This window comes from Colobus angolensis, unplaced genomic scaffold (assembly GCF_000951035.1).
Source record: "Colobus angolensis palliatus isolate OR3802 unplaced genomic scaffold, Cang.pa_1.0 Scaffold198, whole genome shotgun sequence".
Taxonomy (NCBI): domain Eukaryota; kingdom Metazoa; phylum Chordata; class Mammalia; order Primates; family Cercopithecidae; genus Colobus; species Colobus angolensis.
Window position 1 is genome coordinate 5,090,978 of NW_012115132.1, and position 72,089 is coordinate 5,163,066.

The 72,089-nt window shown below is 39.1% G+C and overlaps 1 protein-coding gene across 1 annotated transcript; it reads left to right on the forward strand.

The window, feature by feature from the left end:
• Positions 1 to 6,913: 6,913 nt before the first annotated feature.
• RAD21 (RAD21 homolog (S. pombe)) lies at positions 6,914 to 36,707 on the forward strand. The gene is made up of 14 exons (XM_011941089.1): positions 6,914 to 7,173; positions 15,489 to 15,664; positions 19,007 to 19,136; positions 20,311 to 20,410; positions 24,148 to 24,254; positions 25,133 to 25,339; positions 25,828 to 25,953; positions 26,309 to 26,431; positions 28,130 to 28,353; positions 29,854 to 30,013; positions 30,456 to 30,604; positions 31,781 to 31,930; positions 33,712 to 33,795; positions 34,955 to 36,707. The coding sequence occupies exons 2-14, from the start codon at positions 15,521 to 15,523 to the stop codon at positions 35,144 to 35,146; spliced, it is 1,896 nt and encodes a 631-aa protein (XP_011796479.1). The 5' UTR covers positions 6,914 to 7,173; positions 15,489 to 15,520; the 3' UTR covers positions 35,147 to 36,707.
• The last annotated feature ends 35,382 nt before the right edge of the window (positions 36,708 to 72,089 follow it).

A 72,089-nucleotide genomic window follows, 5' to 3' on the forward strand; every position in this document is an offset into this window, starting at 1 on the left:
TAGTCTTAGGGACTAAGTTGCAGTGTGAGTTTCTATAATAACACTAATTCCTCATATGTCATTAGCAAATAGGGGAATGATTTCCAAACAGCATGGAAGTCACCTTGACTTAGGTGTGACTTTTTTTCCCAGCACATTAATTTTTTGATCCCATCAAGTCCATGTAAAACAAATTAACACAGCTGAGCATCTAGCCACAGAGAACAAAGCACGGCACATGGTGCCCATTCACTTCAAGTTAGCTTTTGGCTCACTTTATCTCCATGTTGTGTCTTTGAACTGCTTACTGCAGCAAGCACTTAATCTCTGCATTTGACTCTCTTTTCTTATAACTCAGCAACTTCTTCCTTTTCTTATACCCCTTCCACCAAGCACTTTCACCTTCTTTGTAGTAAAAGTACTATATTCGCTATATTATTTCCTTGATTGGTGGCAATTTAACATGTCTTTAATAATTCTTATTAGGATTGTTAGCACTTTTGTTAGTTGCATTGGTTTTAAGAAATCTATCTCAATCCTATTTTTCCTTAGTTTTCCCAGTAATTTTTCCAATCAATTTTGCAGAATGAAAGGAACAATGTATATTGTATTAAAACAAAAATGTCTGCATTCTGGAATGGCGAAAGGATTTGAGAATAAACACTAACCTTCTGCTTTTAGAAAGCACCCATTATTTTTTATTTCTTTTTTTTTTTCTGTTTTTGGAGTTGAGGTTTGCTACATTGCCTAGGCTGGATTTGAACTCCTGGGCTCAAGCCATCCTCTCGAGTAGCTGGGACTACAGGTGCACACTACTGTATCCAGTTAGCACCCATTATTCTCAAAGATGCGGCACAATTATGAAAGATATCATGGGCTTTAAAATACAGGAAATGCATCAAACCACTCACTGAGAAAAATCCCCAGATAGAGTTAAAAATGCTCCCAGCATTGAAATATTATCATAATGAAGTTTTCTGAGAAAAGTTCCAAGTGATTAACACAGACCTTGACCCAGCTTCTGCCTCTGAGGCTTCCCCTGGTCTCCACTTCAGTTCTTGACAAACTCACATTTCCATTTGGCACAGAGACTACCCCCTATTATCCCTGGGCCCACTCCTGGGCCCTGGTGATTTTCCATTGCTGATACATACCTGCCTGAGCAGACCCTTAGCCAAGCCATAACAGGGATGCTTGCAGCTGCTCTCTGGAGTCCTGCCTCAAACCCCAAACCTCAACTCAAACGTTAAAACTCAAACCTCAGCTTCTGCTTGAAGTTGAGGATGTGACTGTGAATGAAATCTATGTTTTCTAAGGCTTACAAAACTCTTTCTTTCTCTCTGTTTCTCTCTGTCTCTCCTTCTCTCTCACACACACACACACTATTACCAGTAATTTAATTAATATCTAGTGAATTAAGAATTGTTGTTTCAAATAATGACATGTTGTCCTTAATTCCTCTACATCTCATATAATGCTTATGTCTGATTATGACATTTCTTCCTTGAATTTTGTCCTTAAAATGCATTCCCTTTTTGATCAAAACCCCTTGTAAGGATAGACAAGATACTGTTGGCACTAAAAGAAAAGCCAGAGTCTACAATTTTTTAGTCACTTTCAGTCCAATTTTCTTTGCTTGGCCCAAAATCTTAAAGAGGCTATTCAGTCTTTCTGAACTTTTCTTTGATCACCTTTAGAAACCTCATGTAACAAATATTTTATACCTTGATTTTTATTTAAATAAAAAATTTTAAAAATCTAGTGCACCACATGTTTAATACCCATCCTCCCAAACACTGAAATATCTATTTTCTTGTCTTATTCTTCTCTTCATCTAACTCTTCCTACTTACTATAATAATATATATATGTATTCTTTTTTTTTTTTTTTGAGATGGAGTCTCACTCTGTCACCAGGCTGGAGTGCATGACCTTGGCTCACTGTAACCTCCACCTCCCAGGTTCAAGCAATTCTCCTGCCTCAGCCTCCCAAGTATCTGGGACTACAGGCACGCACCACCATGCCCAGCTAATTTTTGTATTTTTAGTAGAGACGGGGTTTCACCATGTTGGCCAGGATGGTCTCAATCTCTTGACCTTGTGATCCACCTACCTCGTCCTCCCAAAGTGCTGGGATTCTATAATTGTTTTAATGTTATAGAGAATCCTGTTTTAAAAGTTTGCCAGTTCAGAGGAACAAGTTTACAATAGTATAGGTAAATCTTAAACGAATCTGCTACTGTAAGTTTTATCGTCTTTTTCTATAACAGTATTTTTTCTTTTTCTTCTTTTTTTTTTTTTGGTATAACAGTTTTTATCTCACAAAAACCTCTCAGTTGTGTGTGTGTGGGTGGGGGTGTCGTCATAAAATAACATGATATAGACAGAACACAGCTGTTTTTATAGATATACTCAAGACAGTGACAACACCCAGTTTCTCAGACAGTGATTTCCCCAAATTATACAAGTCATCAACTGAGTAATCAGAAAAGGAAAGCATACCATTTACAACTGAAGAAAGACAAAATCTGTAATTGAAATCTGTCCTCTCATAGTTTTAGTCAAACAAATTCACAATTACTAATTTTGACAAATGCACATTCCAGGGAGAAGAGATACTGCAGCTAACTCCTGCAATACGAAATTTAACTTGACATTTTAATACAAGGAGACGGATGAGTATGTTGATAAGTGGAGACTCCAAGCCAGAATAAAACATACACCTTGTTCAAAAGAATCAAATCTGGCAGTTTAGGGGATTAGGATTGTATGTGAAGAAACTATACCAAAATCTACAAATGGGAAGGTGGGCTCAGAGTTGAGAGCTCTCAGTAAGAATAAATAGTTCAAGAGAAAAGAAATGTAGTACTTTGGGAGGTAACTTGGGGTAGGAGAACAGCATGTAAGAGAGAGATGGAGAGAGAGGAGAGAGAGAAGACAGAGAGAGAGAGAATAATTTTCAGATATAGACATGAAACAGGATATAGTTAGAATGGGGCATTTAGAGTATCCTGGTGTTTACTGATGTTCTTATAAATTGAATATCTGATAAATATTTCCCATCCCTTGCTGGATATCTTATTACTCGGAAAGCAGGTAAAACTAGAGTAATAGCTGCCATTTGTTAACTACTCAGTTCCAAGCACTATACTAAGCACTTTGTGTGTGTGATCCTATTGAATTATTTCAACCATCATGACAAGTATTATCCTCATTTTGTAAATAAAGAAATCAAAGCCCAGACATTAATTGTACATGTTAAAACAGCTGGGAGGTAGAAGAGAAGAATTTGAACCCAAAGCCCATGTTCATAACCATCCCCCAAAGGTAAAAAAAAAAAGTCGTAAGAAAAAGGTAAGCCTGTTGATTTAAATATTAGAATCAGACTCGCTGCTAGAAATGAGGAAAAGAGAATTGTTTTTATTCAAATACAGAGGAAAAACATATGGTTCCATGAACAAAAACTCTAAAAGCTAATGTAATATAAGATAGACAGAAAGTACCAATGCATATTCACCTGGCCATCTTTTGAAGCTGATTGATTTAAACTGAAATTTAATATGAACAACAACATCTTCACCATGCAAAATGGTTGTGTGATTCTTAACATGGCAGGAGACTTTTCCCACATGATTAGTTTTGAGGTCATTTAGCAGCTGATACGCTTAAATTATTTTGAAGTGAAGGATTAAATTGTTCACTGACACAAATCTAATTTCTGTTGCAAGGAGTTTAATTGTCAATGAGCATGTATTTTTTTTTCTTGAGATGATGCAACAACTGCCACTGTTGAGTTTGCTTAAAGCCACACCAGCAGGAAGGATTTAAGTGCTTTGAGTGCCTAATCTATATTGGTCGAGGGAAAGCATGTTTAAAATGTTAAAAGTGCTTGTACCCCTTCACTCTCCAGCTTGGGATTTTAACAACTAGCCTTAATGCCAACTTCTTAAAGTCTCCATTAAAAAACACACCAAAAGAACCTAACATATTTGGCTAAAACAGGAATTCACTTGATGAAGCTTTGAGCTCTGGCCAGTATGGCCACTTAGCTAACGGACTCCAACTAGTGAGACTAACCTTGCCCCAACCCCAAAACAGTTGACCCACTGTGAGTGGAGCACAGGACTGTCCACTTTCTTATCCACCCCCTATAGCAGCATAAGAAGGGTAAAAGTGAGTTGTTCTGTGTGTCATTAAAACCCTGGAAGTGTCCAGAAGTAGTGGTTGCTGACAATGAGGAGTATATGGACTGAAATGTCTGCTTTTCCTGTGTTTTACTTTAAAATGAAAATACATTCAGAAACTGGACACAAAATTTCTTTTTAAAAAACGTTTTTATTGTTATGGATTCATAATAGGTGTACACAATTACAAGGTACATCTAACATTTCAATACAAGCATACAATGTGTGACAAATCAGTCCAGAAGTAGTGGTTGCTGACAGTGAGGAACATATAGACTTAAATGTTTGTTTTTCCGGTGTGTTTTACTTTAAAATGAAAATACATTCAGAAACTGGACACAAAATTTCTTTTTAAAAAACGTTTTTATTATTAGGGATTCATAATAGTTGTACATAATTATAAGGTACATCTGATATTTCAATACAAGCATACAATGTGTAACAAATCATGGTAATTGGGGTATCCAACACCTCAAGTATTTATCATTTCTTTGTGTTAGAAACATTCCAATCCCACTCTTTTAGTTATTTTGAAATACACATTAAGTTATTAACTATAGTTTCCCTATTGTGCTACCAAACACTAGATTTTATTCCTTCTAATTGTATTTTTGTACCAAATCTGAGGGGGCAGATTTTGTACTCATCTGCCTCCTCCCCACTACCCTTTCCAGGTTATGGTAACCATCATTCTACTTTCTAGCTCCATGAGTTCTTTTTTTTTTTTTTTAAGCTACCACATATTAGTGTGAACATTCACACTAATGTCTTTCTGTGCCTGGTTTATTTCACTTAATGTCTTCCAGTTCTATCCATATGGCAGCAAATGAAAGGACTTTTTTTCCTTTTTTATGGCTGAAAAATATTGTCTTACGTATATGTACCACATTTTCTTTACCCATCTATCCACTGATGGACATTTACGTTGATTCCGTATCTTGACAATTGTGAATCTTGTTGCAGTAAATGTGACAGGGCAGCTACCACTCTGATGTACTGATTTCCTTTTTTGTGTGTGTGTGTGTTTACGCAGGAGTGGGATTGCTGGCTCATATGGTGGCTCTATATTTAGGTTTTTGAGGAATCTCCATACTGTTCTTCACAGCGCTGTACATTCCTACCAACAGTGTACAAGTGTTCCTCTTTCTCCATATCTTTATCAGCATTCATTATTGCCTATCTTTTGGATAAAAGCCATTTCAACTAGGATGAGATTATACTTCATCCCAGTTTTGATTTGCATTTCTCTGATGATTAGTGATGTTAAGCATTTTTTTCATATACCTGTTGGCCATTTGTATGTCTTTTTTGAGAACTACCCATTCAGGTCTTTTGCTCATTTTTTAATTGGATTATTTTCCTATATTGTTTGAGCTCCTTATATATTCTGGCTATTAATCCTGTGATAGATGAGTAGTTTGCAAGTATTTTCTCCCACTTGATGGATTGTCTCTTTACTTTGTTGTTTCCTTTGTTTTGCAGAAGGTTCTTAACTTGGCATGATACCATTTGCCAATTTTTGCTTTGCAGAAGTTTCTTAACTTGGCATGATACCATTTGCCAATTTTTGCTTTGCTTGCCTATGCTTTTAAGGTCTAACTGAGAAATATTTGGTTCTGAAGCATTTCCCTAACGTTTTCTTCTAGTAGTTTCAAATCTTAGATTCCAGTCTTTAAGCCATTTTGTTTTTTTTTCATACGGCAAAAGATAGTGATCTAGTTTCATTCTTCTGCACATAATTATCTAGTTTTTCCAGAACCATTTTTGGAAGAGACCGTCCTTTTCCCAATGTATGGTCTTGGCAGCTTTGTCAGAACTTAGTCGACTGTATATGTATCGATTTATTTATAGGTCCTCTATTCTGTTCCATTAGTCTATGTATCTGTTTTTATGCCAGCACCATGCTGTTTTGTTTACTATAACTTTGTAGTATAATTTGAAGTCAGGTAATGTGATGCCTTCAGCTTTATTCTTTTGCTTAGGATTGCTTTGGCTATTCTGGGTCTTATTCTGGTTCCATATAAATTTTAGGATTTTTTTCCTCTTTCTGCAAAGAATGTCGTTGATATTTTGATAGGGATTACATTGAATCTGTAGATTGCTCTGGGTAGTATGGAAATTGTAACAATATTGATTTTTCCAATCCATGAACATTGAATATATTTCCATTTTTTGTGTGTCCTCTTCAATTTCTTTCATCACTGAAAAGAGCTCTACAATAAAAACAAAAGTAAATTTCTTACAAGTAAGTCTTTTAAGATAAGAAATTTTAAGATTCCTCCCAAGCTACACTGAAAATTTCCAAAGAGCAGGTATTATCTCTGTTATATTAATCACTATATCCAGAGCCCAAAGCATAGCAAACAGAAGACCCTCTTTATATAATACAGGTCGACGGAATAAATGAACCTCTATATTTTACGGAGTTAGTTTGAGGTTTTTACGTTACCTCATCCCTATAGAGCCATAAAATGAATTTTTTGGTGGGGGCACACAAAATTGCACCACGACAGCTTTTCTCTTTAAAACAAGCACAAGAATAAAGCTAAACGCAAATATTCGCCGCACTGGAAAGCACTCCGCGTACGCTATACCGCACTATTGGCTAACACCGCAACTCTCAAAGACCCTGTCGCAAGAGAATCACCTTTGCGCTTGCTCAGTTGCGGACTCTACAAACAGAGGGCGGGGTCCAAAGAAAAGGAAATAGTCATTGCGCCTGCGCCGCTCCTTCTGGGGCTTAGGCTGGTTGCGCAGGCGCACAGGTACCATTTTGACCGTAAACATCCTGCCGATTTGAACCGAGGATTTGGGCGGCAGGAAGAGCCGCGGCGTAACGGCAGCCATCTTGTTTGTTTGAGTGAATCGGAAAGGAGGCGCCGGCTGTGGCGGCGGCGGGAGCTGCTCCGAAGCTACACCTCGCTAGGGCTCCCCCCTTTCCCCGCCCCCTCCCCCGACCCTTTTCCCCTCCCTGGGCCACCCAGCCCGCCCAACTCCCAGCGGAGAGCAAGGTAAGAGACTCGGCCGACCCCTTCTTTTCCTCCAGCTCCCTCCCCCCACCCTTTCCCCGCCGCGCTGCCGTCGGGGAGCCGGACTCCTGGGGGCGGGAAGGCGAGGGAGAAGGCGGCCCTCGCCGCGCCCCCGCTAGCTGCCACCCTCCCGGCGCCCAAGCGGCGGCGCCACCCGCCCAGCCCCCTTCTCCCCGGGCCCGCCCTCGGCCCGGACCCATGCAGCTTGGGCCCGCATCATCGCTTGTTCGGTAACAAATGGTTCTGATCCATTATGAGATCTACAAAGGCTGTTACTCTGCGGGTCCATCTCACGTCCCCCAGGAAGCCGGGGAAACCCTGGGCTGCGGAGGGAGGGGAGGAGGTTTGAACGAGCCCGCTCTGGGGACCGGGCCGCCTACTCCGCGGGTAAAAATGGCTGTCTGGGAGGAGGCGGTGGCGGGCCCGGCGCCCGCGGTGCCAGCCCCGGGAGCAGCAACCTTCAGCCAAACTCGGGTGCGGGGCTCAAGAACGTGCGGACCTGGTGGGGCGGGCGGGGGGGGTGAGGTCGGTGGGTGCCCCTCAGCCAGTGACTGCTGCTGCCCTCCTTTTTTAAAAAGATAATTTTTATGTTGGGAATGCTAAATATTGCCCCGACCCGTGGAGAAAGCGACGGAGGGAAGTTGCTTCTTATTCCAAGGATATTTGGATAATTGGTTTTCCCTTCAACTTTTCCAATCATTCTTTAAAGTGATTAAGGATATCGGGTGTTGTAGAGACTCTCTGGGGAAGTGTGTGTTTCTGATAAATGCTTGATGCCCTTTTCGTCGCTGAAAAAGGCTTTTTGCGAATGATCCGCTCTGATAGTGTGGGGTGACACTGTCGGGTTGTGCTGCCAGACTTAGCGGCCTTCTTCAAATTTGTAAGAGGGAAACGTTGGGGGATTTACTTGGTCACTCTGATTTGTCAGTGTCTTCAGCGTGAAAAAAAAAAAGCGTTTGTGTGAAGGGTTTCTGGGAAAGGCTTGTTTATCGGCTTCTTTTTCCAAGGGAAAGTTAATCTTTGCTGTCATACTGGTTAGAAGAGTAATTGGTTTTCAGGCAAAAATTTCTATTTTCTTAAATTGGGTGTAAATGCCAGCGGGCTGTGCGAGTCTGTAGGATTTTGGAGACAGGCAGGAGAAGGTTTCTGAAATCGTGAAGTCATTAAATACCTTTGTTAATGTCGGAGGCAACCAATTATTTTTGGAAGGGCGTTGATGAGGACATACGCCGTATCTAATCTTCAAATAAGTTAACAGTTTGTGTAGTTCAGGTGACAGCAGTGCATAACTAATAGATATAGTGCTTTTTATACACAAGTCGGGATTACAAAAGAGAATTTCTGGTGAATTATTATTTTGTGAAACATACAAATTCTGAGAAACTCTGTCTTTTACGTTTGGTACAGAATGGAAATTTTCTAATTCTTGAGGAATAAAAGTTGTGCTTTTAGTTTAAATGTCATACCAGAGTTGTTAGGCATGATTATACTAGCTGCTTAATGTTTTGCTGCAAGATTGTCTTCAGAGTTACTCTTTGCATCAGCGGTGGCACTATGTTAGGTGTGCCCATGTATTTAATTTTCATGATCTTTTTTGGTGAGTATTATCCCACTTTTTAGTTGAGAAATAACTTATTCACCGTTACAGAACAACTAAGCAAAGAGGGAGCTGAATTTGAACCTACGGCTGTCTGATTTGTAAAACCTTTAGTCAAAGGATGTTAGAACCAAAATGGAGTTCTAGTGTGCAGGGTTAGAAATACCTTCTGAGATCCTTCCCACCACTCCCCTGCAGAGGTAGCTCCATTCTGATCTGAGTTAGGTATTGATGTTTTCAAAGATTAGGTAAATCACCAGATTTCATCCTTTCAGGTTTTTATAGTAGGGAAACTGAACTGCATAAAGGTTAGGCAGCTTAACCTGCTAGTTAATGACAATAGCAGGATTATGTCTTTACTTCTGAAATAGTTTTTACTTTGAATAGGTGGTGTACATGTATGTCCCGAATTAAAATATATGTGTGTGCACATATATATGTGTGTGTGTGTATATATATATGTATCAAACAGTACAAAAAGGTAGGCCTCGCTTGCCCAGCATACCTACTTTCCAGAGGTAACCAGTATCACCAGTTTCGTGTGTACATCACAGATATTTTAAGCTTATTCAAGAACTCGTAAATATATAGAGAAAGAGCATTCTTTTTTAAAACTCCAACTTTTCTGCACTTAACCTGGAGATTTTCCATGTTAGCCCAAGTGTTGTATTCTTGTTTAAAGCTGTACTGTACAATCGTCCCTTGATATTAAAGGGGAATTGGTTCCAGGACCAAAACCACGAATGCCCAAGTCCCTTATATGAAATAGTGTAGTATTTGCGTATAACCTACTCCTATCCCATATACTTCAAATCATGTCTACTTATAATATTACAATGTAAATGCTATGTTAATAGTTAATATAGGCCGGGCGCGGTGGCTCGAGCCTGTAATCCCAGCGCTTTGGGAGGCCGAGACGGGCGGATCACGAGGTCAGGAGATCGAGACCATTCTGGCTAACAGGACGAAACCCCGTCTCTACTAAAAAATACAAAAAACTAGCCGGGCGAGGTGGCGGGCGCCTGTAGTCCCAGCTACTCGGGAGACTGAGGCAGGAGAATGGCGTAAACCCGGGAGGTGGAGCTTGCAGTGAGCCGAGATCGCGCCACTGCACTCTAGCCCGGGCGACAGAGCGAGACTCCGTCTCAAAAAAAAAAAAAAAAAAAAAGTTAATATAGTTGTTATAGTTTTTTATTTGCATTATTTTTTGTCTCCTCCCCCCCGCCAACAATTTTTGATCCTGGGTTGGTTTAGTCCATGGATGCAGAAGCCATGGATAAGGAGGACGGACTGTGTTCCGTTGTTTGGGTATATTAATTTTTCATGTCATTTATTGATGGCCAAGTAGGTTATTTCGAATGTTCTATTCTGCTCTGGCAAGGCAGCATAGTGTTGTACTTAGAAGTGTGGATTTGGACGTTCAAGTTCCACTTCCATTAAATACTAGTGACATTTACTTATCTTCATCTGTTTTCTCCATTTGTAAAATGGGCCAGTATTTACTTCTGTAGGACAGTCATGAAGAGGTTGGATACATAAAACACGTAGTGCTTTAGTAAGTTTTTTGGGGGTTTTTTGGTGTTTGGATTTTTGGTTTTGTCTTTAGTAATATACATCTCCAAGTATATCTTTTGTATTGGTTACTGAAAGTGCAATTTTTGGCTAGAAAGTGTAAGTGAAATTTTTATAAAATGTTGTCATACTGTCCTTCAGAGAGGACAGTACCAATTTACACAACCACCGTCCTGCCATGCTTTCTAATGAGTGAAATTTTGGTAATGACATACTATCCTAGAAGCATGAGCCTCAGTTTGACTGATTCTTTGAAACAGTCTTAAATTGCCATTTTTTGCATTCTTGAATATGTTCTAAAATAGCAGTCTTTCTGCTGTTTCACATCAGACTTTAATTTTTTAGGATCAATTGAAAAAAAATGCTTGCCGCTTTAGAAAAAAATGATTCTCAAATCATGAAATGCTAAGTTGTGCTCTGGTATCAAATGCAGATTTTCTGCACAGGGTTTTCATAAAGGATTTAGCAGAATATAGAATCTTCAAAACCTGAAGAGATTAATCGACTTTTTAAAAGATTGGATAAAGTTTGGTATTATCAAGGAAAAAAAAATTGGCTTAAAAGGCAACACTTTCTCCTTATTCAGATACACACCAGGAGTCGATCCACCACTGCTCCTTTGGCTTCCTTTAGCTATTAGAGTGATTTCCTCTTGCTAATGGTTTCCCACATTAATTTTAGCATCGCTCTGCCTTCCTTAGCCCCATCCTATGCCAAACAGACATCTATTTAGGAATCTCTGCCTCTGCATAGCTGGGATATTTTAGGCACGGTGCTCTGACCAGCAGCTGAAGTGCTGGCCATGAGCTACTGACACCTGTTGAAAAATGCCAGTAGTTTTAATTTGTAAACCGTCTAAAATTTTTTACATATGTCAATTATGAGATCACTTGGTGGATCTTATATACTTATTCATTAAGCACATATTTAGTAATTGTCGTGCGACAGATAGTATTCCAGAAGCTTAGTATTAGGGAGTTTTTTTGTTTAGGATACAGTTGCTTGCTTCTGTAGTGGAACTTGGGGCTTGTCCTGTACAACAGCGATTATATTTCTCAGAAAACGCTGCCCTGTTGGATTTCTATGAAGTTCTCTAGATTTTATAACACAGTAGGAGCAGCTTAAGTTTTGTTAGAACATTTTAAGACTTGAAGTAAGCACTGATTTGAAACATAGGAGGCTCTCTTCCAGTATGGGAAGCGTGTTTTAATCTGTAAAATACTAAATGGCAAATAAAGCACCTTTTAGGTGTTATTAGTTAATGCTCGCACATTAAGAATATTTTGTCTGAGTTCTTAGTATAGAACATAGTATTTCTTCATTCTTTTCTTTTTTTTTTTTTTCAATAAAAACAGAGTCTTGCTATATTGACCAGGGTGGTCTGGCACTCCTGCCCACAAGCAATCCTCTTACCTTGGCCTCCCAAAGTGCTAGGATGACAGGTGGGAGCCACCACACCTAGCCAGTTTCTTCCTTCCTTAACTCCAAATTTAGGAGGAAGAGTTTATAACATTAGACAGTTGACAAAGCCTGTTTGTTTCTCTTTTGAGAGAAAATTTTTTTTGGTATGAATTGATAATCCTTTGGGAACATTAGATTAAGAGAATGAGAATTTCAAGGCTCTTTACTGTTAAGTGATGGAAATGGAGATGAAGCAAACCTGACTGCATTAGTGTTGCACCACAGCCCCTCACCCTCCCAAATATTTTTGACATGTAAGAAATCTGTTGCCTGTGATATGCTTAACTAAAATATATTTTCTCTACATCATTGGAAAGAATTGGCACATTTTTAATTGAAGTACAGTAAGCAAAATTCTCATTTTAAGATTTACAGACTCTGAAAACGTGAAAAACAGTTACTCGGTGTCTTTTAGAAAAAAGCTAATTCACCATCCTGGCTAACACGGTGAAACCCCGTCTCTACTAAAAAATACAAAAAAAAAAAAAAACTAGCTGGGCGAGGTGGCGGGCGCCTGTAGTCCCAGCTACTCGGGAGGCTGAGGCAGGAGAATGGCGTAAACCCGGGAGGCGGAGCTTGCAGTGAGCTGAGATCCGGCCACTGCACTCCAGCCTGGGCGACAGAGCGAGACTCCGTCTAATTCAAAAGAGATTTTAGTCCCACCGGTGGTGTAAGAGATCCAGCTTCTCAGTCTTTGCCAGCATTTGATGTTGCCGCTATTTTTTAATTTAGCTCTTATATTAAGTGTGTGGTGATAACATTTTTGGCCTTAATTGGTATTTCTCAAATGCCTAGGATAAGTGAACGTCTCATGTTCTTATTTGTCATCAGTAAACTTTTTCTGTGAAATTTCTCTTCTTTGGCTCACTTTTTTTTTGTTTTTAGACAGTCTTGCTGTGTCACCCAGGCTGGAATGCAGTGTCGCTTTCTCAGCTCACTGCAACCTCAGCAGCCTGAGTTCAAGCAATTCTCCTGCTTCAGCCACCGGAGTAGCTGGGATTATGGGTGCATGCCACCACACGTGGCTAATTTCTGTGTTTTTTAGTAGAGACGGGGTTTTGCCAGATTAGATTGCCCTGACTGGTCTTGAACTCCTGGCCTCAAGTGATCTACCTGTCTTGGCCTGCCAAAGTGCTGGGATTACAGGCATGAGCCAGCATGCCTGGCCACTTTGCTTACTTTCTAATTGGATTTTTTTTTCTTTTTACCCCTGAAGTTTTGAGAATTCTTTACATATTCTGTATCTGAGTTCTAGTCAGATGTGTGGTTTGCAAATATTTTCCCTAGTCTATAGTTTGTCTTTGCATTTCTCTCGTAGAGCAGAAGTGTAATGTGATAAAGGCGAGTTTATTGAGCAAGAACTTTTCTTTCATGGGTTGTGTTTTTGGTGTTGTGTCAAAATTTTTACCAAGCTTTAGATACTGAAGGTTCCCCCTGCCATTTTTTAAAAGTTTTGTCTGTTTTGAATTTTTATATAATGTGTGAGATTTAGGTGGAGGGTTTTTGTCTTGCCGTTTTTGTTGTGTTGGGGGTACGTGCGTGTGTGTGCGTGCGTGCGTACATGAGTGCATGTTTTCTGGCCTTCAGATCGTATTTAATCACTCCAGCACTGTTTGTTGAAAAATCTATCATTTCTCCATTAGATAGCTTTTGCATCTTCGTAAAAAAAAAAAAAAAAAAGTCACTTGAACTTAGTTGTGCGGGCTATTTCTGGGTTCTCAGTTCTGTTCCATTGACTATGTGTTTCCTCTGCCAATACCAATCTTGAGTATTATAGCTATGCAGTAAGTCTTGAAATCAAATAGACTAATTTTTCTCACTTTTTAAAAAAATAGTTTTAGTTTTTTTAGTTTATTTTCTTTTCCATATAAATTTGATGATCTTGTCTATAAATGTAAAAAAACTCACTTATTTTGATAACTGTATTAAAATTTCTTTAAAAACTAAACAAACACAATACTTGTCAGCAGTCACACTTCGGGACAGTTGTCCTAGAGAAATGAAAACTTAACGTTCACCAAAAATATGTACATGAATATTTATAGCAGCTTTATTTGTAATAGCCAAAAACTGGGAAACAACTAAATGTCCTTCAGTAGGTGAATGTCCAAGCATATGGTGGTATATGCATCTCATGAAATGCTGTCCAACAGTTAAAGGGAATATACTATTGATAAATATAATAGCTTGGATCACAGAAGCATTGTGCTAGATCCAAAAAGCCATTTCAAAAGTATATGATTCATTTATATAACTTTCTCAAAACAACAAAATTAAGTCCAGTGTGGTGACTTATACCTGTAGTTCCAACTACTTGAGAGGCTAAGGCAGGAGGATTGCTTGAGCCTAGGAGTTCAAGGCTGCAGTGAGCTATGATCACATCACTGCACTCCATCCTGGCAGACAAAATGTGACCCCATATCTTAAAAGAAAAATAGTGACAAAAAGAAACATAGAATTAGAAATTAGAAACGGTGCTTGTCAAGACTTAGGAATGGCAGGAAGAGAGGGATGAATGTGAAGAGTTTTATAGTGATGGAATAACTATGTATCTTTTTGCAGTGGTGATTATACAAATCTGCACGTGATAAACTGTTATAAAAGTCTGTAGACATATTGAACCAATGTCAGTGCCCTGGTTTTGATACTATATTGTGGTTATTTAAGATGTCACCATTAGGAGAAACTAGGTAAAGTACACGGGGCCTACTATCTGTATAACTACCTGTGACTATTTCAAATTAAAATTTTAAAGTACTTTTTATGTATTGTACATGGACTTGATTTTTGTTTCTGTAAAGCAAGGCATATCTCGTTTTCTAGTTGTGGACATTTTAGAAAAAAAATTAAAACAATAGATTTGTTTTAAATCTGGAAATTCATGCAGCTGATATACTCTTCTGAACTGGGCTTTTCAGGCTGCCTTTCTTAATACATTAGAGTGCTAAAGGAAAGTAAAATGTCAGTAACATATTTGTGATTCCAAGACTTTCAGTCATAAGATAAATCTTCTGCTGTACCATTGTCCCTGATTTCAGATTTAAATTATAAGTAGACAAATGCTTCGTAAGTTCTTGAGTTAAGAAAACTATATATATAATTCTTTACCTTTTTTGAACCTCGATTTTTCTAAACTACCCACCTGTAAAATGGGGCCAGCCCACCTGCTTAGCTTTGCTTGGTGGAATGTGAAATGCTTAGTACAGTACTTTTTGTGTAGTAGCAATTTTAGAGATAATTTATCCCAGAATCATGATTTTTAATGGGATTCTAAAAATAGAAATTTCCACAGATTGATACCTGTATCTGAGTATCTTTCTTCATAGATTTTCTTTTCTTGCTATGAAAAATATATTCTCTAACTTCTGGCCAGTAAACAGACTATTTCTACTGTCAGTCATGATAGAAATGAAACAAGGCATGAAAGCAATTTGACTCTTGGCCCTTTTACTTTCAGCTCTTAGTATTTTGGGGTCTATTTTTTTTTCTTCTCTCAAAATTAAAACAGTAGATTTGTTTTAAATCTGTTGTTTTTAAAATACATATTAAACATTTACTCAAGCCTTTTATGGTTTTTATATTAGTGAAGAAAAATTTTAGATTTCTTATGTCTTAATAAGTATTTCAATTGTCAGATGATATTTACATTAACTGTTTTTCCCCTTAGGTTTTCTTCTATTTTCATAGCCAACCAGAACAATGTTCTACGCACATTTTGTTCTCAGTAAAAGAGGGCCGCTGGCCAAAATTTGGCTAGCGGCCCATTGGGATAAGAAGCTAACCAAAGCCCATGTGTTTGAGTGTAATTTAGAGAGCAGCGTGGAGAGTATCATCTCACCAAAGGTATGTTTGATGTTGACATTTTTATTCACTTTGTTGATTTTTTATTGATATGTGAAAATAGAACTTCTAAAACAGTTTTTTAGGTAGGTGCATTGGAGGGCAAGGAAAATCTTTTGAAGTTTTTATTATGTGAAGTCCTTATCACCTCTAGATAAATTTGATATGATTACGGTATGATTCTCTTTTTCTTTAAAAAAATCTCTATATGCACTGATATTTTGATTTGCCTATTTTTAATGGCAAATAAGCATCAGTCGGGGCAGTGCCCAAATATTGTTTACTGATCTGTTCCTTAGAGGAGCTTTTATTTGAGACCCTGTATCAAAAAAAAAAAAAAAGAGGTAGAAGTGCTGTAAATGCATATTACTTAGTAAAATAAGCCAATCTAAAAAGGCTGTATATTATGTGATTGCAGCTGTAGGACATTCTGGAAAAGCCAAAACTATACAAATGAGACAGTAAAAAGATGGGAGGTTGGGGAGAGAATGGAGGGTTGAGTAGGCAGAGCACAGACAATTATTTTTAGAGCAGTAAAACTGTTTTACTTGATATTATAATAGTTAACAAATGTCATTTACATTTGTCCAAACTCGTAGAATGTATAACACTAAGCGTGAACCCTGTTGTGAACTACGGACTTTTGGTAATGATGTGTTATAAGTTTATCAATTTTAATAAATGCAACACTGATGAGGGGTGTCAATTGTGGGTAAGATTATCTGTGTGTGAGGAAGGGAGTGTTTATGAGAAATCTGTGCCTTTTCCTAGGTTTTGCTCTATTTCCTAGATGCAGCCTTCTAACAATTGTTATGTTAGTTTTTATGTATATACACAGAGAAAACTTGTGTACATGTACACAGGAAAGCCTAGAAGGCATATCAAAAGATTATTACAGATTTCCTAGGTGGTAGGATTACAGGTTGTTTTGTTTTCTTTTTAAAGACTAGCCATTTAGTAAACATTTCTTGTTAAATGTTTGTTCACACCCTTAAGTGTTTCTTAAGATTTATTTTTAGCATTATAATTGATAGGCCAAGTGATGTACATGTTTTTGAGATTTCTGATACATACTAACAGTTTGTTCTGGTGAGATTGTACCAGTTTGCAGTGCTGGTCAAATTGTATGAGAACATTGGTATTTTCCATTTTTTTAAAATAGGTATGCTTACTGGGATAAGTTAATGGAAAAGGTAGAAATCGTACTCTTTTCTGGAAAGTATACGTGTGGCTAATCTTTAACATCCGTAAGCAAGTATCGAGTGTTCAGCTTAAAAGGATAACAGATTTTTTCATGATATGTACTGAGTACTTTGTGCCCCTTTAGGGTGGGGGACACTACAAAAGAGTATGAGACAATCTGATAATGAACATACACACGAACAGCCACAAAGGAAAGCAGACAGTTCAAGAATAATGTAAAAGATTGTAATGTGTTTATGAGAGAAAGTGATTTCTCTTACTTTGAATTTTTTAAACCATTTCTGATTGAGCTTTTATCTATTTGGTAACAAGATGTAAAGATATTTCCACAGAGTGAACTGGCCTGAAATTTCTAATGTTTGCTTTGGTGTGCAGTTCGTGTTATGAAAATGTTGGTTTAGTTGTTTAGCATGAGTGTCACATGTGCACATTTGCAGCTGCAAGCTTGCATACTCTTTTTCTCTTCTCTCTTCCACTCCCCCATTGGAAGAGCCACTGGCCCCCTTTGCAGAGCCTTCCCAGAATATGTAGCCTGAAATCTTTATTATATTTATGTTTACACTTTAACACACACTGGCTGAAAAACATATGTCATACCTCATTTTACCTACTGCTAGGCTAAACTCTGAACCAAACTAATCCAGAAAGAAAGCTTTTGCCCAAACACCACTTTTTGAAAGTTGCTAGTGCTAGATAAGATAATAGTTAGCAGAGGTTTTTTTCCCTCCTCCGTTCTTAGGTGAAGGTTCAGTCAATATTAATTTTAAATTTTATAGCACCACATAACAGATTCTGTTTTTCCATTAGGAGCAACATTTTGATTTGAATTTTTTTTTAAATTAGGGATTCATCATCTGATACATTCTGAATCTGATTACAAATTTGGTATAATTTCAGATGTCTAAAAATGTATGGCCATAGACATCATCCTTTATGCTGTAAGTCACATAAAATGCTCATAAATACAGAACCTGAGTGTCATAAGCAGGGTCCTAGAGTGCTATAGAGAATACACATGAAATTTAAAATACAATATTTTCTTTTACAAATAACAATAAACTAAGCATAACTGAAACATTAAGCAAATGTTTAAAAGCTTTTTTTCTTACCTTAGAACTTGTTGCTTTTTATGGCATGGTTTGGGTAAGTATCTGGGGATGTTTGAGTTCATATTGCCTTGTTCTTTCAGTAAATTTTCCTTACGGCTAGAGTAATTTTGAATACTTGTGTTTAGATGGAGTCTTGTCTCATTATTTTATCAGCTACTGCTTTTCCACCTACTGTATCCCATATTAATGTTGATCAAGATCTGCCTTGAAAAAAGGTTGGGAGTATATTTTCTGGTGAAAGGCTATGGCTGCTATTGTTCTTTATCAATTAGTATGCTTTCCAAACTTTGTTTTTAAATCAGTATGCTTTCCAATTAATGGAAACTTAGTAAAAAGTAACTTAAACAATAAGGGAAATAACAGACTTAATTAACTAAAATTTTGGAAACAGGGAGATCTGAGATTGGTTCAGCAGCTTGATTATGTCATCCAAGGATTCTCCATCCTTAGAGTGTTGGCTTCTTGTCCTCATACTTTAGCATTGTGGTTTACAGGGTGACTGCATGAAGCACCAAGCAAGCCCTACCTATTCACAAAGCAGGAAAGAGGGAAGGGAGGGAGACATTCTTTTTGGGGGAAAATCTTTCTCGGAAACTCTCTGGCATACTTCACCTATTACTCAATTGACTGTTTCATGCCCACTCATGAACAGGTATTAGTAGAGAGGAATGAGACATCTGTCAATGTAGGGGACATTTGCTTCTCAAACAAAATCAGAATTGACTTAGCCAGCAAGAAACAATGGCTCTGGTCTGGCAACCAAAAGTGTTACGTGCTCCTTAATGTGCTAATGACAACAATTCATGGAATGGTTTAGTGCTTGCTTCCTAGCTTCCTTCATATTTGTGTTAATTCATGAATTACCACTCACTGTGTCTTTTCAGGATATTCAGTTTTCAGGGAATTTATAGATAAGGACAGTGAGAAATGTACGTGATTATAAGGCAACTTTAAAGGAAAAAGATAAAAAAAATAAAGACTATAAATAGCATGAAATGCAGGTTTTGAAATATGATTAATGTTTTATTCATAGGTGAAAATGGCATTACGGACATCAGGACATCTCTTACTGGGAGTAGTTCGAATCTATCACAGGAAAGCCAAATACCTTCTTGCAGACTGTAATGAAGCATTCATTAAGATAAAGATGGCTTTTCGGCCAGGTATTGTTGAACTTGTTTTTTTTTATTTTTTTTTACTTTGGAGTTTCTCTTGTTTTTTTGTGTTACTTAGCTAAATGCATATTCTAAATCTACTTGCTTTATTATAATTGCAATACAAGGAACCCTTCAAAGATAGTGCAAGGCTTGGGGAGGCAGTGCTTCAAGGGAGGAAACCTACTTGCATCTCTTCTCCCTGTGAGGTAATGGAGCTCACCCCCTTTTTTGTTCTTCCTTTGGAGCTGCCTTTTTAATACTTTTTTCAGCAGCTTACATGACTGAGTCATCAAGAGGTTGAAATGTTGAAAACTAATTGTTATGTAATGATTTTTTAAAATATAGCTCAGAAAAGACAATTTTAGGATTTTAAACTTTTTTTCTAAGTAAATATTCTTTGTAGTTTTTTGTTGTTTTGTTTTAGGTATTGATCGGTTATAAAACTGGAGTCTGCCAACCACGCCACCATCTAAGTAGATAATTAATATTTAAATTCACATATCTTTCTATAATTTTTAAAAAGCATTGATGAAATTTTTATTCTAATGAAAATAATGTGTATAGTAGAAACACCTTAAACAGTTTCTACTGAGGATACATTCTAGTACTTCAGTTTATGTCAATATTTGAACAGTAAGATGTTTGAGATGTAAGATTTTATTTAAAAGTAAAATATTTAGGAAAAGACTACAATACCTAATATGTGACCAATAAGCACATTTTATCTAAATAACATGCTTTTTGTCTTTCAAAGTAAGGCATATTTATTATAGACAACTTGAAAAATATAGGAAAAATATAAAGAAAATTAAAATTGTGTAATTCTTTCTCTATAATAACCAGCTCCTTTTAACATTTAAGGTACTCTTTTGCAGTCATTCTTTTTCCGCCCTCATAAATATCATGTTTAATTAGGAAACTATTACTGGTTATTTGTTGATATGTCTGTTTAAACATTTATGAGCTTAATGCATAATTAGTGCTTTGACTTTTTCCTAAAGCAAGGAATACGATTTAAGAGCATGGTAAAAGAGAAATACTTGTGCTTCAAGGTATTTTGCATATGTTATCAACCTTTCTATTAGAATATAAACTTAGGAAATTATACCTACTTATCTGTCTCTAATCCCTAGATAATTTTTGCGGAGCTGGATATTCAAGCTTAGCATTTCTTTTCTAGGTGTTGTTGACCTGCCTGAGGAAAATCGGGAAGCAGCTTATAATGCCATTACTTTACCTGAAGAATTTCATGACTTTGATCAGCCACTGCCTGACTTAGAGTATGTGTCTTCTTTTAAAAAAAATTGTTGACTTGGTCTACAAAAAGCAGTAGTATTAGCTTCCAAATGTATAGTTTTCCTTGGAATGTTTTACATTAACAGGTAGCTAAAATGCATATATATGTTTATTTAGGATAGTATATAAATATGGAACATAAAACCTAGAAAGTTGTTCTTCTGTAAGAAAATCATGTGGATATCAGCTTTAACACAGCTAAGATGTGAGAGTTTTGAGGCGCTTAGGCCAAAGCTTATGTAAACTGAAACAGTCATGTATGCTTGTTACATAATGATAGCAGGGATTGTAAACTGTTGCTTCATGATATTTTTCAGAATTATATGTTAAAGTCGGCTACTTGTTATCTGCTTGGCCAGGCTATACTCAGAGTCATAATTCTGTTCTGGTTTTTTTGTTTTGTTTTGTTTTGAATGAACATGCGAGATAACTTTTTATGAAGAGCAACAAAGGGTCATTGTCACGACACACATTTGAGAGGAGAGAGTTACACAGAAATGGCCGTTATAGCAGAGTACTGTAGTATGTTTCCCTTTTCTCAAGCCCTTACCATCCAGCTATCATGCCATGATGTTGGAACGTGACTATAGTTTTCCAAGGGACTTAGTAGCATAACTGACAACCAAGCCACTCTACACCATTACAAATTTCTCTGCTTTTTGAAATGATCTGTGGCTTCTAATTAGAGTAAGTTCATGACCTATTTTGTTATTGCATGTGTATTGATTAGTTCTAGGCTGTATCTAGCTGTTTAACTTTTTTCTCTCCTTTTGATATTGTATTTGAAAATTTTTTATTGTGGAAATTTTTAAACATAACTAATAACTAGAGAAATTAGGATTATGAACCATATATGTCAGTTATTCAGCTTTTTAAATTACAAGTATATTGCCAGTCTTATCACATCTATTTTTCCCCCAGCTTACCTCACAGCCCCCACTAGATTATTTTAAATTAAGTAACAGATAATCTTATTTCATCTGTAAATAGTTCGATATTTGTCTCATAGAGGTAAAAGAATTTTTAAAGCCTCCATAACACATCACACCTTTAAAAAAATTATCAGTAATTCCTTATTATAGACATACCTTGGAGATACTGTAGGTTTCGTTCCACTGCAGTAAAGCAAGTTAACAAGTTTTGGGGTTTCACGGTGCCTATAAAAGTTATGTTCACACTGTACTCTATAGTCTATTAAGTGTGCAGTAATAGCATTATGTTTAAAAAAGCAGTGGGCATATCTTAAAAATACTTCACTGCAAAAAAAATGCTAGTGATCATCTCAGCCTTCAGCAAGTTGCAGTTCTTTTGCTGGTGGAGGATTTGCCTCCATGTTGATGGCTGCTGACTGAAATGGGTGGTGGTTGCTGAAGTTTGAGGTAACTGCGGCGATTTCTTAAAATAAGACAACAGTGAAGTGTGCTGCATCGATTGACCCTTCCGTGGGAGATTTCTTTGTAGCATATAATGCTACTCGATAACATTTTACCCCAATAGAACTTCTTTCAAAATTGGAGCCAATCATCTGAAACCCTACCACTCACTGCTTTATCAACCAAGTTTATGAAATATTCTAAACCCTTTGTAGTTGTTTCAGCAATATTCACAGTATCTTCTTCACTAAGAGTAGAATCCATCTCAAACCACTTTCTTTGCTCATCCATAAGAATTAACTCCTCATTTGTTAAAGTTTTATTCCAAGATTGCATCAATTTAGTTACACCTTCAGGCTCCACTTCTTTTTTTTTTTTTTAGACAGAGTCTCACTCTGTCGCCCAGGCTGGAGTGCAGTGGCCGGAGCTCAGCTCACTGCAAGCTCCGCCTCCCGGTTTATGCCATTCTCCTGCCTCAGCCTCCTGAGTAGCTGGGACTACAGGCGCCCGCCACCTCGCCCGGCTAGTTTTTTGTATTTTTTAGTAGAGACGGGGTTTCACCGCGTTAGCCAGGATGGTCTGGATCTCCTGACCTTGTGATCCGCCCGTCTTGGCCTCCCAAAGTGCTGGGATTACAGGCTTGAGCCACCGCGTGCGGCCCAGGCTCCACTTCTAAGTCTAGTTCTCTTGCTTTTTCCGCCGTATCTGTAGTTACTGCCTCCACTGAAGTCTTGAACCCCTCAAAGTCATGCATCAGGGTTAAAATTAATTTCTTCCAAACTTTCTGTCTATTCCACTGAAACTTTCTCCGTATGAACAATAAGGTAGTTTTGTTTTCTTATTCATGTTCACTTGAGTAGTATTTTTAATTTCCTTCAAGAACTTTTCCTTTGCATTCACAACTTGGCTGTTTGGTGCAAGAGGCCTAGCTTTTAGCCTAAATCAGCTTTAGACATGACTTCTTCACCAAGCTTAGTTATTTCTAGCTTTTGATTTAAAGTGAGATACGTGTGACTCTTCGTTTTACTTGAACAAATGATAGCCATTGTAGGGCTATTAATTGGCCTTATTTCAATTTGTTGTGTCTCAAGGAACAGGGAGGCCCAAGAAGAGGGAGAAACATTGCAGGGGGCAGGGTGAGCGGAAGGGCAGGAGCAGTCAGAACACACAGAACATTTCTTAAGTTTGCCAAATTATTTGGGCATCCTTTGTGGCACCCAAAATAATTAAAATAGTAGCATCAAAGATCACTGGGCCGGGTGTGGTGGCTCACACCTGTGATCCCAGTGCTTTGGGAGGCTAAGGTGGGAGAATCACTTGAGGCCAGGAGTTTGAGACTAGCCTGGGCAGTATAGTGAGATCCTGCCCCCCCATCTCTACTAAAAAATAAGCAAAAAAATTTAAAAGATCATTAATCAAGATCACCATAACAGATATAATAATGAAAAGTTTTTAAATAGCATGAGAATTACCAAATATGACAGAGACATGAAGTAAGCTTGTGCTGTTGGAAAATGGCACCAATAGACTTGCTCGAGGCAGTGTTACCACAAACCTTTGGTTTGTTAAGAACTCAGCATCTGCGAAATTCAGTAAAAAAAAGTGCAGTAAAACAAGGTATGCCTATATGATATCCAGTCAGCATTCAACTGTCTCCAATTGACATGTTGGCTTTTTTTTTTTTTTCCTCTTTCCAGTTTGAGTTGAGGCTAAACAAAGTCTACAAACTGCTTCTGGTTGATATAGCTTATGGGTCTCCTAAGAATCTATTACAGCTTTGCCTCCCTCCTATTTTTTTTCCTTGCTGTCTATTTTTTTGTACAGACTTGGTCAGTTGTTTTGAGGTATTAATGTTCTGGATATGGCTGATAGTGTTTAGATTGGTGTTTAGCATTGTACACTTTTTATTTTTTAGTATTTTTAAACTATATGAGAGATGATTCTTTATTAGAGGAAGAAACTGAGTCTCAGGGAAGTCAGGGAACTTTAGAGTTTACACCGCCTGTAAGTTGCAGGGTCCTAATGAAAACCCATGCCAGTCTAGCCCATCATTTCTAATTTTTTCCTCTATACTTGTTTTAGTGACTTCTGCATATTACGTTGTATTTGCTGATTTTTGATGCTTTTCAAATTTAAATACAAGTTAATTTCCAAATCACTTGCATTCTTGGATTACACTGGGATGTATGAAGGTATTAAATATTAAGGCTTCTAAAACTTGGTGGGTTGTGTGTATATATATATATATATTTTTTTTTTTAATTTTTCTTATAGAGAGAATTGGGATTTTTTTTTCTTATAAACACAGTGAGACTTGAGACTAAAATGTATTTGACCTTCTTTTAAAGTGACATCGATGTGGCCCAGCAGTTCAGCTTGAATCAGAGTAGAGTGGAAGAGATAACCATGAGAGAAGAAGTTGGGAACATCAGCATTTTACAAGAAAATGATTTTGGTAAAAGAGAAACAAATTACTAGCCATTAGTTTATAATGTTATATTGTGCCACTAATAGCAATTTCAGAAGAAAATCAGACTATATTCACATTGACAGAAAGACTTAAAATTTCATGTAATGCATTTTCATCAAGAAAAGAATTTGGCTTTCTTACCAGTATATTAAGCATTATTTTCATATTTAGAGCTAATTGTTTACCTACTCCTCTCCATATATACAATCATAGAACCTGTATATTGATTTCTGCGAGGAGTCCCAGTATTGAAGTAGTGATCATGTTTAAACCAACCATTTTGGAACGGTTGGTTTCCCTATTATACTTGCTATTCAAAAACAGGTATTCAAAACTAGTAGCAAGTCATATTCTTTTTTAAAAGACGGGGTCTGTGCTGTGTTATCCAGGCTGGAGTGCAGTGGCTCTTCACAGGCAGGATTATAGTACACTACAGCCTCGAACTCTTGGATTCAAGTGATCCTCCCACCTCAGCCTCAAGTAGCTGGGACTGCAGGCACATGCCACTGTACCCAGAACCAGATTATTTTCTTGATGAAACACATTATAACAAGAAAATTTAAGCTGTGACTGTTAATGTAACTTAACATATGTACATATTTAGAGTTTAACATATTTTAGGATCATTTAAATCCAGATCTAAGGTTGAATTTGTTAGTCATGCCCAAGTATTGTAGCTGTGTGTAACTGAGTCATTTTAAAAAATTCAGATGCTAAGATTTAAAGTTTAAACTAGATATTTTAACATTTGAAGATAAGACTTCAGTAAGCAAATGTGACATAATTATAATAAATCATTAGCTGTTTTCTTTTATCACAGTGCTATTTCTAATCTTTCTAAACTAATGACAAAATTTGTTTAGGTGATTTTGGAATGGATGATCGTGAGATAATGAGAGAAGGCAGTGCTTTTGAGGATGACGACATGTTAGTAAGCACTACTACTTCTAACCTCCTATTAGAGTCTGAACAGAGCACCAGCAATCTGAATGAGAAAATTAACCATTTAGAATATGAAGACCAATATAAGGATGATAATTTTGGAGAAGGAAATGATGGTGGAATATTAGGTATGTGAAAAAATGATGGTTACTCGAACATAAGCAGAATTTCTTTATTGTAAAGTTTTGGAAGCAGTTGCTAATTCTGAGTCTTGAACAGCTTTTAGATATGTATGAGTGAATTGTGATCAGTTGGTTCAGTAAGACATTTTGGTAAAATTAGCCTCTTAAAATATTATAACAAAACTTAAATATGCTTATCAGAATGCTAAATTGTATTAGTACTTAAAACTGTTCTGTTTGTGTTTGATAGCTGTGTTAAGTAAATATTTTTTAAAATAGATAAATTAACTAGAAAATACAAATGAAAAATGAGAATTTTTTTATATACTAAGTGTTTTATACTTTTATAAACTACCTGGAGGAGAAACAGATAAAAATTGAATATATGTTTAAATTTTATCCCTTTTAACGTAATTTTGTTTTTCCATTGATTGGCTATTGTGGTTTTGGCATTTCTTCTAGAAATTATAACTAACTTACATTCCTTATTTCAGATGACAAACTTATTAGTAATAATGATGGCGGTATCTTTGATGACCCCCCTGCCCTCTCTGAGGCAGGGGTGATGTTGCCAGAGCAACCTGCACATGACGATATGGATGAGGATGATAATGTATCAAGTAAGCGTTTCATGTTTAGTGATTCTAGGGATGATTGTATGGCATCCAGAAAGATACTTACCATAGAAGATGACAAACTAGAAGTTGTAGTTTTTGATGAATTACAAATATCTTTAAGTACAGTGCTTATGATTGATTAGTGGTTCTGATTCTGTGTTTAATCTTGCGCCCCTCCCCATTTTTTGGCCAATTGAGTTACAAGTCTGGTGGGGCTTTCCTATTAACTAGAAAAATATTTTTTTTTTAGTAATAATAGGATTTCTTTCTATTTCATGAAGAGTTTTTTCTCCCACCATTTGTAGGATATAACATACCAAAGCTTTTTGTGACTGTGTTTTTTTTTTTTTTTTGACAGTGGGTGGGCCTGATAGTCCTGATTCAGTGGATCCCGTTGAACCAATGCCAACCATGACTGATCAAACAACACTTGTTCCAAATGAGGAAGAAGCATTTGCATTGGAACCTATTGATATAACTGGTGAGCATATGAACCCTTAGATTTATACAGCATACAACATGAGGTCTTACTTCTGGTTTTTGCCTGTCTACTGGTCTGCTACTGTTGTTTTAGATAACTAGGCTTCTTGCTTTTTTCTGGTTTTTTGCCTGTCTACTGATCTGCTGCTGTTGCTTTCGTTAACTAGGCTTCTTGCTTTTATGTCACAGTCATCTGTCATAGTCTTTCTTCTATCCAATTATAATTTTGAGTATTTTGTAGAATGTCTGTGCAAGTTGCTGTGAAATATAAAAGTATAGAACAAGCTTTCTGATAATGCGTATCTTAGTCTCCTGGGGTTCCCAGAATGTTAGCAGCTCACATGTGTAACAACTAGAAAACATTGGAAAGCATTTTTCAATAAATTACAATTCTGAATGCTGTATAGTTGGGCTACAAGCTGGAAAAAAACTAAAAGTATTCTTTTAAAAAAAACAAAACTGGAGGCTGGTGTGGTGGCTCCCACTTGTAATTCAGTACTTTGGGAGGCCCAACCAGGAAAACCACGTGAGGCCAGGAGTTTGAGACCAGCCTGGGCAGTAAATATAGTAAGACCTGTCTCTTCAAAGAGAAATTTTTTTTTTTTTTTAATTTTATGTGCTCTCAGAATTTGCCTTTTTCCACACGTTCTGAAAAAAATCTTTTTAAATTTAAAAACTGGAAACGTCAAAAATTCTAGAATAAGTAATCTTTTTCTTGTAGTTTTTTTAAGTAACATTGCAAGACACATAATTTGAGGAGGGCTGCTTCTAAATGACAGACAATTTGAGATAATGGGGATATAAAACTTAACAGTTTCTAGGTGGTTTATGAGGACAGTAGGATAGAATACTTGAAATCGATTACAGTGTAATTTAGACATAGTTTTTACCTTTAAGTAGAACAAGATTACCCTTTTGGGTTTCCCATTGATGAGGAAAATGGACAATTAAGTAAAATATATACTTTATTAGATAGTGAGATTAGAGAAGAGACTCTCACTGTGTGTAACATCTTTTTGTGTATATATATATATTTTAAGTGTTGATCCAAAAACCTTTGGGGTATGTCCGACAGGGTGAAATTTTGAGGATTTTATTTAACCCCATGAGCTTTTCTGCATTTTAAAAAAGAGACAATACCACCTACTTATAAGTTTTAAGGACTAGAAAGGACTCTTTTAAAATGTCTAGGATGGAGTTACAGGTCTATCTGACTGGGCTTGGGCTTGTTTCATTCTATCAAGCAGCTTCCACAACTGCCATATATGAATTACAACTTTTCTAATAAAAATAATAGTATTTGCAATCATTAAAGAAAACTCAGTCTGTGAGTTTGAGTGATGGGCCCTGTTTCAAATGAGAAAATGAGCCCAACTCTGAAGGGTATGATATGTTCATTGTTTGCGGTATAAAACTACATAGGCAAGAATGTATTGGACCTTACATCATTTTACTTATTTTCTGCTAAAAGTCTATACTTACTCAGCAAATTTTTGTTGGATGCCTATTGTGTTCCAGCCTCTATTCTAAATGATGGTTGGAAAACATCAGTTAAAACATTCTATACTTATGAAGTTTAACTTTTCTGCTAAAGTCTGTGTGTAGAAAAGCAGGGGAATATAGTCAGTCCAGATCTTGTAACTGTGTGTTCCATGCTGGCCTCTCAGGAAAATGATCTTATTTTTTATTATCATTCCAGTTAAAGAAACAAAAGCCAAGAGGAAGAGGAAGCTCATTGTTGACAGTGTCAAAGAGTTGGATAGCAAGACAATTAGAGCACAACTTAGTGATTATTCTGATATTGTTACTACTCTGGATCTGGCACCGCCCACCAAGAAATTGATGATGTGGAAAGAGACAGGAGGAGTAGAAAAATTGTTTTCTTTACCTGCTCAGCCTTTGTGGAATAACAGACTACTGAAGGTAATACAGTTTGCAGAATTTTTACTTCATATACATTCTGAGTATCTAAAAAAAAAGATTCTAAAACCTTTGAATCATTTTTGATCAAGTATTTTGCAACCGTATGGCACGTTTTCTTTTTTCTGCCTTAAATCACAGTGTACTGGGCATAACTTCATTTGAAATACATGGATAAGTGACACCTGCATTTCTAAAAGATGTAAAATGAATTTTCCTTATTTTAAAAAGCCACTGACATGTTTAATAATACTTCTCTCTGTAATAAACTATTAGTTATATCGTCTTAGTTTTTTTTACATCTGAATTCTTGAAATGTTTTCTGAATAAAACATGAGTGGTTCTGCTTTTTCCATGGTAAAGAATTCTGGCTTCAGGAAGTATTTTGGTTTTTTTGTTTGTTTTTCCATTTATAGGCTCTTTTCTGCTTACATTCCACAATATTCCAAAATAAGATTCACAGGTACTGGTGAATGAAGCAGTGCTGTTAGGCTACTATTCTGTCTGAAGTTGAGATATGCACAGAACCTATTGATTTTACTGTGTATTTAGAATATAGTAATATATTCTAAATTTAAAGTATCCAAGAGCAACAAAGTTGTGCTCTTTATTGTAAGCACTGTCAAATAATTATTTTTAAGAAGGTCGTTAAACTGTTTATTCTTTGACTCAGTAATTTCATTATTAGAAATTTTTCCTAAGGAAGTAATTCAAAGTATGGAAAAGCTACCTCTGTTAATGTTGATTACATTCTTGTTCACAGTTTTAAAAAGAGAGAAGCCTGACATTTTAAGAGTAGAGGAATGGTTCAAAATGAAATATATAATCATTAAAAGTAGTTTAAATGAGACTGGGAGCAGTGGCTCATATCTGTAATCCCAGCACTTTGGGAGGCTGGGGCAAGTGGATCACTTCAGGTCAGGAGTTAGAGACCAGCCTGGCCAACATGGTGAAATCCCATCTGTACTAAAAATATAAAAATTAGCCATGTGTGGTGGTACACTGTAATCCCATCTACACAGGAGGCTGAGGCACAAGAATCACTTGAACCCGGGGGGCAGAGGTTGCAGTGAGCTGAGATTGTGCCACTGCACTTCAGCCTGGGCAACAGACTGAGACTCCGACTCAAAAAATAAAAATAAAAAGTAGTTTAAATGATAGCTAATAAGGTTACCATGTAAGTGAAGAAAACACAATTTAAAGCTGTTTGGTATGAGACCAGTTAGGATGAGTTTTAGTTGATGAATATAAAAATAAACTGCAGGCAGATAAATGGAAAATCCCTTAAGGTTGTGAGATAATGGATACAATTTTTTTAGTTTATCTAAAATGTCTGCAGTTATAATTTGAAAACTCATTTAAAATCATTTTCAGATGGAATAAAGTGTGAATATGATAAAAGCTATGCTAAATTATACACTTAGAATATACTTTTGGAAGATATAAATCAGTGGTGACTTTAGATTTATTTTATCATTGAAATTTTTCTTTTTTTTCCTATAGCTCTTTACACGCTGTCTTACACCGCTTGTACCAGAAGACCTTAGGAAAAGGAGGAAAGGAGGAGAGGCAGATAATTTGGATGAATTCCTCAAAGAATTTGAAAATCCAGAGGTTCCTAGAGAGGACCAGCAACAGCAGCATCAGCAGCGTGATGTTATCGGTTTGTTCTGTTGGAATAGTTCCTTGATGAAGTTCACATGAGTATTTGGCTTAAAATTTACCTTTAAACTGTCAGACTGAAAGAAATGAGGAATCAAAGATATGCTCAAATGTTTGGGCAGGGAAATGCGTTGGACCTGATTGCCTTATTTAAGTATGAAGCTTCCTGTCTTTCCAGAGGTTTAAGGTTCAGAACTGGCAGGGGAGATAGTCTGCTAAAGAATTGTCCTACATTGTACTGGGGGTAGGACTTGTCCTTTTAAGATCCCCTTTACGTATATTGCTAAAAATTGACTAAACCTTTATGGAACTAAAATTTTATCTGGCCTTCTTCATTAACAAAAACATTACATATGTCTTAGTGTACTAGTTTAAAAAATAAATGGTTCTATAATGTTCAAAACTGTATGACCTATGTTTTCTCTTCATATGACCAATTGCAGATGAGCCCATTATAGAAGAGCCAAGCCGCCTCCAGGAGTCAGTAATGGAGGCCAGCAGAACAAACATAGACGAGTCAGCTATGCCTCCACCACCGCCTCAGGGAGTTAAGCGAAAAGCTGGACAAATTGACCCAGAGCCTGTGATACCTGTAAGTAAGCAGATCTATCCATTAAGTCATTTGAAGGTATTCATACAGTTAGTAGCAAGTGGTATTTAGGGAGGCCTTTTAAAGTATCTTGGTTTTGACAGAAAATGGTAAGGAATGAGTCCCGAGGAAGAAGAGCAACAGGATGTAGACAGTCCACTCCTAATGGGAGAATATGTTCTGGGAGTCTCTGCAGTCTTTCTGACTCTTTTTGAATAGTATTGCTTTAGAGTGCTCCAAAGTGAGCATCCTTGACTCTGAAGTTGGTTCTGATTTATTATTTGGGAAACATTCCTGCATACCTTCAGTACTAGGCAGTTTTAGGTCATCTTATTAAGTAATCAGAATAAACTTGTCAAATACCTGAGAAAATGTAAAGCATTATCTGTCTGCTTCATTCAAACTTTGACTACCATTAAGTTCAGCTAGGATAGGAAAGCTAAGCAATTATGAACGAGGAAATAGTAGGGTTTGGTTTAGGGCTTTCAATCTTAAGTCTATAGAATAAATGAATTTGAGCAAAGGGAGGCTTTTTGATAACTTCAGGCTTCTTGTTCAGCCTCCATCAAGAATACTCTGCCAATTTTAAGAACTAGTTTTCTGTGCCCTCTGGTGGTGACAGTTGTCAATAAGAGCATTTTTCTGTATGAGCTCAGGACTAGGAACACAGTGATGAGTAGGTGACTTTCATAACCACCCTCCTTCTGGTAATTCTTTGGTTTCTTAAAGACTTTGGTTTTAATGTTCTTAACTCTTTATATTAAGCCTGAGAGAAAATAAATATAGGAAGTGGACCCAGAAAAGCAGTGTCCTCACTCCTATTATTTGCTGCCGTGAGACATTCAAGACTCTCAGAGTGAAAGCTTGTGATTTTTAAGTTACAATATAATAACCTTACAGAAGCTTTAGTAGTTAAAAAGCATTTGACTCCTAAAAAGTAAGTATGAAAATGAAACATGGTTTAAGGTAACGGTCAGTTTCTTTTGTAAGCTACTTCGATGTAGTTTTATAAAAAATAAAAAAAGATACATACTATAATAAATTTCGCTTGTGGGGAAGTATGGAGATATAATCTCAGTATTTTCGGCTCAAAAACTTCAGCCACTGTGTATTTGCATATTTAAAATAAGCTACTTTAAAAACATACGTCTTAAATTGTCTTATTTGTATTGCTTTAAGCCTCAGCAGGTAGAGCAGATGGAAATACCACCTGTAGAGCTTCCCCCAGAAGAACCTCCAAATATCTGTCAGCTAATACCAGAGTTAGAACTTCTGCCAGAAAAAGAGAAGGAGAAAGAGAAGGAAAAAGAAGATGATGAAGAGGAAGAGGTGAACTAATTAATAATTTTCATTCCAGATTTAGCAAAAACCTCCAACCAGCTGTTTTGTTTTTCATATTGGGGCTAACTTAATTGATGTTGAGCATCAGAGTTATATTAAAAAAAGAATATAAGCAAAATTTTACCAAATTCGTAGTGGTGTCAATCATCGTTAGGAACATCAAATTTTATGCTGTGCTGTAACTCATTGGCTCCCTTGTGGGCTTTTGAAGGACATGGAATTGCCCTTACGCTGATTTCTTGCCTGACTTCTAGACTGCTTGTAGCTGCTTTTACTGTCTTGTGGTCAGTGGTCGATTCTTAACTGCTGTTATCTACTTCTGCTATAACCTCTTCTGTATCTGTGGTGGCCTGGAAATCAGATAAGCATACATTTTGCACTTGTCTGGGTTTTGTTTTTTGTTTTTCCTTTAGTTGGACCCCAGGGTAAAGCATAACTTTGCTAAAAACCTAGACTGAGTGAAGGCTTGAATGACTTTGTTTTGACAAAGTAAGAGGTGTTTTAGGAATCAATTTCTTTTTCCTGGGGCGTGTTTATGCTGTTGAAGGTCCTCCTTCTTCTCCTTCTCCTTCTCCTTCTTCTCCTTCTCCTTCTCCTCCTCCTCCTCCTCCTCCTCCCTTCCTCCCTCCCTCCCTCCTCCCTCCTCCCTTCTTCCCTCCCTCTTCCTTTCCTTCCTTCCTTCCTCCCTCCTCCCTCCCTTCCTTCCTTCCTTCCTTCCTTCCTTCCTTTCCTCCCTTCCTTCCTTCCTTCCTTCCTTCCTCCTTCCCTCCCTCCTCCTCCTCCTCCTTTCTTCTTCCTTATTTCTGGATCATTGAGGTTGTTAAGACTTGGAATTTATTCTTCTGTTTGATATTCTGTCAGATATGTTACTTAAACCTTTTAATTTAAAATAAGGTGTCCTTTAGGTAGCATTGAAGCTGTTTAAATTTCTTCAGGACCAAAAAAGGTTATGGATTGGATAAATTTTCATTAACATCTGTTCTTAATTCTAATAATAGTGCATATCTTCAATATGAATACCTTATTTTACAACCAAAATTAGCTTCAGAGCTATTCCTATGTGTGAGGGTATGCCATTATCTCAGACTTAGTTGTGAATAAGTATTAAAATACTTGTGGTTTCTGTATATAGTTTCAGCATAGCCTGGGAACATCACAACTGCTGCCTTGCACCCACCTTGGACTTTAAAAGTCATTTAGGCAGCACGTGGCTGAGAACTATGTTGCTCAAGTGAAATATATAATAAGGGTTATAGCCCATTCATTTTAAAACGCCATGTAGACCAATAATAAATCCTCAACTTAGCTAGTCTGCAGGCTCTTTGGTACTGCTCCACAATGAGATTAGGAGTCTGCCAGAACGTAAGTCATTTGGAAAATCATGTTGCAATATTTGTGTATGTATATTTAGTTGAAATAGACATTATATTTAGTGGTACAGTTGATTTTTATCATTAAGTTCTTGAAGAGGGGCCAGTAACCAAAAGCTCCATGATCAGCAGCGTCCACAGACCACATAGTGTGTGTAGACAGCATCCTTGCCAAATGTTTGCTTGCATATAAACAGAGGACTTTGCCTTGTAATTTAAGAAAAACTCTTCAGTTTATACTCTAGATGCTAAGTGATTGCTCAGCAGCATTAAGTACAGTTTCCTGTTAGTTCAAAATACACAATCTCAAGGTAATTGAGGAGCTTTTAGGAGATGTAGAAGTACTTCATTTTGCATTGGACTTGTTTTGTCAGCTTTTTGGGGGTCATTTTCATTCAGGATGAAGATGCATCAGGGGGTGATCAAGATCAGGAAGAAAGAAGATGGAACAAAAGGACTCAGCAGATGCTTCATGGTCTTCAGGTATTGCTACTGTTGTCTTAGAGGAAAATGCTTTATCAAAGGGTTTTGGCATTGTTCCCCCCCCAAAAAAAAGTTACATGCTGGAAACAGAAAGCATACTTTTGTGAAACTCTTCCCAAAACTACATTATTTTTAAATGTTTTAATTAAATACATAAACTGTTAGGCCAAGAGTAAGCCTGAAAAGCAGAACCATGGTGACATATTACACAACTCCTTTGTATGCCTGCACTTTCTTGTTTTTCGTTGAGTAAATTTAATGTGATGGATCATTACATTTATTGGGTCATTGTGTAACATCAGATGTCACTTTTCCTTGTGCTTTAATGTCCTAGACACAGACAAGATACCTTGAACATCTGCAGAATGCCAAGCAAGTTGCTCAAGGTTTCTTAAAACAGGACAGTGACATTTAATTTTTTTTTTACTTTAAAAACTGTAAGTGCTAGATTTTACTATTATATTACATTAGCTGTCTAAATAAATTGATTACTTTAATAATACATGTCAGAACAATTTTGCTGGTTTCTTGGACTTTCTTATTTAGATTTTAGATGTACCATAACATACTTTGGCCTTTTACCCTCTTGATTAACATGAGAATCATATACTGTTTTAAAAAGTGCAGTCTTTGTCCTGAGCAGAATATATAGTTTGTTTTTTCCAGTAACCAAAATTAGCATCTGTGTTAGTCTGTTTTGTGTTGCTCTAAAGGAATACCTGAGTCTGGGTAATTTATAAAGAAATGGAGTTTATTTGGCTCACAGTTCTGCAGACTGTACAAGAAGCAAAGCACCAGCATCTGCTTCTGGTGAGGCCTCAGAAAGCTTGTAGTCACGGTGGAAGGCAGAGGGGGAGCAGGTGTGTCACATGGCGAGAGAGATGGCTAGGCTCTTTTAAACAACCAGCTCTCTTGTTAACTAATGAGCAAAAATTCACTGATTGCTGCGGGGAACCATTCATAAGGGATCCACCACCACCCCCATCCCCACCCCCACCCCGTGACACAAACACCTCACTAGGCTCCATCTCTAACACTGGGGAATCACGTTTCAGCATGAGATTTGGAGGGGACAGATATTCAAACTGTCAGCATCCTCACTGAATTACTACTTTATTTTACAGGTTACTTTAAGTTACCCTTTTTGGTTTTATTTCAGCGTGCTCTTGCTAAAACTGGAGCTGAATCTATCAGTTTGCTTGAGTTATGTCGAAACACGAACAGAAAACAAGCTGCCGCAAAGTTCTACAGCTTCTTGGTTCTTAAAAAGCAGCAAGCTATTGAGCTGACACAGGAAGAACCGTACAGTGACATCGTTGCAACACCTGGACCAAGGTTCCATATTATATGAGGAGCTAGAAACATTATAGCTAGTGTTTGATTCACTAGTGCTTACGAATTGCCCCCATGTGTAGGGGACACAGAACCCTTTGAGAAAAACTTAGATTTTTGTCTGTACAAAGTCTTTGCCTTTTTCTTTCTTCATTTTTTTCCAGTACGTTAAATTTGTCAATTTCATCTTTGAGGGAAACTGATTAGATGGGTTGTGTTTGTGTTCTGATGGAGAAAACTGCACCCCAGGGACTCAGAAGATGATTTTAACAGTTCAGAATAGATGTGTGCAATATTGGTGCATGTAATAATGTTCAGCGGCAGTCAAAAGTCATGATTTTTATCTTAGGTCTTCATTACTGCATTGAAAAGGAAAACCTGTCTGGGAAAATGCCTGACAGTTTAATTTAAAACTATGGTGTGAGTCTTTGACAAGAAAAAAAAAAACAACGCCTTTCCATCAGTAACACTGGCAATCTTCCTGTTAACCACTCTCCTTAGGGATGGTATCTGAAACAACAAAGGTCGCCCTCTTGAGATTCGTTTTAAGTGTAATTCCCTAATGAGCAGAGGTGTACGTGAAATTGTGTTGTGACTGATAACCTTCAGCTACAAAAAGATAGGACTGACTTGGTTTAAGTGTTCTATTTTGTAAATCATTCCATTTGAGTCTTTCTGATGAACCTGGCTATCCTGAAATCTGTTACTTTAGTGAGGCTCCAAAATGAGCAAAGCTAGGCCTGATTAGAGTAGAGTGACTATTAAAAAACATAACTTTCTAGGAGCTATAAATCAAAGTTTTTAAAAGATGTTTGGATATATTTGAGTATTCAGATCATGAAAACAGAAATTGCCCTGCCTACTACAAGGACAGACTGATGGGAAATTATGCACCTGGTCAACTTAGCTTTTAAGCAGACAATGCTGTAAAAACTAATGGCTTCTCTGGTATTTATTATAAGTTTTAGTACTGATCTCCTTTTCCAGTGCTGCACACTCCTGTGTTTGGAACTTTAATAGCATTGCAACAAAATCTTATATCCAGTTTCCTGTAATTTAAGTGAAGAAAAATACATCCAAATAAAGACTTTATTATTAACAGACCAGATAGCATCAGAAATCATGTGACTATTATGATTATCAGAATATGTCTTAACTTTTTAGGGCAAAGTTAACACTGAAAGTTACAGCTTAAGTGTTGGAACTTTTGTGGCAAAAACATCACTTTTGAAACTCAGACTTCAGTGTATACCCAATAATTTAAAATTATGTGAAATGTTTTAAATTTGTGAACTCGTAATTACTGTTTTAATGATTCAGTTTCTTGAGAGTGGTAATTGTATAAAATTGCTTTTGCAGCTTTATATTCAATATGACGTGCCTGTAAACCAAGAGTTTTCCCCGTTTGTAAAAAGACATTGTAGATAATTGAATGTTTGATTTTAGAAAGGTCATTAGTTTCTTGTTACACATTTTGTTAGTCTGATTTTTGTTGCTTATCGGGTTTAATATTGTTCTTGAAAATAGTTGATGCTATGTTATGTATAACTTTTCTAATAAAAGTTGTGTTATAAGCTGTACTTTTTTGAGTATTTGTTATTCAGTTGGTGGTGGTCCCCAAGGGAAAGTTGGCTGAAAAAGTTACTATAGCCCAACACCTCATTTATTTGCTTTAGCTAGAATAGTTGTCCATATAAACCAAATGAATTTTTCAAAAGAGGTCTTAGACTACAAATGGAAGACAGACTAGCTTGTCTCCAACCTTCTTTGTTAACAGAACTGTGTGATCTGAAATTTTAATAAATGTATAAGTGTTATGTGTGAAGGTATTAAGAATAAAAATGAAACCAGCAAATGGCTGGTACAGAGGAAGCTTTGGGACATAAATATATCTCTGTAACTGCTAAGTACATACAAACTGACATGCTGTGGGTGTACATCCTTGGTGCTCCAAACAAGCTAGGTGGGTAGGCAGGTGCTAGAAATACCCTAGGGCAGTCTCAGAAGCCTAACTGAAAACCAGGACATTCAGTAACCTGACATGTACCCACTTTTAGATTCTAGCCTCTGACTAGTCCTGCTGCCCCTGCCCCCCCAGTCCCCACTGTGAGCTTTAAAGCACTGAGATTTTATGGTTTAAACCCCGATTGGAGTGTAAATATGTTGCTGTTTTTAATAGAAAAAAATCAGATTTGACTAAGCACCAATTATCCTGAAACCCAAAGCAGCTTGAATTTGGGGCTCACTGCCATAGATACCTCTAGTAAAGAGTTATGATTAATGTGAAAGTGCTGAGAGCCTAGAATACAGCATGCCACAGTACCTGGGGGAAGTTCAGAAAGAAAAGATTCTCAGATGATAAAAAGCTTTTGCTAAAATGTAAAAGATGGCTTCGCATAGTAAAGTGAAATGATGTTTAGAGCAGAACTATGAGTGTTTGACTTGGAATTCAAAGGCTTAGGTGTAGACAGTGGAATCCAGTCTCATGACTGTCCTGAAACTTGGAGTTACCAGAGTGGTATAGTGGAAAGAGCAATGGGCCAGAGGCGTAGGCCCCAGGTTATAATCCTAATTTGATTATAGAACCTGAAACTTCAGATGCTTCATTCTGTATCTGGGTCTAAAAATGAAAGTCAAGTCCCACCGATTTCCAAGAGTTGTGAAAACCATATGAGCTAATTAAAAGCAGTTTGGAAAACAACTAACATTTGTATGATGAAGATAACAAGTGGCTTTCATTCAGGCTGCTTAGGCGCATGCCGCTTAGGTGCACATAGGTTGTAAACTTCTAATTCTAGAGTACGTCGTGAGGTGAACATCTCTACTTGCAGGAACCACATACACTTTAATTTCTCTAAAACTGAATTAATTCTACTTTACTACTTTAGACCTTCCTAATGCTTCATCTTTGGTGAGTGGCTCCTTCACCTTCCATGTCCTCTCGACCTGGTAATTCAGTGTTCCTACCTTTCAAATAACCATTCCTTTGCTCACACTATTGAAGACTTGCAGAGATTACTTCAACAGCTCCAGTTACTCAAAATTTGGACTATTACCTCTAAACACATTAGAGTCAACTGGCAAGTCAGCAGACGGACTTTGGAAAAGGTAGGACAGGAAGGTTTTTATTTCAAGACTATGCCCTAAGAGCCATCTGCCCGGCTTTCTGTATTCACCGTGCTGTCCTCCCAGCTGTGCTCCAGGTCACGCGTGCAAACGCTCAGGTGGCCAGGCAGGTCGTGGAAATGAGTGAAGCAGCCAGGTGAACAGGAGTGGAGGGTGAGGAGGAACAGTGCTGAACTGGATGAAATGGGGCAGGGACCCCCTTGAGCTGAGTACAGCATCTGCTCAAATGTTGCTAATCGCTAGTTCAGAAAAGGAGACAGAGCATTGCCTCAGGAAAGGCCAGAGGTCCAGATTCTTCTCACTCCCGATTTTAAAATGTGATATATGATTTAAAACTGTTTGAATACCATGAAGGCCACACACACCTTGGCAGACAGATCCAGCTCATAAACCTCAGGTTTGTGGCTTCTGTTGAGCTGACTTTGAGGACCACAAGGAAAGCAAGTTGTGCCACTCAAAGAAGCAAGGCTTTCTGGGCTCTTTGCTGTCACCGCTTCAAAGGCCACAGGCTGGCTGCTTCCTTGTAAAGAATGCTCTCCAATTGTTTTAAGGCCCTATTTGATGTTCCAGGCCCACAGGCAGCATCCTCACCTGACTTTATGCTTCATGTTTGCCCTGCTAACTTTGTGTGACAGCTGTTGTATAACATTCCCAACCTAATGGAAATATCTTCTGAAAAGCAGGACTTGAAAAATGTAAACCTAAAGACAAAAGTCTCATTTCCTCATATCTTCCAAAGCCAAACAATGCAGGGATTCTCAGATGTTAGCTCAAGAGTCAGATGAAGATTGTAAACCTGTAGGCTTGACATTTAGCCAGGGAATCAGCATTTTTAACAAGCACTCCAGTGGTTCTCAAGCAGACAATTCTCGGATCATTTTCAGATACCAGAATTCAGCCTTAGCTGGGAGCTGCCATCTCAAATGCTCGGTCAGCGTCTGGAGCTGCAGCTCGGGGGAGGAAGTGCCCTCCATGATCAGCTGTTACTTATGCTGTAGGACTAATTAGCTCTCAATTGGCCAACAGCTGTTCAGGGGGAAATTCTCATGCAATTCAAGGAGAGAATGAAGCTCTCCAACTTGAGCAAACTGGTACATTGTTATTTCCAGAAGGCATCTGGTAAAAGGGGTTCTCAGGTCCTGTTCTAATTACTCCAACTGTGACAGTCTGCTATGTGCTATGAAAATGAGTTAAGGGCACCAATGGGTGGCCAGTAATCACACCAGCAATGATCATCAAAACAGCAACACAGCTTCTCTAACTGACCGAGAGTTTGGTCCAGTGGTTGAGAACATGGGTTGGAATGCAAGAGAGGTGAGTTCAGGATTAGGTCCGCCTCTAACTAGAAACTGTGGTGACCATCTTAACTTCTTTAACTCTTGGTTCTCTCCTGAGGAAGCTCGTAAGGCTCCTGTGAGGATTAAATAACACAATGCAAAGAAAGCACTTAGCATAGTGCCTGGCCAGTGGTCGCTGCTATATATTAGCTGGTTTTCAGACCAAAATACTTCCTGAGTGCTTTACTCTGAGCAAGGAATGATACTAGAACTAAGTGTACTGATGGGAACAAAACACAGAGTTGCTGTTAAGTTTTGATAAGTTTTTGGTAAGTTCAAGAAAGGACATCTCCAAAGAAGTAAACCTTTTTTCAATTCCCCCAGAGAAACTATTCATCTTCTCTATTTCCACGATATTTTATTCATAACTGATAAAACTTCACGATATATCATACTTCGCCTGTCTACACTTCTCTTGACTAGCTGACTATGGATCTTTGGAAGACTTGTCTATAATTCTAGAACTACCTAATCCAGTATGTGACTCTGAGTTAGGGCGCAATCAGTCTTATTGGCTTCAGCATGACCATGGTAAAGGATGAAAATAACTCCTATGAAGTCAATTTCTGTGAAAATTGGTTTTAAGAATGGAATATGAGGCCGGGCGCGGTGGCTCAAGCCTGTAATCCCAGCACTTTGGGAGGCCGAGACGGGTGGATCACGAGGTCAGGAGATCGAGACCATCCTGGCTAACACGGTGAAACCCCGTCTCTACTAAAAAATACAAAAAAAACTAGCCGGGCGAGGTGGCGGGCACCTGTAGTCCCAGCTACTCCGGAGGCTGAGGCAGGAGAATGGCGTGAACCCGGGAGGTGGAGCTTGCAGTGAGCTGAGATCCGGCCACTGCACTCCAGCCTGGGCGACAGAGCCAGACTCTGTCTCCAAAAAAAAAAAGAATAGAATATGAATTCTTACAGTTTCTAAACATACAGTTCCTGTAAGCTTTGGTAAGTGTGTGTTATTTTGCTTAGAAAACAAAAAAGGGGCTGGGCACGGTGGCTCACACCTGTAATCCCAGCACTTTGGGAGGCCAAGGCTGGCGGGTTGACTGAGGTCAGGAGTTCGAGATCAGCCTGGACAACAGAGTGAAACCCCATCTCTACCAAAAATACAAAAAAATTAGCCGGGCATGGTGGCACGTGCCTGTAATCCCAGCTGCTTGGGGAGCCGCGGCAGGGGAATCGCTTGAACCCGGGAGGTGGAGGTTGCAGTGAACCGAGATCGCGCCACTGCACTCCAGCTGGGGTGACAGAGCTAGACTACGTCCGCCCCCTCCACCCCCAACCCACGCAAAAAAAAAAAAAAAAAGAAGGGAGAATAATTTACCTGCCACCTTCCATCTCCCACTAGTCAAAGGTTTGCTCTTGGAACATTAGTTACCCATTTCTTCCAGGGCCACCAAGCTATCCCCTACCTCACCGATCAAAAGACTCTTATGGGGTGTGTCCTTTTGAAATTGGTTCAGAGCCCACCTAGCGGAGGTGGTTGGGTCAGAACAAAAGGCTAATGGCCCCCGATTCAGTCGCTACATTGACCAGTTTGGAAGCGAGCACCTCAGAGTTTAAATATGTGGTAAAATACAGGAGAATACTTGATTTGGGATTCCAAATCCCTACAATAATTCTTGGGTATGAAACCTTGGTTTCCAGAAAACAACAGTGTCATTTTCTTCATGCTGTTTGGAGGGTTATAGCAGCTGGCAAATTCTGAGTTTCTTTCCCCCAAGCCATCCAAAATTTGTTTAGATTGACTCTGCTGAAATAACAGAGACTGCCAGATTCCCTAGATTGTAGGAGTTGTGTATGAAATGTCATCCTCTGCTCAACCAAGCCCCAGGATCACAATGAGTGCTAAACAAGATAATGTATGCACATATACTTTGCAATCTGGAAAGCTCCACAAAAGTAGTTGCTATAATAACAAGGTAACTTCCTTGGGAAGAAGAGTCCTCATATGAGATGAAGATAACATTACGCCTTCATTTGAAAGTCAATTTCAGGAAGGTAAGAGGATACAAGATAGTTCAGGTTGATTTCTTGGGGGAACCACTGCAAGTGTTACAAGCTTAAACGTCTCAGGGAATTTCAGCACTTAAGGCTTTTCTTGAAAGGACTCTGAGACAGAAGCAGCTTTCCCCAGATTTCTTGAAACACTAAAAGATAAAATTAATGAAGAAAAGAGGGGGATTTCAACTCAACATTACTGAACACCAGACACCATGCTAGGTGCTAACAGCATACAAAGACATAATCCTTGTGATTACACCTTCAAAGATTAGAAGGAAACAGTGAGTGGCATTTAAACTACACCTTGAAGAATTAGTGGGATTTATTCAACAGGTGGCGTGCAAGGGACAGGAAGAAAGGATGTTCCAGAAAGAAAGAATAGCACAGGCAAAGGCATGGAGGTAGAAAGGCATGACACTGATTTGGAAGACCAAATTAAGGAATCTAAGCCAAGGTAGCAGTCAGAGGACAGAAATCACTCTCAGGCTAAGCAGCTTGGCTAAATTTGCTACTAATTATTAGGCTCAAAGACCACCTTGCCTTCAGATAGTCTGCTGTGCATTTGTATGTTTACAAGAAGTGTGACCTCTCTTACAATAGCCTTTTTGGCTTTTAATCAGATCCTGTAGGTTTGTTTTCGTTTTTGTTTATTTTTCTTTTTTACCTCCACAAACCACCAAACAGAATAGAAAGCTGAAAAATATTTCCAGACAAGAGTGTGCTTGTGGAGTGGGACCATTTTTATAATTCCTTCTGGTTCCAGCTCTGTTTGCATATGAGTCTTACTGCCAGGAAACCTGAGTGGGCCCATCATGACTCTGGAGACCACAGGAGTGTCTCACATTGACAGCAGCAGGGGAACACTGAGCCCTGGAAAATCATGTAGGAGAAGAAAGAGCTGGAGGCTTCCAGTGTCCTCAGACTCTTCCCTGGGTTGCTGACAGGGGCAGTCATGGCCAGGATTGGCAGAAGGGGTAGGACCAAAGGTAGAGTGGAGAAGGGCAGCCACTTCAACGATAAGCTTTCCTAGAATCTTTTGTCAGTCTCCCTTTTCTTGATCCTTGAGCACAGTGTACAGCAGAATGCCTTCAGGATGGCCCAAAAGTGACAAATGGTTAAGAGCTTAGGCACAGTCACTTTCGCTTTTAGAAGAATTATATAGTGATAATAATGCTATAACTTATTGCCCACTTAATAATAATAATATATTTATTATGGCTAGAATTTGTGAAATACTTTCTATGAGCCAGCACTATGTTAATCATGTCACATGCATTCATCTTCCCAACATCTCTGTAAGGTAAACCATATTATTATTAAAACTTTAGCAACAGATGCGGAAACTCAATATGGCCTAGACTATAATTGTCACTGAAGATTCCATTTGTTCCTCTATATTTCGCAGCTCAACTAAAGTTAGGCAAGGTCCTGTGACTAGTTCTGGCCAATGGGCTCTGAGAAGAAGTGAAGCACAGCTCTGAATTAAGGCTGTGAGAGCCCATGTGCACGTCTCCTCCATCTTTCTCTTTCCTGGACCACTGGTGGCTAAGGAGGGGAGAAATGCCACAGAAACCACTAGGTGATAGAACCTCCATCAGGCTGGGTCCCTGAGTGACTGGAGGGAACAGAGCCTTTTCGTATACCTGGAATAGATACACATGAGGACCAAGAGATAAGCCTTTGTTGTGTGAAGCCACTGAGAGGTCAGTGTTAATTCATTATTGCTACATAACCTAGCGTATCCAGGCCTCAAGAAATTTAGTAACTATAGATTGAGTGAAGTCATTACGCTGGAACTAGAACCACAATTTCCTGGTTCCCAGACAAGTATTTTCTTCTACTACACAAATCCGAATCTGTGATACGGGCCATGGCTTCCGTTGCACCATCCACTCTGGTATGTAGGAATGACTTCAGAACTGATCCATGAAAGACCCAACATATTTGGGATGCCTCTTCATGGCAGCTAATCGATGAGCTCTGACAGGGCAGGCTGGTTAGAGGCAGATGTGCAGACTGAATTTCAAAGTAGACCCTCCTTGTGACAAAGCTTAACTGTCACTAAAGCTATTGTACAAGCACAGTGGTCGCCAAGCAGCCTCACAAAGTAACAGAAATTTACCGTGGTTCAGACTCTGAGGCTTGCCCAATTTTTTTTCAGGCAGGGTCTCGCTCTGTAATCCAGGCTATAGCGCAGTGCTGCTATCACAGCTCACTGTAGCCTCAACCTCCTGGGCTCGAGCAAATCTCCCATCTCAGTGGCCCAAAGTGCTGAGATTACAGGCATGAGCCACTGCACCCGGCCTGGGGCTTACCCAATTGGATAAGGAAACTCAAAGCACATTCTTTGCTCTAAATGCTCCAACTTGGAGTAAGTATCCAGATCATAGGAGACTTAAATCAGAAATCCAATTTATTGACTGGGCATGATGGCTCACCGATTGGAGATCAGTGATTACCAAGACACCATTCCTGCCCTATCACAGTATCTTAGGGCACACAGATGAATAAGAATGCAATTGAAATGATTTTATAGATGCCAGGATTGGGTTATGCAGCAGGTATTAGGGACTCGGACTGGGGAGTCAGGAAACATTTCTGGACGAAGTGACAAATACTGAGCCTTGAAGGATGCACAAGAGTTAGGAAAGGAGAGTGGGAAGCAGAGTTCTAGTTTAAAGGGACAGGATGAGTGATGGTTCAGGGTGTGGACAAGCTTGCTGAGCGGTTTCCCTCCACAGAGTGGGGAAAACCAGGGCTGGGCCTTTCTGGAAGCAAGAGAAAGTCTGTCTGTTACCTGGGCTTCTAGGTAAGTAGCCAGGAAAGGGAGAAACAGCTTGAGATTCTGTTTGCTCTCAATCTTTGCCCGTCCCAAAATGCAGAACACTAAGTCTAGTGGCCTGGGACACATTTGTAGTTTGTCTTTTGATCCTTGCCAGTATTTAAGACATGTTGAGGGTGGGCATGATGGCTCATACCTGTAAATCACAGCACTGTGGGAGGCTGAGGTGGGAGGATCGCTTGAGCCCAAAAGTTCAAGACCAGCCTGGGAAACATAGTGGGATTCCCTTCACTACAAAAAATAAAAATAAAAATAAAAAATGGCCAGGCTGGGTGGCACACGCCTGTGTCCCAGCTACTCGGAAGGCTGAGGTGGGAGAATTGCTTGAGCCAGGGAGTTTACGGCTTCAATGAGCCACAATGACGCCAGTGCACTCCGACCTGGAAGACAGAGCAAGACCCTGTCTCTAAAACATAAATGAATACATTCAAGTTATTAGTTTATAATAAAAAATATGGTTATCACATGGCTTACAATGATTTTGTTGACCTGACTAATCAGCACGTTCTCACAGTTAATGCAGTTGATCACTAGTTCATCCCCGGGACTAATTCTTGACCTGACTTCTGCAATATCACTCTTAATCTCTTTGATGTTTGTTTTTCCTGCTTCACTGGAAGCTCATTCTTAAATTCCTTCTTAAATTCCTTTGTTGATTCCTCTTCATCTCCCAGCTCTTAATACTGAAATACCGCAAGGCTTAGTCCATGACTTCTCTTTTCTATCTTTACATTCCCATGACAATTTCTTCCACTCTCAGGACTTCAAATACCATCTACGTGCTGATGACTCTTAACTTGATGTCTCCTTCCAGCTGTGACTTTTCTCTTGAACTCTTGGCTGACTGATTGATATCTCCCCTGGGATATCTAACAGCCGTCACAAATTTACCATCGCCAGAGCTGACCTCCTGACCATCACCCACAAATGAGCTCTTCTGCTGCTTCATCATAATAATTAGTGGAACTGTCCTGTCAGTTGCTCAGACCCACAACCTTGGAATAGCCCTTGACTCATTAGTTTCTCTCACACACACCACTTCATGCCCTCCGACAAATCCCACTGCTCTAGCTTCAAAAAATAGCTAGAATTCAACCACTTTTTACCACTTTTATCGCTACTATCCAAATTCAAGTCACCATCCTCTCTTTCCCTAGATCATTGCAGTCACCTCCCAACTGGGGTTCCTTTCCACTAGCATACTCCCCTCCCTCAAACTCTTCCCAACACAGAAGTCACAGTGATTATGTTTGTCAGATCACATCACCCCTCTGTTCAAAACCTCCCAGTGGCTTCCCATCTCTCTTGGAGTAAACGACAGTCATTACAGTGGACAATAAAGGTCACATGCAAATTCTGTAGGTCCTGGTTCCTGTAGTAATTCCTTCTCCCCCACCCCACACCATTATCTCTCCGATAGCATTTTCTACCACATTCCCCCCTGCTCACTCCACCCCTTGTTATGTCTAGAACAAGCCTCTTTGTTACATCTAGAACAAGCCAAACCCATCCCACTTCAACATTATTTCTACTGGCTACTTCCTTTGCCCAGAACGGTCTTCCCTCAGATGGCTACATGGCTCATTTCCTTGCCTTCTTCAAGTCTTTGTTTAAATTGACCTTCTCAAAGAGGGTTTGCCTGACCACCATAACAAAAACGGAAACACCCCTAGCAATTCCAGTACCTCTCCTCTGCTTTAGTTTTCTCCATGGCCCACAATTAAAGTACTATGTAGTGTGTGTGCATGTGTGTGTGTGTGTGTGCATGCGTGTGTGTGTGTGCCCATACATGCATGGATCTCCATTAGAATAAATGATAAATGTAAACCTCATGAGGATTGGAGATTTTGTTTTATTAATTCACCCCTGTATCTTCAAGACCTAAACAAAAATCCCTAAAGCATAGAAGATATTTGATATTTGTTTTAGATAAATAATTATTCTACAGCTTATACATATAGCAAACTGTGTGTAGAATATTGCCTGGTGAGCATGGATTTGAACAGGGACAGTATCTGATGAGCTAAATATTTTAATGACATCATCTTAGAATGCAGATGTACCTGTCATAGTGACCAAAGTATTCCAGACTGTTTGGCCACTGATTTTCCACTGCCAGTGTTATCTTTCAGAATGAAGTAATTCCCCTGCAAAACTGATCTATTTGTTTTCTTCAAACATATTGTTGTCATCAACCTGGTGATAGTTGAAGCTTACTTTGGTTAAGGAACCATTCTCCGTCTTCTGTAGAGTTACATTGTGTCCATTATGTGCTGATTGTATAATTTAACTCTCAAAGAACAACTCCATTTGAAGTCCCCTGTTCCCAAGCTCTTGAGAGCACTGCCCTTTTATGGGGAGTTTATTCGCACATTTTTCTCCTAGGGTCTATTCAGCTGAACTAAGTTCTTCCTTACCACAACATCTGGCAAAGACGGCAATGGGTGTTTAGGTAAGTGAGCAAGCACTCTTGTGTAGCATCGTTTTATCTTTGGCATCAAATAGATGCTTGTACAAATTCCAACCAGCAGGGGATCCTATAGTCTGATTCTCCTCTTCTATCCCTCTATGCCTTCCTAAGATGTGTGGTAAAACTTCATGATCATTGATGACGGGGAAACCCTCTCATTGTCTCACACACACAGGATTATGCTAACCAATTATAGATTGGTTTCTACCTTCAGCACTAATTGAGTGCCTATACTTTTAATGATTAATTTAAAAGACTTTCCCCAAATCTTCTGCTCATACTCCCTCCCTCGGCTTCCTTAAATTTAGCAGACAACCTGCTACATGCTTATAAGAAAACATTCAAGCACTCACTCTTGTATTTGTGGTCAGCTGGTGGTCCATAGTCTCCCTCACGTGTCTGGTATTTGGTGACTGTGTTCAAGGTTGATGGACGTAAATAACTAGACAAGGTGCCACATACAATCTAGCAGGCTTAACAAGGTTGTTAAGAGCAGCAAGTGAGGACAAGCCCCAGTGCACAAACATGGTTCAAAGCTCAGCTTTTCATCATGTTTCTTATTGTCTAAATAGCCTAAATAGCCAAAGCAAATCAATTTTTTTTTTCTTTTGAGATGGAGTCTCACTCTGTTGCCCAGGCTGAGAGCAGTGGCACGATCTTGGCTCACTGCAACCTCCGCCTCCCAGGTTCAAGTGATTCTCCTGCCTCAGCCTCCTGAGTAGCTGGGATTACAGGTGCACACCACCATGTTCGGCTAATTTTTATATTTTTAGTAGAGCCATATTGGCCAGGCTGATCTCCAACTCCTGACCTCGAGTGATCTGCCCACCTGAGCCTCCCAAAGTGCTAGGATTACAGGTGTGAGTCACACCCGGCCACAAATCAAATTTCTAAGTCCAGACTCAGTATGAGAGGGTGGTACTCAAGCAGTGCGGATTCGGGGAAGGGGATTATTATTGTGGACAGTTGAAAAAATAATCCAACATGATGTTGTTGTTTTAAACTATTTGGGAGCCCTCTGTACTATAATTCTCCTCAAAGCAATTTTTAAAATTATAATAATTCAGGGTAACACCAGAAAAAAAAATACTTCTTCCCTGTACACTGTTGCAAGAAAACAAATTATTTGAAAATGCATTGTTTTAATTCTGCAGGGTTTATGCATTGTTTTTGTCTCCCTAGCATCCTTTCCTTTGAAGAACCACTTGTCTCCATACAATGATTCTAGTGGGGTTGTCAGTCACAGTGCCCTATCCTAGTCTTTTCCATCCTACCTCCTGACTTGAGTCTGGCTAAGCCTCAGAGGCTAGTCCAGGAAGAGAACACACGACCAAGCAGAACCAATCAGATGCTTTCCCTGGGAGTGATAGGTTGGGGTAGGGTAGAGGGAACCCTCTGTCTGCTGGAGGATATGAATCTGGAGCTAAGAGTCAGCCGCCATATTTCCCAGCATATAGAGAAATCTTGTCCACAGAGTGAAACAAATCAGCAAAACAGGGAGGAGAAATTGGAGGCAGTGACCCAGGGGCATTTAATTCTGGTTCTAGTTTAAGAGGTCCTGGTTCCTTCAGAAATTCCTTCCATTCTGCTTTACCAAAATACCCTTTTCTGATGAGTGACCCAATACATTCCTTTTTCCTTAAGCTAACTTGAGCTGAGTTTTCATCACGTGCAGCCAAGAGCCCTTACTGATTTGAAACCCTGTAATAGCTATTAAATCAGCTCATCCTCTAATTCTAGCCCAATCACTGTCTTCAACCGTCAGCTCCTGAATGCTTTAAAACCATGGAATACTATGCAGCCATAAAAAAGGATGAGTTTGTGTCCTTTGTAGGGACATGGACGCAGCTGGAAACCATCATTCTTAGCAAACTATCACAAGAACAGAAAACCAAACACCGCATGTTCTCACTCATGGGTGGGAACTGAACAATGAGATCACTTGGACTCGGGAAGGGGAACATCACACACCGGGGCCTATCATGGGGAAAGAGGAGGGGGGAGGGATTGCATTGGGAGTTATACCTGATGTAAATGACGAGTTGATGGGTGCTGACGAGTTGATGGGTGCAGCACACCAACATGGCACAAGTATACATATGTAACAAACCTGCACGTTATGCACATGTACCCTAGAACTTAAAGTATAATATTAATAATAAAAATAAAAAATAAAAATAAAATAAATAAATTAAAAAAAACAAAAAAAATTCACTAGAGAAAGTGCTGTCATGAAGAGGGCATGGAGGAGCAAGGAAAAGCAGCCTGAAGGAAATGAATGGACCATTGGGATAAGGAAACAGACAGGATGAAAAATTACCTCTCAGACAGCAGAGAGGGGAGACAGATAAATGGGAGACTTTTGGCAGCCAAGAAAGTAAATGAAAGGATAAGAAAGATGATATGGAATGCTAAGAACAGTATTACCCAAAACACTCACAGAAGTAAGAGCTCGGAACAATGGCTCTGGGGTTGTCAGTGGTTGTTTTTTGGAAAAAAAAAAAAAAAACTTAGGATGATCATGAAAAAGAAAGAGAAAGAGCAATGAGTGAGCCACCCCATTGCACACTGAAATGAAAAATGGGTTGTGAAGAGAATTACTTCTTGAAGGAAACACAGCCCTGTTACTTTTAAATTTTGGTATTCTATCAAAATTCCATTAAAATGATACAGGCTTATCCTCACATACAGAAGCTAGATTACGCGCAGCTTTCCCCAAGGATCATATTGTAACGTGTGCTCTCGGGTAATTATGTTCCAACATTCTGTTCCTTTGGCGTAAAACTAAATCCTTTTCAGCTGCCTACCTTGTTTTCTCATACCACCTCAATGGTTTTTTTTTTTCTGCAACTTTTACATTTGTTTGCCAGTGTCTCCCAGGATCTCAATACCCGCACATTCGTCCACCAAGGGCCACCCCAGGTTTTTCAAAAGCAACACTCTTGCTATCACCCAGAAACCATTTCTATAATGATGCACACATAATGTAAGTATTCCACTGAACTATGTTCAGGAATTGGCCTAGCATCTGTGTGGTTTTTTTGCAGTCCTTTGATTAGGGATGAAAGGGCTCCTGAGAGGCTAAAGGATGATGACTCATGGTAGCTGTCAACAGTATCTGACCCACTCTAAATACAGAATCTCTGCTATGCTACTGGAATTAATTGGGCATCCAATAAAATCATGTATGTGGAAATGCTTTAAAAATTAACTTCTAAATGTGCTGATAATTTTCATTATATTTTGGTATTTCCTACCTTTATCCCTTCACTCAATTCACTCAGACTATGGTCTGTTTCTGAGTTATAGGGAAGTGTTGCTTGACTCATGACCCACTAGATTTATGATGTGATGACCCTGTCTCACCTGTCCTCAAGAGGTAAATCCTGACATTGTGGAGATGTGTCCAGCACTCCTGCCTCAGTGCAACAACCTCCCTGTGGCTGTTCCTGGAGGTGCTCCGGCATTCAGAGCTTAGCCCTTCCTGTTCTACCCTCCACCATCCAGAGCTTAACCCTTCCTGTTCTAACCTCCACCATCCAGAGCTTAACCCTTCCCGTTCTACCCTCCACCCGCCCCTGTGCACACTACCCACGCAGTGACTGGCTCCAGCCTCTGGATACCTGTTCTGGACAGGATATTTATCAAATAAAGTAGAGAAATTAATCTTAGGAAATGTTATTAGGGTCAGGCACTGTGGCTAAAATCTGTAATCCCAGCACTCTGGGAGGCTGCGGCAGGAGGATCACTTGAGGTCAGGAGTTTGAGACCAGCCTGGCCAATATGGTAAAAAATCTACTAAAAATACAAAAATTAGCCAGGCATGGTGGTGCATGCCTGTAGTCTCAGCTACTCAGGAGGCTGAAGCAGGGGAATTGTTTGAACCCAGGAGGCGGAGGTTGCAGTAAGGCAAGATCATGCCACTGCACTGCAGCCTGGGCAATGGCGTGAGACACTGTCTCAACAACAACAACAACAACAACGACAAATAGAAAAGAAAAGAAATGTTATTAGAACCAAAGGCAGAATGGGGGCCAGCATGGGACCAAAAGGAAAGACAAAACAGAGCCCTGAGAAACAACTGTCGCATGGGTTTGAGAATCAGAAGGTGAGATTCAAATTTTAAACTTTGCCACTTACGTACTCTGTGCCATGTAGCTGCCCAATAAATACTAAACAGTTACTTTATTTTCAGAGCTTCAATTCCAACTTCTCATGTGTAAAATATGGAAGTAAATACTTACTGCAGAGGGTTGTTGTAAAGAGTGAATAAGATAATGTATAAAAAGTGAAGAGAGGAGTTCTTGCTACAGAATTAGTGATCAATAAAAGGTATCTACAACTACTACTACCATCATTATTGTTCTAAAAAGCCTGAAAGAAAACATGTCTCTGATTCCCATAAATAGTTGGCCCAGACAACAGGGTATTCAGCATTATAACAAATTTGTCTTTGGTGTAAGAAAACTGGTAGCAAATCAATTACAAGAAAGTCCCAATTTTTCATTTTTGCCTTAAGGTATATATGTTTATCTCCAACCTAGGCCATCCTGATCTGGTTTTAAAAAAATTCTCAGAGAAAAAGTCCAGTTCTATGAAATGAAGTCCATATTGGAAGAATCATATTTAGTACTTAGGAAACCAGTGTTCAAGCCCTGATTTAGTCTGTGTTTCTTCTTACACTTTTATTAATATTTTTCATATTTAGAACTGGAGACAGGGAAGGGAAGTAACTTCTCAGAAATGCTGAATGATTTTAGGTCTCTGTCTTAGTCCATCTGGTGCTACTCTAACAGAATACCACAGACTGGGTAATTTACAAAGATGATAAATTTATTTCTCACAGTTTCAGAGGCTGGGAAGTCCAAGCTCCAGGCACTGGAAGGTTCAATCTTGGATTTTAAGAGGGAGCCTTATTGCTGTCATCCTCTGGGAGGGAGATATACTGTGTCCTCACATGGCAGGGGGTAGCACGAGTCAAACTCACTCCCAGAAGCCCTTTTATAGTTGGCATTAATTCATTCATGAGAGCAGAGCCCTCATTACCTAAACACCTCCCATTAGGCCCCTCCCAACACTGCTACATTAAGGATTGCTTCCAACACATGAATTTTGGGGAACACATTCAAACCACAGCAGTTCCTTTCAGCATGAATCAGGATATTGTTCTGTGATGAGCCAAGGGGTAGGAATCAGCACTAATATGATCTCCTGATGCCTTTTGTGTTGGTGACCTTATAGGCCAAACCAGTGAATCAACTGATGTTCCATGTATTACAAACTCCAAATGGGTTGTTTCTACCTGGCTGCCTTCAGCTAACAATCAATTTCTGGCTTACCTGGGTTTCCTAGCACAGTGTTGTTAAAAGAACCTCTGAGAACGTGACATCTCTTTCCTTCAGAGCACGTCCCAAAAAAGGGATCATAAGAGTTAAATCAGTGGTTTCCCAATAAGAATAATCTGGGGAGTTTTAAAAATTACAGATTCCTAGGGCTCACTCCTGCAGATTCTGATTCAATGGGTCTGTTGTGTATGTAGCCCAGATATCTGTATTTTTTCAAAGCTTCCCAAATGATTACAATGGACCCATGCAATTCAGTCTAAAAATAAACAAAAAGTTATCTAGGTTCATATTTTGTTTCTCCACTTTTGAGATGTGAGTTCCAGAACTGTTTTTCTTCCTCTTTTAAATCCACTATATGAAAAACAACAGCACAAAGACAATAATAAATGATAACCAATAGTCATAATGTTAGGACAATAGTTAGTGGTGGACTCCACAGTATCTGGAAAATTCACATGCCATCTAAAAGGAGCACCACCACTCAGACCAAGCTATTGGTTGCCTTGGGGTAATGTGGGTCCTATATGGCCATATCTTTTAATTTATTTGAAGGGGGAAAGATCAGGAATATAGATTTTGGTTTGTGATATTTTTGTTCTATTTTTTGAGATGGAGTTTCGCTGTTGTTGCCCAGGCTGGAGTGCAATGAAACGATCTGGGCTCACTGCAATCTCCACCTCCGGGGTTCAAGCGATTTGCCTGCCTCAGCCTCCCAAGTAGCTGGGATTAAAGGCATGCATCATCACGCCCAGCTAATTTTGTATTTTTAGTAGAGAAGGGGTTTCACCATGTTGGTCAGGCAGGTCTTGAACTCCTGACCTCAGGTGATCCACCTGCCTCGGCCTACCAAAGTGCTGGGATTGCAAGCGTGAGCCACTGCTCCCGACCAGGATTATAGATTTTGATGTGAAATTTACAAATTTTTAAATGTTGGAAACTCATACGAATTCTTATAAAACATTGTTTGAGAGAAACAAAACCAATATGCACAACACAAAGAGCAGACAAGCCAGCAAACTGAGGTCTCATGTGTTAGCACATTTTCCTTTTCCTATAGCAGGAAGTACAGGGCTGTGGAACTAGCATTGCCTCTGGAGGCAGGAATCCTAGGTTAGCTCCTCATTCTAGTGCATTTATAGAGCTAGCCTTGAACCCTTCTGGGCTCATATATCTCATTTGTCAAATGGGAGCAAGAAAACTTGATGTCCACAATTGCTATAAGAATCAAATGAAATCATAACTAAGAAAGCACTTTATCATGCTCATAACTCTTTCGGCTCTGTACGGGATTCCCAAAGGGAACCTCATGTGTACTTATGAACTTGGCACTCTCGGATTCCATACAGCACCCCTCATTTTCCTTGAGCTCTGCTTGCTGAGGTGAAGACTCTGCTGCAAAGGGGCCCCTGCTCCTGTGAAGCTGGTACCCCTGCTGTGCCTATTCTAAGGAATGGCCATTGCTGATGAAGCTTGCTGGTCTCTGCCCAGGCATGGTTTCCTGTTGCTGCAGAAGCCACTGGATGGTAATATGCTCACGAGGGTCCACAGACCCTCAAGTATAGAAATTTGCCATCCTTGAGTTTGACAGGCATTTTAATGGAACGCTCTTTCAGCATATCTCCCTATCATTCAGGTATGCATTTCAGGGGCCAGGCTGGAGGGTGATCTAAGTGACAAGCATGGTACAATGATAAGTTTTGACCATTCTGTCAACACTAATCCTCTACTCTTAGACCATACCAACGTGGCTTTTAAAAATTAATATATGATAATAGTAGTACCTATTTATGGGGTACACATGATATATGGATGCATGCATATAATGGGTAACGATCAAACCAGGGTATTTAAGATATGCACCACCTCAAACATTTATCACTTCTATCCTATCACCAAATATTCTTTTCTATCCCTTTTGAAATACACAATACATTGTCGTTAACCATAGTCACCCTACTGTCCTATCTATCATTAGAACTTATTCCCTCTAGCTAACTGTGTGTTTGTAGCCATTAGCCAACCTCTCTTTATACCCCATCCCAGCCCTCCACACACACACATCCTTCCCAGACTCAGGTAGCTGTCATTATGCTCTCTGCCTCCATGATATCAAATTTCTTAGCTCCCACATGAGTGAGAACATGCAATACCTGTCTTTTGGTGCCTGGCTTATTTTTAACATAATGTTCTCCAGGCTCATCCATGTTGCTGAAAATGGCAGGATTTCATTATTTTTACATCTGTTCTCTTAATTAGTGTGACTTCTTACAACTTAGATTTAACCAGAGGCTCTTCTACATACAGTTGGAATTTTATATGTCCACATTTAAAGAGAGTTACCTTGGGATTGACAACATACTTCTTTTGCTTCTAAGTATAAATTTTTATTACTATAAAATATTTCACTAATGTATCAAAAATACTACAATTAAAACTACTGCTCTGATCAACAACAAAAAAAGAAAGCACTTTATAAACTGTAAAATGTTCATTTTCATTACTACAGTTAAACCAGAAAATGAGATATGTGCAGTAAATATGTTCTCAGGTAACAGAGACTGAAAAGTTTTGTCATTGAGTTAATCTTAGAAAAAGAGAGTTCTGGGTCAGCAAGTTTTGTGGTCAAAGAATGACAGGATCAGAGACGTAACTCCACATGGCCTTTGCTTTTGGCTCAATTTTGTTTCCACTCTCTTTTTCTCAAATAGTGCAAGCTGATAGCTTGTCTCAGCAGGGGCCTGAAGGCTTGGATGCTGGAATCCTCCAGTATCCTGGCATCATCTCCGCCACAGCTGGAGGGAGTGTGGACAGAGGAGAAGGAGTATGGGGAGGGCAGAGGCAGTGTTAGAGGCGAGTGAGATGACACAGGCCCTGTGCCCTGAATGCAATGGATTCCAAAACAGAGGATGAAATTGGTGCTGATTAAATGAAAGGAGGCTGCAAGCTCAGAATGTCAGATTTAAAGCTCTTTCATTGATGTGGAAAGTCATCTTGGCACCAGCACACAAGGAAAGAAGAGAGGCAAATCTGTCATCAGCTAAGCCTTGCAGAGTAGTTTCAGCCCCAACAACCTGGTGAGCCCTGCTCCTGGTGGAAGCTATTACATCCGATGTATAAACTGCTGGTTTCCTACAGTGTACTGAGCCTGCAATGAGTGCAGAAGTTCGGACTCTCTCGGAGTTAGGTTACATCCTCAAATTTCCAGCTGGGGAGGACCTGGAAATGAAAAGCTAGGAACTGCTTTTTGCTACCTCTTCTCTTTTTGAGGTGACTCCAGCTAGGAATTATACGAAGCATAACTAAAATAAGGGCTCCTAGTCTATTTTATCCCTTTAGCTGTCTCTCAAAGCCAATTCTTGTCAGAATAATGTTTATATATGAACAAAACAAAATATCTGATTACAAAGAAAACTCATTATACTGAAATACAATTGCCAAAAGATTTTAAAAACATATTTGTGGCTGGGTGTGGTGGCTCATGCCTGTAATCCCAGCACTTTGGGAGGCTGAGGCAGGTGGATCACTTGAGGCCAGGAGTTCAAGACCAGCCTGGCCAACATGGTGAAACCCCATCTCTACAAAAAAATACAAGAATTAGCCTGGCATAGTCGTGTGTGCTTGTAATCCCAGCTACTCGGGAGGCTGAGGCAGGAGAATTGCTTGAGCCAGAGAGGCAGAGGTTGTAGTGAGCCAAGATCACACCACTGCACTCCATCCTGGGTGACAGAGCAAGAAAGACTCTGTCTCAAAAAACAAAACAAAATAAAAATGTGTTTGTGATAAAATTGTAATAGTGCTTCTTATTAATGAATTAAATAACAATAACTGGTACTAAGCCTAAAAGCTACCATAATTTTGAAGTAGCAATAAATAGTAATTAAAATAAATGATATTTGCATATAGCTGCAGTAATTACACTGTGATATAAAAATGTGTATGCTTTCTTATTGTTGACAAAGTCACAGGTATTATTAATTAATACTCTTGTGATTTGTTGTCTACATTTATAATTGAAGGAAGTGCTACATTTCAGATTGAAGTTAGTAAAGATGCAATCTTTTTGTTTTCAAGCTCAAAGACCCCTTGGAGTCTGTGGACTTCAGTTTTATTTGTTTGTTTTTTCCTAGAGACAAGGTCTTGCTCTGATGCCCAGGATGGAGTGCAGTGGAGCGATCATAGCTCACTGTAACTTCAAGTTATTGGGCTCAAGCAATCCTCTTGCCTTAACCTCCTGAGTAGCTGGGACTACAGGCACACACCACTACATCCAGGTAATTTAAAAAAGAAAAAAAGTTTTATAGAGATAGGGCTTCACTATGTTGTCCAAGCTGGTCTCAAACTCCTGGCCTCAAGCAATCCCCCTGTCTCAGCTTCCCAAAATGTTGAGATTACAGGTGTGAGCCACCTCACCTGGCTGAAGTCTGTGGGCTTCACATTAAAAGCCCTATTATAAAGTAATAGAAACTAATTCAGTTGATTGCCTCTCCCAACAGAGAGGCAATGATGTAACTCTTCAAATTTCTTACTTTGGAGAGCAACAAATTTGTTAACCACTGGTCAAAATATTTGTAAAGAGGGTGGATCTCATCTAAATGTTAAGATGTCTTTATTTTCTATAAACTGACTTAATTTCAATTTCAAGACTCCCTACAATCAAGCTAATTCAAAACCTCATGCCGGTCATTCTTGGTGTCTTCCCCCACCAGCTATAGGAATTTGTCCAAATTCCAGAGTCTTCCCTAGTCACACATTATTCAGGAAGGGCCTACAGGCTGGTTGTCCATAGAGGGTACCATTGTGTTGTCCCCTGTCCTTCTCTTAGAGTTACTTTCAGTGCAATGGTTCTGTGTTCTTTGGGACACAGACATTTTTCTTTACATCTGCCTAGTGCCTTTCTTCATACAGGTACCGTACAGCCATTCCGACCCGGAGCCCTCAATCTCCCCATGATAGCTCTGCCACATATGTCCTCCAAGGCAATTAAGTATAGGACAGACCACCTGCTTAAATGTGGGAACGGGAAAAGAGGAATAACAGGAGGGAAGGAATGTTTAAACCTATTATCCAGTCACACATTTCTAAAATTCCACTTTAGGCTGGGCCTGTAATCCCAGCACCTTGAGAGGCCGAGGCGAGCAGATGACTTGAGGCCAGGAGTTCAAGACCAGCCTAGCAGTGGTGAAACCTTGTCTCTACTAAAAATCCAAACAACAACAACAAAAAAAATTAGCCAGATGTGGTGGTGAGTACCTGTAATCCCAGCTACTCAGGAGGCTGAGGCACGAGAATCACTTCAACCTGGGAGGCGGAGGCTGTGGTGAGCCAAGATCACACCACTGCACTCCAGCCTGGGTGACAGAAGGAGACCCTGTCTCAAAAAATTAAAATAAATAAAATAAAATTCCACTTTGGAACCAACTTCAGAACAAATGCATGCTCTGGATATAAAAATCAGTCTCTCAACCACAAAAAAAAAACTTCATGATTTACTCAAAATTATTATTACTCAATTTGTTGTCTCACCTTATTCACCAGCCTTTATTCCAAATAATTTTAGTCTATTGGTAAAAATCAAATATATTCTCAACAAACAAAGAATTACAGCTCTGAGGACAATATGCGTCTTTAACATATCACAATCTACTTAGAGTAATACTGTACTATTTCAATAAAGGTCAAATATAAAACCTTTGCTACAAAAACCCAAGCTCAGTAAAAGGAAATATCGACAAATTTGACTACATAAAAATTGAAGCAACATACAGAAAGTAGAAATTACATAAGCAAAGTAAAAACACAAATTAGAGACTGGAAAATTTACCCAAAAAAGGGAACTAATCTCTATAATATATTACGAGCTTCTAGAAATGAAGAAGAAAATGACCAACAATTCAATGAGACAAAAAGGAAAAAACAAAGAACATAAAGAAAGGCAAAAGAAATAAAAATAGCCCTTAAATATAATACCGGGTTCTTAATCTCACACATAATAGAGAAATACACATTTTAAAACATCTCTGAGAGATACCTTCTTTCAGTCAATATGGAGCTTAGGGACTGGGTTTATCTTCCTGCACAAAGCTAAAAAAACAAACAAAACATATGATACAGTGGGTTTTAGACATTGATCATCAGGCAGCTTAGGACGGCAGTCCCCAAGAGAAAGAAAAGAGATGAGCTCCCTGATGCCCAAGTTTACCGCCTAGAGACAACTTCCAGGTTGCGGTGAAGAAAGGGGAAACCAAAGTAGAGCCTGACAGTCTTCCTGAGTTGAGGGGATGAAGCTGGGAGTCCAACAAGGTCAAGATGACTAGAATTCAGAGGGTCAACTTCAAGAGGAGAAGCGTAAAAAAAAAAACTTAGCTTTTTGAAGAGGGTCCACCTTGAGTCTTCAGCTGAATACTAATCAGTGCATACATGTGAGCATTGGGAAAGCATCACTCAAAGAGAACAGGGGGTCAATACCGAGAGATCACATGAACATGGGAAGAATTTGTGTTCCATCATCCATAGTGGTGAATCTTGTAATCAGGGGAGATTGGGTAGTGTCCTCAGAAGATTATTGCCTCAGCAGAATTGCTTGAACCCGAGAGGCGGAGGTTGCAATAAGCCGAGATCACACCACTGCACTCCAGCTTGGGCGACAGAGCAAGACCCCGTCTCAAAAAAGAAAAAAAAAGATATGGCCTCAGTAGTAGGGAAAAGTTAGTCTGAGACTGAAGATTGTTCTGTATCCGCCTAACAAAGCTCATTACCGAGGGAAAAGTTAGTCTGAGACTAAAGATTGTTCTGCATCTGCCTAACAAAGCTCAAAAGCAAGACTTGAAGGAAGCAAATGGTTTCTAAGGAATGTAACTATACCCCATAAAAGAAGCTCAATACAGGAATATGAAAATATCCAAGAAGGTTAAATTCATAGGTTTTGTTCGGTGAACCAGTACAAAAATTCTAGACATGCCTAAAAGGAGGAAGGTGCAATACATAATGTGCCAGAAATGACACAGATTATAGAATTAGTGGACAAAGATAATAAAACAGTTATTATAACTATATCCTGTATGTTCAAGAAGATAAAGTTTGAACATGTTAAGTTCAATCAAGTTAAAGACAAGTAAAATCTTTGTATATAAATATATATATGTATATATATATATAATTTTAATTTACTTCAGTAGCCATGCTCTAAAATCTTTTTTTTTTTTTTTTGAGATGGAGTCTCACTCTGTTGCCCAGGCTGGAGTGCGGTGGCTTGACCTCGGCTCACTGCAAGCTCCACCTCCCAGGTTCACGCCATTCTCCTGCCTCAGCCTCCTGAGTAGCTGGGACTACAGGCACCTGCCACCACGCCTGGCTAATTGTTTCTATTTTTTTAGTAGAGACAGGGTTTCACCATGTTAGCCAGGATGGTCTCGATCTCCTGACCTCGTGATCCACCCGCCTCGGCCTCCCAAAGTGCTGGGATTACAGGCGTGAGCCACCACACCTGGCCATAAAATCTTTTTTAAAAGATCAAAATTGAACTTCTGAAAATAAAAAAAAATACAATAATTGAAATTTAAAATACACTAGATGGGATTAACGGACTATTAGACCCTGCAAAAAAAATTAGTGAACTTGAAAACATAGCTATAGAAACGATCCAAAATGAAACACACAGAGAAAGAAACATTTTTTAAACTTGAACAGAGCACAATGAGCTCTGGGGAAAATTCAGGCAGCCTACTATATAAATAGAGTCCCTGAAAAATGTGGAGGGAGACAGAAAAAATATTTAAGAAAATAGTGGCCAAAATTTCCCCAAATTTGACCATAAATATATAAAGAAACTAACAAGCCCCCAATACAATCAACATGAAGAATCCTGCACTGAGGTACATCATAGTAAACTGTTAAAAATTACTCACTGATAGAAAAATCTTACAAGCAGCCAAGGAATAAAGACAGACTATGCAGAAAGAAATCAAGATAAAAATAACAAGAGAATTCCAATAAGAAACACTGCAAGCCAAATTTCTTCCAACATACAGAAGTCCATTTTTACTGTAAAGATACAAGTAGATTAAAAATAAAAGAATGGAAAGACACATAGCATGCAAACACTAAAAGACAACTGGGGCGGGGCGCGGTGACTCATGCCTGTAATCCCAGCATTTTGGTAGGCCGAGGTGGGCGGATCACCTGAGGTCAGGATTTCGAGACCAGCTTGATCAACATGGAGAAACACCATCTCTACTAAATATACAAAATTAGCTGGGCATGGTGGTGCACACCTATAATCCCAGCTACTCAGGATGCTAAGGCAGGAGAATCGCTTGAACCCAGGAGGTGGAGGTTGCAGTGAGCCGAGATTGTGCCACTGCACTCCAGCCTGGGCAACAAGAGCAAAACTCCATCTTACAAAAAAAGAAAACTGGAGTGACGATATTAGGAGCAGACAATGTGGATTTAAGAGCAAAGAATATTACCAGGGACATTACCAGGATCATTTCATAATGATAAATGGGTCAATTCATCAAGAAGATATAAAATCCTAAATATTTATGCACCTAATAACAGAACTTAAAAATATAAGAAGTAAATCCGATAGGGCTCAAAAAGAAATAGGCAAATTCAGGCCAGTGCAGTGGATCACACCTGTAATCTCAGCATGTTGGGAGACCAAGGCAGGCAGATGACTTGAGGCCAGGAGTTCAAGACCAGCCTAACAAACCTGGTGAAATTCCTTCTTTACTAAAAATACAAAAATTAACCAGGTGTGGTGATGGGCACCTGTAGTCCCAGCTACTGAGGAGGCTGAAGCAGGAGAATCACTCGAACCTGGGAGGCAGAGGTTGCAGTGAGCCGTGATCACAGCACTGCGTTCCAGCCTGGGTGACAGAGTGAGAAAGAAACAAAGAAAGAGAGAAAGAGAGAAAGGGAGGAAGGGAGGAAGGAAGGAAGGGAGGAAGGGAGGAAGGGAGGAAGGAAGGAAAGGAAGGAAGGAAGGAAAGAGAGAGAGAGGAAGGAAGAAAGGAAGGAAAGGAAGAAAGGGAGGAAAAGAAGGAAGGAAGGAAGAAAGGAAGGAGAAGAAAAAAGAAATAGGCAAATTTATAATTAGAGTTGGATATTTCATTGTCCCTTTTATAAAAATTGTGAGAAAAAGTGGACAATCAGTAAGGATATGAACAACCTGAACAAGACTATTAATCAACTTGACTTAAATGGCATTTACAAAGCTCTCCTACCAACAACAGCAGAATACACTTTCTTTACAAATGTACACAAAACATTTAACAGGACAGACTATATGCTGGGCCACAAAACAAGATTCAAAAAAATTAAAAGGGTTAAAAGCAAATGAAGTATATCCTCTAATCACAATGAAATGAAATTAAAAATTAACAAAAGGATGTGCTAAAAACTTTCAACTCTAAATAACAGTCTTTTAAACAATCCAAGGATCAAAGAAGAAATCAAAAGGGAAATTATAAATTGTTTTAAACTGGTAAAACTAAAAACGCAAATTACTAATATCTATGAAATTCAGATAAAGAAGAACATAGAATGGCATTTATAGTACTGAAGCATGTATGTCTGATCAATGACCTAAACTTTCACTTTTAGAAACCAGGAACAGACGAGCCAATTAAACCCAATGTAAGCATAGGAAAGGAAATAATAAAGATAAATTTTTAAAAAGTGAAATCAACAGGAGAAAAATCATAGAGGAAACATTAACCAAAAAGGAAACTACACACCAATAACTCATAAACATAGATGCAAAAATTCTCAACAAAATCTTAGCAAATTGAATCCAACAATATAAAAAAGTATAATACACAGTTACCAAGTGGGGTTTATCCCAGGAATTCAAGGTTGTTTAAATCTGGAAAATTAAGCAAGGTCGTTTACCATTTTAACACACTAAAATTCTAAAAAGCATATGATTATCTCAATAGATGCATAAAAAGCATTTATTTGACAAAATAAAAAATCAATTTCTGATCAAAATTATCAGCAAACTAAGAAGGAAATGTTCTCAGCCTAGTAAAGGGCATCTGCAAAAACCCTACAGCTATATTCAGAGGCAACATTGACTATTTAAGTAAAAAATTCTAGGACATATATTTTTAAATGCTTTAGCAAGGTTGCAAGACAAAGAACTCCTCACGGTTAAAATGTCAGTATCTCCAAGCTGATCTATAGGTTTATTTTATTATTTTTTATTTTATTATTATTATTTTTTTGAGACGCAGTCTCACTTTGTCACCCAGGCTGGAGGATAGTGGCCCACCCTTGGCTCACTGCAACCTCTGTTTCCCCGGTTCAAGCGATTCTCCTCCCTCAGCCTCACGAGTAGCTGGGATTACAGGCACCTGCCACCACGCCCAGCTAATTTTTGTATTTTTAGTAGAGACAGGGTTTCACTATGTTGGCTAGGCTGGTCTTGAACTCCAGACATCAATCGATCCACCCGCCTTGCCTCCCAAAGTGCTGGAAGATCTATAGGTTTAATGGAATACCAGTCAAAAGCCCAGCAAGCTATGGAACTGCAAAGAACCAGGTATAAGTTAAATATCCCTTATTCAAAATGAGAAATGTTTTGAAGTTTGGATATTTTCAGATTTGGGGATACTTGCATAACAGAATGAAATATCATGGGGATGGCACTCAAGTCTTAAACACAAAATTCATTTATGCTTCACATATACCTTATACACATAGTGTGAAGGTAATTTTATACAATATTTTAAATAATTTTGTGCATGAAACAAAGTTTGTGTGCATTGAACCATCAGAAAGCAAAGGTGTCACTATCTCAGGCACTGATGTGGCATCATGTTGGTGCCCAAAAACTTTCAGATTTTTGGAGCATTTTGAATATTGAATCTCTATTTTAGGAATGCTCAACCTGTAAACTAAAATAACTTGAAAAAGAATACCAAAGTTGAAGGAGTTATACTATTTGGTTTCAAGGTTTATTATAAGGTCATAATAGTCAATGCAATGTCATTTTTGGCATCAGGAGAGATAAATAAATCAAGATGATAGAATAGTGAGTCCAGAAAGAGACCAACACATAAATGGTCAATTGATTTTTGACAAAGGTGCCAGAACAGTTCAGTGAAGGAAAGAATACACTTTTTAATTAATGGTGCTGGAGTAATTGGCTAGATATATAGAAAAAATGAATCTTAACCATTACCTCACACCATACACAAAAACTAACTTAAAACAGGTCATAGATCTAAGTATACAAGCTAAAACTGTACAACTCGAAAACAAAACAAAGGAGAAGTCTTAAAGACCTTGGGTTTGGCAAAGATTCCTTGAATACCAAAAGCATGAACTCTAAAAGAAAAAATATCAACAATAGGACTTCATCGATATCATAAACTTTTACTCTTTAAGAGTCACTGTTAAGAAAACCAAATACTGCATGTTCTCACTTCTAAGTGGGAGCTAAACACTGGGCAAGCATGGACATGAAGATGGGAACTATAGACACTGGGGACTACCAGGGAGGGGAGAAAGGGAAGGGGGCCAAGTGCTGAAAAACTACGTGTTGGGCACTGTGCTCACTGCCTGGGTGAAGGCATCATTCACACCCCACACCTCAGCATCATACAATATACCCGTGTAACAAACCTGAACATGTACCTCTTCGATCTAAAAGATAAGTTAAAGTTAAAAAAAAAAAGTCACTGTTAAAATGAAAAGGCAAATGATAGACTAGACTAGGAGAGTATACTTTATATGTGCACACACATAGCAATGGACTTGTATCTAGAATATATAAAGAACACTTACAACTCAATAACAAGACAGACAACCCAATAAAAATGGACAAAAGTTCAAATAGACACCAAATTCCAATCCACCAGACAAAAGATATGGAGGGCAAATTATGGCCATAAAAAAAATTGTTCCACATTAGTCATTAGGGAAAGGCAAATTGAAACCACAATGAAATGCCACAACATGTAACTTGTAAAATGGCTAAAATTCAAAGTTTTACCATATTTAATAGTTGGTAAAGTTATGGAGCAAGTGAAAATTCTATTCGCCATTGATGGGAATGCAAAATGGTACAACCACATTTTAGAAAATAGTTTAGCAATTTCTTAAAAAGTTAGATAGATACTTAACATATGTCTAAGTCTTTCCACTCCTATGTATTTATCCAAGAAAAAAATAAATCATATGTCCTATATAGACTTACACATAGAAGGTTAATTCACAATGGCCCTAAATTAGAACAAATCCCATAATGTTCACCAACAGGTGAACTTATTCCTCCTCGCTGAAATTTCTTATTCCTTGACCAATATCTCCCCAATCCTCCTCTCTCTGCAGCCCCTGGTAACGAACATTCTACTCTCTGCTTCTCTAGGTTCAGTTTGTTTAGATTCCACATGTAAGTGAGATCAGCCACATTTATTTAAAGTCACTCCTCACTGAGGGTGTGGCAGTATTTTCAGCCATGTGTTTCCATGTATGGGTGAGTACACACACAAAATAAGCAGGCATCAGATCCACTGCAGAGTCAGACTTCAGAATCTCAACACCCAATTGTATCCATCAAATTTCAAGTTTAACAATGTAATGTAGAGTCTGACTCCATTTTTGATGTTTGACTGTTAACAGCTTTCAGGCCCCATGACTTCCCTTTCCCTTTTAGCCGCAGGTCTGGAAAAGTTGATGAGAAAGCCTATACATGCTCTTCATTGACTCTAACAGGCAAGAACGCAAGCCCCAGGCCCCACATAGAAACCCTCCTCTCAGCCCCAGATCCTAACCAACATAAAACCCCATGCCAGTCTTCTTTCCTTGCTCTCTCAAGCTGTTTTTGGACCAACTTGGGAGCCAGCTCATTATCCTCTTGGTACATGTGTAGTGGCATCAGTTTCAGCATGTAAAACAAATTTGGGAGCAAGGGAGGGGAGAGTCCATCCCATCTATACAGAATGACTACGGCAATTGGGTTCAAGAAGGTATCTGGGCATGGTTCCTTTTATTCACTACTTGCAGGAAAATAAATTGCTAGCATAGGATGGGGGAAGCAATGAATGTGAATATGGTAGGCAGTTTCCAAGGTGGTCCTGAAGATTTTTCCCTCCTGACATCCATACCTTTCCCTCCACTTGAGTGTGGGCTGGGCCTAGGACTTGCTTCAAATGAGTAGAACATGGCAAAAGTGATGAGATGTCACTCCGAGATTCGGTTACAAAAATACCCTGACTTCCATTTCGCTTGCCTTCACTTGCTCACTCTAAGGGAAGCCAGTTACTAAGTTGTGAGCTTCCATATGGGTGAGGCCTCTTGGGACTTGGTCTTCCCCCATTAGAGTCTTCAGAGGAGATGGTAGCCCAAGCCAAAACCGTTGCAGTATTATGAGTACCCATGAGCCAGAGGCACCAGCAAACCTGCTCTCAAACTCCTGACACAGCACAAATAATGTTTTTGTTTTAAACCACTGCATCTGGGGATAATTTTGTTACTCAGCAACAGATAACCAATACAAAGAATGAGTTCCTGAGTAGGAGGATTTCTGAAGAATGAAAAGAATTATCATTAAAATAAAAAAGAGAGAAGATTCATGGCTTAGAGGATATTGGGAAGAGAAAGAAAGGGGCATAAGAAAGTTTCAAGGAATAAGCTGAAAACAGGTCTCACATTGACTGGACCAAGGTAGCCAGAGATCTAAGTGAAGCAACAGACTGCCACCAGTAACCAGAAATCACGGTGTCCCCTCACACTGAGAAATCCAGTGATCACATCATTTTGCGAGGAAAGCTATCTGTTTTGTCCACTGGCATGAATCTTTGGTTGATCCTGTGGGAACACTAAGACATGAAGCAATTGCTCTGTTTCTGTAAAAGTGGAGTCCATGAAAACAGCTTAAGCCAGTATCCCTTCATCATCCACAATCTCCTTTTACTAACAGTTTCACAGAGAGCAATTTCACACTAATTGCAGCCTGGTCTTGATTTCCTGTCATTGTTACTTATTGCCTATAAGAAATTTATGTCTTAAATGAGGTGAAGTTCAGCCCCCTGTTCCCTGTTTCAGTCCTAGCAAAACATCATTTTATCTGACATCATTTTTTTAAAGCAGAATTTTCCTCAACATCATCTGTAGAGGGCTTCACCTTGCTATTATCCTGGGATGATCAAGGGCATGCAATAGGAGCTCTCAATTTCTCTTTCCTTCAGATCTCTCTTCATAATTGTCAATCATTGCCTCCTTTTGCCCTGTTTCAGAAACAACAGCAGCTCTCCTTTTTTGCACGGTTGGCCCTTCCACTACAGCTCTTAGCCCAGTTCCTCTCTCTCTTTGCTAAGCCATCAATCACCTCCACTCAGATCTTCCTCTCCACTTGCTCCTTCCTCTTAGGCTGTAAACCTTTTCACCCATAGATATATTCCCTCACCACAGATGCCTCTTCCAGCTACATCCTATATCTTTCCTCCCTTCATCTGAATTACTTCTTGACATCTCATCCGCTCCTTGACCCACAGCAATTTGTTTTATATAGCTACCATTCTACTAAATTGGATTCAAAATCACCACTGCAAGCAGGATGGATCCTGACTAGCCGTCAGTTCTAATAAGCTTACAGATATGCCCATGATTCCATCATTCTCCCATTGATCTTTTCACTGCCTGCTGTGTTCCAGGCGCTATTCTATATTTATCATAGATGTGCCATAGTTCATAGATGTGCCAGGAAGTATAACTATTCCAAGAAAACATCAGTAAACAAGAAAGAGATCTCTGCCCTCTTGGAGCTTATAATCTAGTGTGAGGAGACAGACAAAAAGGAGAAACAAACAAACATAATCAAGCAAGTATCCAGTATGTCAGCTATGAGAAGTGTCACAGTAAAAATGAAGTAGAAACGATAATTAGGCAATGCAGTGGACGTGGAAAAATCGTGAGGCAGAATTTTAGAGAAAGCCTCTTAAGACACAATGGTTAGGAGAGAATATTGTGGAGCCAGAGGAACAAGGTTTTTTATCCCATGTCTCTCATTTTTTAACTTTGTGCCCTTAGGCAAGTCATGTAACCTCCTGATGCCTTCATTTCCTCATCTGTGGAATGAGAAGGAGGTTAGAACCTACCACACAGAGCTGTTGTAAGGATTAAATGAATTTAATACAAGTAAAGTATTTAGAACCGTGTCTGAGTTCACAGCAAGAGCCCAGTGAATGTTAGCTATGACTCTGCAAAAGCCTGTTTTGAATCAAAAACTGCTGATTAACTGTGTGACCCTGGACAAATGATTTCACCTCCCAGAGCCTGAGTTTTCTCATGGGCAAGATGAACACAATTAGTTTTAGTTCATAAGTTTCAAGCAAAGGTGAAATGAGATAATATCTATAAAGCACTTTGCAAATCATTCACCCATGATAAGCACCCAATAAAATGGTAGCTTTAAAAGAAAACAAGACAAAGAGACACACCTCCCTTTGTTCTTTCCATTTGTCTGCAACTTGATGAATATTTGTATGAAGCCTCCAACTCACCTTCAGGCTCAGGAGACAGCCTGTCCATATATCAATGTGTACAGAAATGAAATATGGGAGCCATACCTGAATCCATAGGAATGCGTTCCTCCCAAACCGATAATTTTGGTAAACTTCTCATTTTCTTGTAATGCCTATAGTGCCAAAATACCATATTTTAAAACTATAGATATAGGGTTTTCTTTTTCCTTTTTTGACATCTGTACTCAAGCCCTGCTAAGCAAGGATTTCAAAACAACACTGACAATTATGGATATGGTTTGGTTGTGTCCCTACCCCAATCTCATCTTGAATTGCTATCCCCATAATCCCCACGTGTCTAGGGAGAGACCTAGTGGGAGGTGATTGGATCATAGGGTCGGTTTCTCCCATGCTGTTCTCATGATAGTGAATGAGTTCTCATGAGATTTGATGGTTTTATAAGGGGCTCTTCCCCGTCACTCCCCATTCTTCTCTCTCCTGCCGCCATGTGAGAAGATCCTTGCTTTCCTTTCGCCTTTTGCCATGATTGTAAGTTTCCTGAGGCCTCCCCAGCCATGTGGAACTGTGAGTCAATTAAACCTCTTTCTTTTATAAATTACCCAGTCTCGGGTATTTATTTATAGCAGTGTGAAAACGGACTAATACAACAGTGCTTGACTCAAAATATAAACTCTTGAAAAGCTTTTGTGTAAATTAGATTTTGTACATCATCTTAAAGGTACAAAGGCAGTTTCAATATAAAGAATATTGAGAGTGAATCCTTTAGAAAAGCAATGGATTGCTGCTAGTTCGATCCAGTTTATATATTTTATCTGCTTTCTATGTGTAGATGTTCAAATATCCAGCTGAGCTAAAGTGGTTACCTCTCTTGGATGAAAGCCAGATTTCTTTCTCTAGGAGAGTGTAGCATGAGAGACTGGTGAGAGTGGTGTTTCTCAGAGAGTGGAAAAATGTGTTTGTTTTTAGCAGCAGATGCAAAGCTTAGGAAATTCAATTTCCACAACCTCATGAAAGCTGTTCGTGGGGGACTTTTTTGGCTAAAATAGGTCCTAAGAAATACGCGTCTGCACTGAGATAATAAACAATGACTTGGGATGGCACAAAGTTCTCAGACTTCAGCACCCTGGCCGTAACCCACATCAATAACTTAGTCCTAAATTCCCCCTTGGTGTCCCAGCTTGCAATTGGAAATGACAATGTGACTAGTAATATTTGACACTTGTATCAAAGGACCTATGATCTTTTTGCATCAGAGAAAGCTTCATGAAAAATGGCAACTCACGGGTCAGAATCGTCAGCAACATGTACAGAAACCTGACTGAGAGGCAAAATGAAAGATGAGACCAGATATTTACCAAGTTCCAACAAGACATGAAGGTAATGATGTTGGAAATGGAGGAACTGGGCACACAGGGGATGTGTATTCAAAGTATATTCTCCCGGTAGCTTTTGTGACTCACATAAAAGCTACTTAAGCACAGCTGAGGCAACTACATTTAATATTGTTTCCAGATCACATTGTTGCTACAGTTTTTTGGTTTTTTGTTTTTGTTTTTGTTTGGCTGGACCAAAGTGGAAAGATCTCGGCTCACTGTAACCTTTCCTCCAGGGTTCAAGTGATCCTACAACCTCAGCCTCCCAAATAGCTGAGATCAAACACTACCATGCCTGGCTAGTTTTTGTGTTTTTTGGTAGAAACGGGTTTCATCATGTTGGCCAGGCTGGTCTCGAACTTCTGACCTCAAGTGATCCACCCGCCTCGGCCTCCCAAAGTGCTGGGATTACAGGTGTGAGCCACCGTATCCGGCCTTACAATGTTTTGCTACTTGTTAAATTGGGTCTTTTGTTTCAAGGCTTCTATAAGCAGATATAAATCCTTAAAAGAAAACAAGGAGGTAGGGGGACTTAATTGTGTTGGGCAGGATGATTGGAGAGAGATAAAAAGAAAAAGCCCAATTTCCTTCTTAACTAATGAATGACACCACTTAGATTGCACTTCATCACCATTTGTGGCTCTGGGGTAGGCTCCTGAACTCAGAGAACCAAGGTGGCTCTTAATGTTGGAATAATGAGACCCTTCCTACCAATGTCCTGCTGGAAATGGCTGGCTGCACTGGCTTCCCTAGCAACAGCCCAGATTATGTCCAGAGACATTAGAGTAAGGCAGTCCTGGGTTTGGATCCTGGTTCTTCTACTTGATAGTGGTGTGACTGGGGTAAGTTGCTTAGCATCTCCAATCTCTGTGTCTTTACCGGTAACACTGGGATCATGATACCCTACTCAGGACCGCAGAGCTCTGTGGTGACAACTGAAGGACGTAATACACGCAGAGCCCCAGGGCAGAGTCTGGCATAGAGCTAGGGCTCCGCATGTCAGCAACAGGTAAGGATGCCACTCAAGCAGGATCAGGGACACTTGGAGGATTTTTCCAATGGTGACATTCTTGCTGTGATAGTAAGAGATAACAGTTAAACAGCACTTACTATGTACCAGGCAGACCGTGTTGTAAGTGAATTACCATGAATTAACTAATTTAATCCTCACAACTTCCCTGTGAGGCAGGTATAATTGTTATGATGGCTTTGTAGAGGGAGGAGACTCAGGGAGGAAATAGTTATATTACTCAGGCCAGGTTGCTCTGCAAGTGAGGGATGGAGACAGGGTTTCTGCCTAGGCAGTCTGGCTCCAGAGGCCATGCACATAACCTCAACACTGTACAGCTGCATTAACATGGCATTCAAAAGGGAGCAAAGAGATAGTCATAAACACATGGGTGATCACTTAGCCAAGTGGAGATCAGTACACATTTCAAATTCACATACACATGCACACACGCGTTTATACACATAAGATGTATAAAACTGCATTCCTAGACAAGAAGGACTTGTACAAGTCAACAAGCTGTCTGCACCATGGACAGTGGTGCCTTATGTACATGGCAACCTGAAAATTAGCAAAGGAACACCCAGGGTGATTTCCTATGGTCCCTGCAGCATCACCATGTGGCAACCACTTAGGTCACTAAAATCAGAAACCTAGAAGTCATTCGGAATTCCACTCTTTTTTTTTTTTCTTCAACACTCTGCCGAGTCTCAGGAATTACCATGAATTAAGTAATTTAATCATAAAATTAGGATCTGGAATCCTAAAATGTAATCCTTAATTTTTTAATTTTTATTTTATTTTATTTTACTTTTAGGCATGGGGTCTTGCTCTGTCGCCAAGGGGATGTGCAGTGATGGGATCATAGTTCACTGCAGCCTCATGAGCTATCCTCCTGCCTCAGCCTTCTGAGTAGCTGGAACCACAGGTGTGAGCCACCACACCAGCCTAATTTTTTTTTTTATTTTTTGTAGAGACTGGGACTTGCTATGTTGTTCAAGCTGGTCTTGAACTTCTGTTCTCAAAAGATCCTCCTGCCTCAGCCTCCTAAGTGCTAGGATTATAGGCTTGAGCCACCATGTCAGGCCTCCACGTTTTCTAATGCTCCTCATCTAATGCCGCAGTTCACATTCTATAGATCTGTAGACTCTCCTAGGTTTCTCTTGAATCCACTCCTTCTCCATTCTCAACACCATTGTTTTTAGTTCAAGCACTTATTTCCTTTTAGACAACTGGATTTGACTCCTAACCTTGCTCCCTGACAATACTACTGTCCACCTCATTCCCAAAAAATCCATTTGCCATATTGCCATTGAAAACCTGTTCTAAAACACAAACCTTACAATGCTGAGTCTTTGCATAAAGTCCAACATCTTTGAAGTTCAAATTCCTTTTTTAAAGTACATCTGTGCCTTTGTAATCTGACCTTTTCATCTCTGTCCATTCCCAGAATGTAACCACACCTGCACTGGCAGATGCTGTTTTTTCTGGAAAACAGCTGGAGATCCCTTTCTCTGCTCCATATCCTCCCCTCTAGCTTCAACCTCCTGTAGCCTTCATTCAGAAAAGCCCTACTCAATTGTTAAGTCTCAGGTCAAACATCATCTCCTCCAGGAAGTCTTCCGTGATTCCCCAGATGAAGTTAGATACCTTCACCTCTATGCCTATAGCAGCTAAATCATAACTTTTTCCCTTATACTAGTGTGTATATATATGCATATATATATGTGTGTGTGTGTGTGTGTGTATATATATATATAATTTTGAGATGGAGTTTTGCTCTTGTTGCCCAGGCTGGAGTGCAATGGTGCGATCTCGGCTCACCGCAACCTCCGCCTCCTGGGTTCAAGCAATTCTCCTGCCACACCCGGCCAGGAATGTGAGCTCTTACGAGTCAAAGACAGTCTCTTTTGCTTCTGTATCCCAACACCTATCACAGAGCCTGGCAAAATGTGAGTGCACA

Coding starts and splice junctions, on each gene's coding strand:
- RAD21 (XM_011941089.1), top strand. CDS start 15,521: ATGTTCTACGCACATTTTGTTCTCAGTAAAAGAGGGCCGCTGGCCAAA. Junction 25,340..25,827: donor AAATGATGGTGGAATATTAG/GTATGTGAAAAA, acceptor TCCTTATTTCAG/ATGACAAACTTATTAGTAAT. Junction 33,796..34,954: donor AGATGCTTCATGGTCTTCAG/GTATTGCTACTG, acceptor GTTTTATTTCAG/CGTGCTCTTGCTAAAACTGG.